We start from the raw sequence: 72,089 nt of genomic DNA, 5'->3' as shown, positions 1-72,089 counted from the left end.
GACTCAAGGATGATCTGATTAGATTTTGGTGGTCAAAGGTCAAAGGTCAAGGTGAGCTCTCGAACGCCATTTTCAAGCTTGTTAACGCGATATCTCAGGAATGCCTTGACGGAATTTAATCAAACTTGTCTCAAACATCGACTTGGACTCAAGGATGAACTGATTACATTTTGGTGGTCAAAGTTCAAGGTCACTGTGACCTCTCACACACCCAATTTCCAAGCTCTGTAATGCAACATCACAGGAGCGCCTTGACGGAATCTCTTCCAATTTGCCTCAAATGGCGATTTGGACTCCAGAATGAACTAATGGCGGAGGCATAGGTCCGCGTTGCGGTCGTTCTAGTTTTAACTTGTATTTACTTTGGTGTATGACTCTCCTCATTTGTTACTAACAAATGAGCATACACTGAGCTGACGATAACATCATGGGGGCTGAAGCTCCTTGTACAGTGGTCTAGTAGTAAAACCAGTGACTGGGACCAACGGGGGTAACACACATCCATACAGTACGTAGTAGCACAGTATACTGTAAAGCTGCCTCTCAGACCGCTCTGTCCTCTTGGCCAAATGATACATATGTGATTTATTTGGCACAGAGGAGACCGGGGTTTGATTCCCTCTGTCTGCATCCAGCCAGACACTATTTAGCGATGCTGTCAGAAACGCTCTTTAGACGGACTAATCTTTGGCCCGCTGACAGCTGTGTCCTCTTCCAAAATGAACACAAATTCCCCCGGACCAGTTTCTCCTCCGGCTCAGATCAATATGGCTCTGATAAGCCAGGACACCTTGCAGGAGCTGCAAGGCACAAGGATGGGCTCTGACATATCATGATTTGGGCTTTAATTACTTGGCACATGCAGCTGACTTGAATGTGTGTATGAATGTGTGTGTGTGTGTGTGTGTGTGTGTGTGTGTGTGTGTGTGTGTGTGTGTGTGTGTGTGTGCGTGCATCTGCTTTTGTGTGTGTCGCTGTGTACGTGTGTGTCTGCTTTTGCGTGTAGGTCTGTGCGTGCTTGCAAGGTGATTATTGGCATGATTGATTACACTACGCACACAGTTTGTGTGCGATCACACCCACAGTTGATTTTCTTTGGTACGAACCTTAGTGGAAAAGTTTGTTGTATTTTGGGGGTTTGGGTTCCTGTAGCCTAATTGACCTTTGGTGTTCATACAGGGATGAACACCAAAGGTTCAAAGTTGCCATATACTAGGTTTCGACCGAGTCCTGTTTTGGCAGGGGGCAAAGCGAAACATTTCTAGTCATTTGCCATTTGAGACATAGCATTTCGGAGGCTAACTCACACCACTTTGGAAATCGCAAAACTACCAAATCAGTCACTTTAGACAGAGAGCCTGTTCAATTTGGCATACATTCACACTAAGCAACACATACAGTATAAATATCCACCTTTACTGGATCGCCTGTCATTCCCCGTCTGTTTTGCGTGCGGTGCCAGCCTGCAGCGCAGCCAGGAGGCAGGAGGTGCTGTTTTGGGCCGCGGCAGAGAGCTTGCTATCTTGCAATATAGGGCATTTGCGGGGAATGATTGAAGCACGCGCGCGTGCACCCACACACACACAAACACACACACACACACACACACACACACACACACACCCACACACACACACACACACACACACACACACACACACACACGCACATGGTGAAATTAGCTATAGAGGGTACAGTATTATGCACTTGACGTCACAGAGGCAGAAGTCACTGCGGGGTCACACCCACTGAGTCGGCAGCATTAACGTTCAGCTTGAATGCAGTAATCAGCCTAGAGATAAATGACACCTGCTGCTCCGAACAACAGGGAGGAACCTGCTGAACGTTTTGTCACTCAGTCCCGATTGAGGAGGGCGTGTTCCGGTGGGTAAAGTGTTGTCTGTGCATACCCTCTATACCAGTGGTATGCAACCTTGCCCTAGGAGGAGCCACATTGACAAACAAATTCTTTGAAAGAGCCAAACTCCCAAAAACTTCCTTTCCTTCCTTTATTTTTTTTTAGATTTTTTATTATTTTAAGTAGGACTTAAAGGATGGCTTTACCGGCAATCAACCCACTTTGTATCATTAATAATCTCTGTAATATAAGCACATGGGCAGTGTTTACCCCTCTCTGTGTTTTCCTCACTGAGATCTCCCATTTCCTCCTCTCCCAAAGCGCTCCGTTGTGACGCGTTTTACGTCACAACGCGTCACAATGGAGCTGCGGAAGTTCTGCTGGAGAGGCAGAATCTGCTCTGAGGGCGGCTGTTGTTTATTTAAAAAAAATTAATATGCGCACATCCACGGAGAATCGCATGGAGAGCCTTAACAAGCCTTAATGACTTGCAGCTGGTGGGGGCGGAGTCTCTGCAGGCAGCAGCAGGAGCATTTTTCTCCATGAGGTAAACGGAGAGAGAAGGTAAAACACTGTCCATGTGCTTATATTATCGAGATTATATATGATACAAAGTGGGTTGATTAGGCCTAAAAAAAATAAAGTTTGGTTCCTGTTGGTTGTCAGTTGAGGTGATGGGTCAGTAGGGAATTTATTTTATTTTCTTATTTTTATTTTTTTCCAGTGGCAGCAAGGGATAGATAGGAAATATATATATTTTTTTATTTTCCTTAAAATTACAGCAGCGATGGATACTTTTTTCATAACATAGCCTACATGTACTCTACCACTGTGCTCTACACACGTTTTTATATGAACAAAATATTTAAGTCAATATGAATGCTTCAATGTTATTAAAACGTGCTGATTTAAAAAAAAAAAAAAACATTTGTCAGCTCTGTCCACTTTGCCGGCTGCTGATACGAATATACAAGGGCACTGTTTAACTTCCTGAAGCACGTTTTCAAATGATTTTAACCCCAATCTCACAATTTTGGTTGGCACGCTAGTTCTGCATGGGCAGAGAAGCGACATGGCTCATTTCCACCACATATAACAGCACAGTACAGCTCTACTCGACCTGGTCTTACTTGTCTCTACTTGATATAGACTCCGTTTCCATAGCAAGTTTACTCACCTCCGCCCACACCTGGTCGTCATAGCGACCGCATATCTGCCCTCCGCCCATAGCCCAAGTAGGCTATAACGTATAACGTTAAAATTAAATGCATACACGGAACTTTTCAACTGGAATACTGGTGCCTCTAAATGACCTACACTACAGTGTACATGGGCAAATGTGACAATAAGATTCAAGATATCACTTTGTTGTTACTCAAACGCACATGCATGCGCTTCACGGGGGACGGGAGTCACGCTACGGGGAGAAGTGAAGCCACTTCCCCGGTGGCAACTCACCAGGCAAGACCGCGGCTTCGCTAAACCCCCGCCTCCGGCCTAGCGGAGCTGACGTTACACACAACTCAAAGGGCTTCCCGAGGAGCAGACTTTTTCTCTCTCAAAACAATTGAAAACCACCGTCATGTTAAAGCTGAGCAAGGTGATCGATTTTATTTCACCAGAGCCGAAGGCAGCAACACAAAAGACTGATGGAAATAACAGAAGAGAGGGTAAGCCCCACTAAACTGCTATCCATCAGTAAACACGATTCTGCCTGACCAATCAGTCGTCTGCAGTGTTTTCACGTCACGGTATGGTACCGGGTTCACAGCGCTGGAACCTCAACAAAGGCACATGTCCGTCATGCTCCCTGCCATTTTCCTTTTAAAGTATCCGTAGCGAAAAGCACCTTCGCGCAGTGGCAAACCCCGCCCCTTAGCGCCACCGTCAAATCAACAAGCTCATAAAATAAATTTGGGTCGCACGTAAATTGACAGGGTCGGTCGGAAAACCGGAACTGAACAAAAAAAAAATTAGGCCTTACTGGTAAAGCCATCCTTTAAAAGAGCCACAACTACCCATAAAGGAGCCACGTGTGGTTCTAGAGCCTCGGGTTGAGTATCACTGCTCTATACATACCGAAACCTTTTTTTTTTTACCAGGCTGTAAACATGTTTAATACTGTTGTAAAGTCAGGCATCTTAACATGGGGGTGAACAGGGAATGACTCGCTTTTGGAGCCAGCCTCAAGTGGACATTCAAGGATCTACAGATTTGATCGCTTCTGCATACGCTTCATCTGTCTAACCCGGAGCTTGCCGCCTGCTTCATACTGTACCAGTTAAGATCACAGGAAGACATTGCTCTCAGTTCCTTTTGTCACACTAGGCCTTCCAAGCATGAGGAACTGCTGGCTGTCAGATATACGTCTCCTTATACCCATAATAAAACCTTGCACTTTGGGGTTGTTTCCATGACGCTCTCACTACTCCTACTGTAAGTCAACCACAACTGCGGTGTGGTTTGACGTGGGCAGAGACTCACATTTTCAGGCATCATCTGCGGTTATTAATTGCCACCCAAGTTCAAATAGCATGTGCCCTAGAGCAGGGGTTCCCAACTCTTTCCAACTCAGGGCCCACTTGAAAATCTCAAAACTTTTGGCGACCCACCTCCAACCCCATAAAAAATATAGAGGCCAAATAATGCATTCTCAGAGCACTTTTTTATTTTCCACAGTCACTAACACAGCATCTGAAATATGTTCCAGCATTTACGGTGTTACAGTTTTCAAGGAGCTGTCATCAGGAAGTTTTTTTTTGTTTGTTTGTTTAATGTAAAAAAAAATACAAAAATAAAACAAACGCATAACAAACAAACAAAATGTACAGTGTAATGATTTGGCGACCCACTTGCAATACCTCCGTGGACCACCAGAGGGCCACAGCCCACAGGGTGGTCTAGGGCAGGGGTCCCCAACCACCGGGCCGCGGACCGGTAACGGGCCGCAACGCATTTGGTACCGGGCCGCGAGCCGGTCAAAAAAATAAAAATAAAATAAATATATATATATGTATGTATATATATATATATATGTTTGAATAAACATAGGCTATAATATTATAGGCTGTGTGTGGTAGTTGAAACATAGTTTCAAGTTGACGTTTATTTATGTTTGTAGTTAGTAGTTGTACAAAAACATAAATACTGTATAGGCTACATGACATAGTACAACACAAAAGGCTGTTATTTACCCTTTGTCGCCACCTGGTGAGTAAATATATATGTAACTAAAACCATTAAAATTCACAACCGGTCCGCAACTTTTTTTTCCATGTATCTACCGGTCCTTGGCACAAAAAAGGTTGGGAATTCCTGGTCTAGGGTACCCTATGTCTTTTTCAATTTCATATCCCACCCAAATCAGCCATTTTTCTGTCTAAAATGCAGGAAGTAAAACAAAGAAGATCCAGTTTGCTGTTCCTCCGCTGCAGAGAAACATTTATGTCAGTGCATGGCGAGTATTTTTTATATTGTTACTTCTTGCATTTTAAATTGGCTGAATTGGGTGGGATGTGAAATAGGTGTATGGTCTGAGTGAGGGCGTCTCTACTCCTGAGTCCCAGCCTGTAAGATCCTTCTCAGCAGACACATACTGTACAGTATTTGTTCTCTCCCCAACAAGCTCCAGGCCTCTGGGTAGCATGGTGGAATGGGAAATAAATGACACAAGCGGGCAGTGAGCCTGTCACTGTACTGGCCCACAGGCCGTCACGACACGTAAATTACTTTTAACATGTGGGGATCAATAACAATAAGTGCTGATTAAATAGATTATTACATTCCAAATTGGCCACCCCGGGGGCCAACACATGTTGGTGGAATAACCAAAGGGGTGGCAGTGCGCTTGCTTAGTCTTTTAAAGAGAGCATGCAGATGTTTTTATCACCCCAATTACATTTCTTGCCCATTTCTTTCAGTTCCAGTGGAGAGGGTACAAAGTAGATATTGGGATTCACAACAATCTATGTTGTTTTCTTATCATCATCATAATTTCAGTTTTATTTTTATTATAATAGTGGACTATTGTCTTGAACCCTCTCTTCATCCCTTGTGCAAATTATGAAAACGTACATACAGTATTCTATGCCACCGATGACAAACCAAAATGTAACATTGAAGGTCGCAGTCCAAACCCAGTGACTCTGTTTGAAAGAAGCACGATGACAGATATGGCCGCACAAATGGAATTGACTTATCACATTGCGCAGGTTGTTTTCATTTTTAGCAGTTTGCGCTTTGTTTTACAAAAAGACCTGAAGTAGAACACACCTCCATTCTTTTTAAATTGACACCAAATATGTTGTACAAGGCTAATCCATTTCTGATGACTCTGCATATATGTACTTCCAGCATAGTAGGCCCCTGAGTCTCTCTCTGTGTGTGTGTGTGTGTGTGTGTGTGTGTGTGTGTGTGTGTGTGTGTGTGTGTGTGTGTGTGTGTGTGTGTGTGTGTGTGCGCGCGTGCGTGCGCGTGCGCGCGCGCGTGTTTTTTGAGAGAGAGAGAGAGGAGGAGACATTCTACCCCACAGCCTTTGCCAAATCCATTTGATTTTAAACAGAAGTTAATTTATTATATATTTTATTAGACCCTTTTTATTATGTAGGCTTCTAAAGATGCTAATAGAGATGTAAGGTAATGAAATCCCGGGTTCTTGGCACTCATGAATCTCCATAAGTTGCCTTTTTCAAAGAAAACCTGTTCCAATTGAGTCTATTTTATTCACATTATGAAAATGTTCATTCAGTTTAACCAAATATGATTTATCTTGCTGCCTTCCCCTCTTCCAACATACTCATTATAAAGGTGTTGTTGTGTAACAGCAGCATTATTGACTAAAAGTAATTAAACAGGCGCTGAAAGAAATGTTTCTGCGACTCCACTAGTCTGAGGAAAACGGGGATGAGAAATTGCTGGTCCTCCTCAACAGTGAACCTTGGCATGGGGACGGACAGAAATAGCTCAAACATCATCTGTGCTGAAAGTAGGGGGAAAGTGGTGTGGGAAAGTGGGCATAATGGCAAGTTTTCGTAGACGGGAGTTGGTGTGCTGATAAGCGGCAGATAGAGGTTTTACACTTGGCCGGAGCATATCGGTAATGGCTCCAGGAGCAGTGGTGTATTGACTCCGGTGAAGGAGGAGATGAAGAAAGGGGGAAAAGCACCACTTCCGTCTGTGGCTTGGAGAAGGTGGCGCCCAGCCTTGGAAGAGTGCAGGCCTAACAGGGAGGAGTATCTACCATGGAACAGATGTCCTAGTCACAGGAGACCGAGGGTGCGATCACACCATACAGTTCTTTGGCCTAAATCATAGTGGAAAAGTTTATTTTGGGGGTTTTTTGTACAGTATTTGGTTAATGTAGGTATACTGCCTAATTACAAGTTAACCAGGAGTTGTAAACAGAAGTCACATGGACTCACAATAGCTCATTTGGGCAGAGTTCGGTAATCTGCCATCCTGCGAGGTGCTGTGGACATCTGACAGCCAGCAGTTTTTCATCATTGGAAAGCCTATAGTCGTCTTTGGCCCATGCTACACCCTTCCTCGAAGTTTCATGAAAATCGGCCGAGCAGTTGTTCTATAATCCTGCTATCAGACAAACTGCACCAAAAACATTACCTCCTTAAGGTGCGTTCACACCGACCTATTCAAGTTTTTCGCTGGCATCGAGTTTACATACAAAGTCAATGCAAACAAGCGATTGAGCGTATATTCGCCCGGGAGAAAAATCGCTGGGCGTCCGAGCGACAGAGACAGAGCGATAGGGCGAAAATTCGCTCGTCGCCCGAGATGAAATATCCCCAACTCGAGCGAAAGGATCAGACCTCCTTCTCACCAAACGCGATCAACTCGCATGTACTCGCACTCGCCCTGTCAAGCCCTGCCCCGCTGCTTCAGCTTGGTTGGCTGCCTTGCTGTAATTCCGTCTTCAGTTGGTCTATTTCGGTCTTGTCGCTTGCGATGTCCTGACGCCAGGTATCCCAGCATGCTTTGCAAGGTGGCGAGCGATAGACTGCAGCGAGGGAAGGAGGGGCATTTCGAAATCGACCAACTGAAGACGGAAATACAGCAAGGCAGCCAACCATGCTGTAGCAGCGGGGCAGGGCTGACTGGGCGATAGCAAGGACATCGCTCACCGCCCATGTTGGTGTGCAGGGCCCGTCACACTGGCTTGGAACAAACCGCTGGTTTATTGTGTGGCAACAAACTAGCCTGGGTAAACCTAGCCTTCCACGTGACGTCACAGGCTATGCCTGTAGCGTAGGTTTCTTCGTGACTGATAGCACATAGAGCTCACGTGGAGGCTGGGTTTACCCAGGTTAGCAACAAACTGCATTGACAGCTGATTGAAAGGCTGACAGCTGACATGAAGTGAAGTCTGTACTACCGGTATAGAGCTTGCGTTAGGAGCACGCTGATAGGCTTAACTTGTAAACAACTACGGTGGCTTGTAGTGGACAAACATCATAACATTGCGTTTTCATCCTGATTCCTGTCTAACGTTAAGCCCCCAGATGTCCGTCAATTCTTGTGCCTGTTGACGAGCGATTTAAACACAGCAACAGAGCAATTCCAAAGGGTTGAATCGAGCGACGGAGAGAAAAATAAATATATTGGTGTGAACACAGCTTTAGGTAACTACATGGGTTGAAGCACAGGTTGTTCTGGAAAAAATACATTCTAATATGTCTCCTTAGATATGATAGTAGGTAGCAATAGGTAACATAATGGTAGTAATAGTAGGCAAGATTAGAATGAGCTAAACTTATGGCTTAGTGAAGGCGGGGCAATAGGAAGTATCAATTAAGTAGATGTTTTCTGCATTAAAAGAATACAGCATCTTAATTCAGTTGCAGAAGGCCCGTAAGAAGATGCTGGAGTCCGGACCTGGCGGTTCCTGGCGAGGACCAGAAAGGAGCGGCGGTGAGCCCTTACGCCGAGAAGGAGGCCGAGGCTGCCATGGTGGAGCTGAAGGTGAAGACGTTGGAGACGCAGGCAGACACCCACACAGCCGACAAGCAGAGTCTCATAAGACTTTTATTCCTTCTTCAAAGGTAAGATGGTCATCTAGAGTAAGTTCTAGATATTCGTAACAAAAATGTTGAACCAAAATTTAAAAAGACAGACTGTAATACTCTCTTCTGCCTACAAATGCATTACCTTAGCTTTATCTTTGTTTATCTTCAACCTCTATTTACTATATCAAGTTGGTATTACCAACTGTACATTATATTCAATCAACTTTGAAGATAATTTCTCAGTCTCTGCGGGGAGGACTATATCGTCTGCGTATAGAAGGGAGCCAACCGTAAGGTCACCCAATCTGACCTCAATAGCTGCTTGCTTGATTTCTAGTACTAGACCGGGAAAACCACAGTCTATGGGCTGATGCTGATGCTTTTGTGTGTCGTCATGCTTAACTAAAGTTGCAATGATTGAAATGCCCCCACCAAAATCTACTTATACTGGGCTTGGGTGATATCAAAATTGACAAGATTCCTTTGGTTGAATAAAAGCTCATAGACTACACAATAATCAATACATGTGAGTTCCTCCTTATCCTATGATAAGGAACTCGCATTTTGGTTGGGTTGAGATGAAAATAAAAGTTTAATCTCAACCCAATTAATAAGTAACTACATTGGGAAATTCTTCTTCTTCTTCTTCTTCTTCTTCTTCTTCTTCTTCTTCTTCTTCTTCTTCTGATTGGGATTGGGATTGGGATTGAAGGGAATTTCCACTTTCCCTTCCCACTTTCCAGCACCAATTTTTTTGGTGCTGGATCTAGACTCTAGGTATAGTATAGTAGTAAGGAAAGTATAAAATGCAAAAATGTAGCTTCCTTCATAGCTTTCATACCACGAAACCTCCCTTGCCTTGTATTGTGGTGTACTCGCTCGCCCCAGCTGACTGCGCTAGTAGCTCACATAGCCAAATATTTATAATTGCAGTGGTTCATCTGAAACTATTTTTCTTGGAGAATATCTACTGTATATATTTACTAGGTATTCGCGCAAGTACAGCAGTTTTGTGTGGAATTGATTAGGTCTACAGTAGGAATGCTACAGTCTGGTAGGGAAGCTGATTAATTACGGTGGATGAACGCTGACTCACTTTTCTCATTTGGTTTGAGCCCAAAGAAATGTCAAATAGGCATACCGTAGTTAGTTTTCTTTGAATAAGATTTGCCGTCTTGTTGCCGTTTTAGAAATGCACAGTTTGACGTACAGTATGTGATTGGCTTCTGTAAACAGTTGTGCCACTGACTCGAATTGTTCTTGTGTCATTATCATGGCAGAGTGACGAGTATTATTGTGACCTCCCAGTATTTTCTGTCCCACACTCCTAACAAATCACAACACAGTTCACTAGGAAGAGGAGCGAGACCCATCTTTTATTTCACCAACAAGTGAATCCACCAATAATTCAATATTAAGGCTAAAAGATCCATGACAGCTGAATGATTCTGTTTTAAGGCTTGTTGGGGAGGGGGAGGGGGGGGGGGGGTGGATCACTTGAACATTGCAAACTGGATCACTTGAACGTTGCATCGTCAAAGGTTGCAAAGATTCCAGTAATCCCTCTTCAACTTTCTAAGAGGTTTGAAATACATAAATGAGTTCATTAAAAACTTCTTTTACAAAACTGCAAACATGACAGTCAGCACTTCATCTTGGGGCCTTAAGCACACCGTCCAGAAGTGCAGCCATTTGCACTTTTTATAAGCTTTATCCCCACCTAGTTATTCTAAGATCTGCTGCTAAATTTGTCCCTCATTCCCTCTCCCTAAGCTTAAGCCGTCAGCCCAGTAATACAGCTTCAAGAGCACATCTCCTACCAACTTATTTATTTATATAGGTGCCTTTGGTTAAGGCTGCCATGCTGCCAAAATGCAGCACCGTGAGAGACTGGGCACAGAAATTCTGAGTTATTTTACACTGGTATAGCTTGTCTATAAAGCATGCTGTTCCATGTCATCTTGATGACTTCAAAATGCAACCAATGGGCAGTGACTTAGAGGGAGACGTAACCACGCAGATGCAGTGTGTCTCTGCGTGAATATCTGGTTCTTTGAGAGGAAAAGCATTGGAATGAAAATGTATCGCACTAGATTTCTTGGTAATGGGCTTTGAAAACATATTGGACACATGCAGTTTCTCTCATTCCTGACCACAGCATCTTTATCATTTTTATTCATTGAGCTTCTGCATTCACATGAGCTTAAATGGAGCTCGTAGCTCCATTAATGAAGCCAATGCGTTCTGAATGGCCTGCAGGGGGTGACTCCACTGGCTACAAAAGAAGTCCGATTGCATGGAAGTGATTGGGAAAATGCCCATACTTCTTACTCGAGTTAACACGTTCACTGCCAATGACGTGTTAATACGTCAAAAAAAATCCAACGGTTGACTGCCAATGACGTGTTAACACATTCACTGCCAGCCATTTTTTTTTTACTGTAGGTAGCTTCTGCCAAGCCGTTTTTTGAGGATTCTGGCTCATTTTACAAGAGCCGAGGATAATTTTCTGCTTGGACTTTGTGAACACGAAGTTCACAAAAGTACTAATAGAATGTGTGCTTTCTCTGTCTAAAAGAGTTAGTTTGTAGAGTTAGTAGTTATGTAGATATTAGCCGTTGAGTACAGCATGGTTTCAGCGTGTGAGACAGGAAGCTGAGATAATCGCAGTTTTGTGAAATTCAATCAAACAGGCAGAACAGTCACTTTAACCATTTATTTTTGGCATCAGTGAGAGATCAGACATCTGAACAATATAGTTCTGAACACCCTCTCCTTTAAACTCCTCCCTCCGTGGGCGTGTCTGGTGGTGTTTGTCACAAGCCAGTTTCTCCTGCCTGTCTGAGCAGTGAGCAGCCTCCCTCTCTGGCGGCCCCTCGTCGGCGAGTGTGGCGAGTGTGGACTGTGGATGGGACTCAATCGTTTCTTGGATTTTCGGTTGAGAGCTTTGATGAAGCTTTGTGCGATTCTAGGCTTTATGCTGCCCACCCAGTCTATTTTTGGAACCCCACACCGTTGTGCGCCGGTGTGCAGCAGCGTGAAAGCGTTTTCGCCTACAGTATTAGAATGAGGCTCGTTCGTTTCTGGGTTTTCGGAATGCGTGCGATTCTGGCCTTTCTGCGGGTGTTTCAAAGTGTGTTTCACCCATAATCTATTATGCAAATTTGCAATCCCCCACGCCAGCACCGCTCTCCGCTCTCTGTGTGCTGCTGCTGGCGCGGCCGCTCTCCGGCGAGTCTGGTGACTGATGACTGTAAAATCGCCATGCCATTTCCTTGAGAATGGCTTGCTCCCGTGGCTGTTTTTGGTTGGCTTTCTCTCTGTCGGGAGAGCACTGTCGCCACTTAGTTGGTCGGTAAAATAGATTATACACATTCAATACTTCCAATATTTTTATAGGAGACGTGGGGGACATTGATCCACGTAGCACCGTCAAAAAAAAAATATATATTTTTTTTGACAAATATATATTTTTTTTTTGACGAGTCAACTCGTCGTTGGCAGTGAACGGTTGGATTGTGTTTGACGAGTCAACTCGTCATTGGCAGTGAACGTGTTAATACGTCAAAAAAAAGAAAAAAAAAATTTGACCGTGGGATGTGCATCTAACCCTTTTACATCTCTTATATAAATATTGGAGCCACCGAACGTGTACAACCCATTCCACCGACCCACTAAGTGGCGACAGTGCTCTCCCAGACTAGAAAAAGCAGAGCCAAAACTGCAGGGGAACGCGCGATGAAACCATTCTCATACTGTAGAATGGATTGGCGAAAACGCTTTCGCTTTCGCGCTGATTGCTGGCGGTGAGGGATTGCAAATTTGCATAATAGATTACGGGTGGAACACACTTTGAAACACGCAGCATAAATAAGACCAGAATCGCAAAAGCTTCATCAAAGCTCTCAACCGAAACTCCAAGAAACGAGCGAGCCCATCCAGACTTGCCCAGCGGCCGCCAGCAGACAGGAGCAGCAGCAAAGCAGTGAGCCTGGTGACGCGAGGTTACAGCAGCAACAGAAACGAGCTTGTGACACGCCAAGAAGAACACACACGGAGGGAGGAGTTTGAAGGAGAGGGGTGTTTCCTGCTGTTATGGAGGAAATTACTGTTCAAAACTATTGTTTAGATGTCTGACGTCTTACTGATGCCAAAAATGAATGGTTAAAGTGACTGTTCTATCGAATTTCACAAAAAGCTATTTATCTCAGCTTAAATTTTCAGACGCTGAAACCATGCTGTATTCAAGTGCTAATGCCTACATAACTACTAACTCTACAAACTAACTCTTTTAGACAGAGAAAGCACACATTCTATTAGTTCTTTTGAGATATTTTGTGTTCACAAAATCTTAGCAGAAAAGAATCCTCGGGTCTTGAAAGATGAGCCAGAATCCTAAAAAAAACCCTCTGGCAGAAGCTACCTACAGTAAAAAAAAAACGGCTGGCAGTGAATCTGTTAATGGCCTCAATTGCCAGTTTCAAGTCTTCTTCAATACAGCATGATGCTCATTTTGTAAATTGTTTACCCATTTTGCGTAAAATAGACGATAAAAGAATGGGGGGCATGATTGACAGGTCTCCTGTCCATTTTGCGTAAAATAGACGATAAAAAAAATGGGGGGCATGATTGACAGGTCTCCTGTCCAGTGATCGTGCAGCTCGCTGATCACGGACCAATCTTCTCGTCCAAATGTATGTCACTTCTGGTTCAAAATAGCTAAGAAGAACCTCATGGCGATGGTGGAAATGCTAACCTCAAGGTTTCAAAACAGGAGTCTAAAAACTAATGGGTGACGTCACAGTAGCTACGTCCATATATTTATACGCCTATGCTTTGAAGTAGAAGAAGCAAATCTGAAGAAAGACATCTATATCCTAAGAAAATCATTCTCCATACTTTTTCCAAATTCATTCTGAATGGAGTTCCACATCTACACATATGTGGGGGAGGGGAGGGAGGGCATATTTCACAAAAGATGGGTACAAACATTGTTGACCATAGGGGGACAGTAATGCATGGTTAAATGTGCGACAAGAGAAAATATATTTCTGAAATTCAGTGGCATTACCCTTTAACATGTCTGGATACTATTTGATGTTCTTTGTCTCCTATGCTGAGTGCAAAATATAATTCCCTCTGCCTCTCCACATCTCTACGGGCTGTTGAGGGCGACGTTAGAGGAAGCCATCTGACGAATGACGCCAGCAAATCCTTGTTGGGTTGAAACCCCCTGGTTACCGGTGGGGTGCTCGAAGAATTCGCCGAGGCAGTCGATTGCAAAAACAACAGACAACTCTCCTGATATCATCATATCTCATCCAGCTTGGTTCGGGCTCCATCGTTTGAGATACCCTGCTTTTTATCTGAGAAAAAATAACATTTTGAGCCGTTGAAATGTTGGAATTGGACTTTGCTGACATCTTTCATGCTGACAGTTATGTCTGAAGAGCGCAGGACCTTACACACAAATCCATTTACCCCTCGGGGCTATCACCATTGTGTCAGAACACATGTACTCAGCCATGTAACATTTTACAGAACCTTCTGCAGATTTCAAAAACAGCTTCACCCACACCTTCTAACACTGCAAGGTATTATTCTTTCAAGGCCCCGTTCCTGGTGTTTTGTGCGATCGTGCTCTTTGTTTTCGCGCCTCATGCTATTCTACCCTCTGTCAGATGACAGGAGAGGTGATATTTGGGTAACTGTGGGCTAGAGTGCCCCGAGTCAATGAGGGGAGGGACGTCATGAAGTGTCAGCCAGCATCACATCACTTGTGCCTCATAGCAAAGCGAAGGTCTCCGGCCAAATCAGTTCACATAAATACACAGGATAAAGACAGCTAGCCTAGGTAAACCCAGCCCCCACGTGACCTGCTCTCTCAGTTCCCAGTCATAGTGACTGAGAACAGGTCTGAGAGCAGGTCACGTGGGGGATGGGTTTACCCAGGCTAAAAGACAGCCACCTCAGTCAGATGTAGCTTGCACAGTGGCACAATGGAGATGGTCGACTGTGTGTGCGTGGTGTCATTGCCGTCGTGTGTGTGTGTGTGTGTGTGTGTGTGTGTGTGCGTGCGTGCGTGCGTGCCTAAAGAATGTCCCTCAATAAAGCAAACAATAAAACGGCCACACGGTCAAAAAGTGGCTTGATTCAAACACTCATACAGAATCTCTGCCATAATTTTGGTATTTTTTAATACGCTGTAGCATACAGTAGTGATTCAACGTATAGCCAGTTCATGAAAGCTTTTACATTTGATGTTCTAAAGACCTGCATCTTTTCCCAGGAATCCATGTCAAAAAACAACGGGATAAAAAATATAAATAGCCAGTCAGCCAGCCCAACCCACAAGGAAAACAACCTTGGTGGATTTTCTAACCTTAAGCCAGCTGTTTTAGTTGCCTAACCTAGTTGCCTAAACATGACCGAAGATGTTTTAGTTGCCTAAACATAGCCGATGTTTAAATCTAACGACGTGACGTGTTTCAAATGAACCGTGTCCCACGCACGCACCGTTTCGTTCATGTTTTGTCACGTTATGTCATTTCAGTATCAACTGCATCTCGTGTCGCACATTATATGTCACACCATCAACAACGGACTGGCGGGAGAGACGTCACTTACGCGACTGGTTGTGCGTAGTCTTTCTGATTTATAACTTATAGTTCCACCGTTTTACCACAAACTGCGACTTTCTTTACTTGCAGAGTTATCTTTTACATTGACAAACATGACGTGTACTCCCGTGGCACAATTCAAACGCGATCAAAAAGGTAGCGTATCGCTGCGTAACCCCACCATTCATATTTCTTCGGACGCTGGTGCCCAGAGAAATGCGGGAAGTGACGTTCACTTTGGCTCTCTATTGTGTTACTCTGTCATCTCATTACTGCTGCTATACTATCATGCACCTTATCATTGTACATATTTTATTACTCTGTCAATATAAACCATGTGCGACACAAAGCTCTGCACTGCTGCAATCCTTGCAATCCTTACATATCTTGTAAACAGCAAACTTAGGCTACCTCACTTAGCTGTCAATACTGTTTATATCTGTTATCTTAATCTTTTTATAATCTTTTTAGATGTTCTTATCAATGTTACATGAGCACTAGTTTCAACGCCAGACCCATGAGAGTTCCTATGCTGATACACTACGTTACTGCATGCTGCAGATCTCTCTCTGGGTCTGGGACACTTTCCCTCAGAGGGCTGGTTATGGGAGGGAACCGTTCACTTGGCCAGTCATATGCCAGTGATGGCTTCAGTCCTCTCCAATCAGTAACGACTTTGAGATCAGACAACACGGGAGGCGCAGCCCATTTTTTTTTTCGAACCGCTCTCTCATCGGTGCTACGACCTGTCACTCATTCAATTTCAACCCGCCTTCAAAACCAGCAGTGGCTGTGAACTGGCACAGACTCACTTATGTAGTATGCGGAGCGCAGCGATTCAACATAATATTTGAATCTGGGGAGAGACTACATGAGCACCAATGACACCAAGATAATTTCCTAGTATGTGTAAACATACCTTGGTGAATAAAATAATTCTGGTTCTGATTCTGATTCCCAAAAGATTCATCCCAATCGCACGCAAGATGGCATCGCTGTGGCCGAACACAATTCTGCTCGCTCAATCACTCACTCACTCACACACACACACACACACACACACACACACACACACACACACACACACACACACACACACACAGAGTTGTTATTATAGGATTCATATGATCATAACATTGCTTGTGGTTTATTAATATGAACTTTAAACATTCAAGATTCACTTTAATAGCCACACTAAGTAATCAGATTACAAACAAGGAATTTGTCTTCGTGTAAGGCGCAAGTATGCAGTGTGGCGATGAAATCAATATGAAAAGATAAAGCACATAATGATGCGGGGGGGGGGGGGGGTAGGGTCAAGTCAGTGGGGGGAAACCTCGGCCCGTTACCCAGACGGCTATGCTCAGGGGGCACAATGGGGGGTGATGAGTCTTCTGCCAAGGGGGTGGGCCTTAAAGTCGAGCTAAAAAATAAATAAAAACTATTTTATGTCACATCCCTGGGTATTCAGTGTACCTATTTAATAATCTATGCAAAAAAATCACAAAAATCAAATTTATTTCGTTTTTCACACTTTTTCACATAAAAATTAAATTTTTCAGGATTTCATTAATAACTGTAATCTACAGTATGCTGACGTCATGCAGAACTATCAAATTTCTCCCCCATTTCAACCAATCATATCACGACATGACAGCTGTCAATCAATCTTCATTTCGAGGAGAAAATTCTGAGCAGGCAAGATGGATGCCTAGTGCCTGTAACCTGGGCAGAATTTCTAGCCCATGAATGTTAATATACAGTACTTGCCAATAAGCATGTAACTTCGTTTAATGTAGAATGCAAAGACATGTAACTTGCTCGTTAAACTCACATTCCAGGAATAACGTTAACGTAACAAGCTCTTACCCCGGCCCCTCGGACATTTCAAGGTGGCAGCAGCACTCTCTGCCTCGGCTTTGAAACAGCAGTCTGCGGAGGACAACTGCCTCTCAAACTTGGAGAGAGTTTTGTTGGAAAAATATAATGCGTTTTCCATCCTCTACAGAAGAGACATCAGGTTCAAGGTTCAAGATGTTGGCGACTGTGTGGAAGTGAGAATGCAAACCATTTTCATATATTTTGGGTTTGTTCTTCCCTCACCCAGTATTGGCAAGAGATACACAGGGCCATGGAAACGGTTTTTAAGCTTGATATTCCTTTTCTATGTGAAGTGATGTATCTGGGACATGAAACATTTGAGCTGAGTAGAACGGATGCTTCACTGTTTAGAATGTTAATGGCTGCCGGTAAGAAGGCGCTAACCAAAAAGTGGCTGCGTCCTCAAGTACCAACAGTGAATGACGGTGGATATAATACATGACATATTTGTAATGGAAAGACTTACTTTTTCTCTGAGACCCAAAAAGGACCGCTTTATAAGGATTTGGGAAAAGGGGATTGAGTAGACGAGACTTTGTATAAAACCTTTTACCTCTTATGTTAAATTGTGAAATTAACGACCTACTAGTAGAGCATCCCCTCTGTTCTTAGTTTTATGACTAGTAAAATAATATAAAACAGGAATAGTTTTGGGGGGAGTAAGTAGAGTAGCTGAAATGCTTTAACTAACTATCTTAGTTGTACATAAGCCTACACACAATCGTGCAATCACAACTTAATTGAATGTATGTGAACTCCTGACTTTTCTAAATAAAGGATAATTTAAATAAAAATTTTGTACATGGACTGTTATTGAAACGTGACCGGTAGGTTTCAGGTTTGTCTGGTAACATACATTATTTTGTGGTGCAGATTGCGCAGAGCAGCGGGAGGCAAGCTCGTTCTGCCAGACGTGCCAGTGCCTTCAAGTCAGGTGGGATCCATCGATTTCACCGAGTGGGATTCACAGCTTTCAAGCACCAGGATTGGCCAATGTCAACTCCAGTCCCCAGAACCGTCAAATCAAATCATCCACACGCCATGTCCCGCCTCTCGACCCTGTTGCAGTCAAAGCAATGCTTGTTTTCAGTCTGATACATCATCACAGACCCTGAGATGTCATTTCATGCCGTCTTTAAAGTGTAACTTACCTCCAAAACACTTTTTTTCAGCTTTTAACCAATATATATGGCTTTTGGGGTTGTATGTGAAGGATTCTGGTCAGAATCTCCACATTTGAGACCAATCTGTTACAATTTTACAAACCCCTATCATTTCAGCAGCATAAGTGCCCTCTATGGGTTCAAACCTGCTTTTTTTTGTGCCCTCAAATGAATGGGTGATTTGGTACATCATTACGTCACGGTGGTACTGTATTTGCGCGTGCCCCACTCGTGTGAAAAATGTTTTTTTTCCCCATGTGATTATTACTGTAGTTCACGCGGCGCGAGCCCTTTAAGAGCAATGCATCATGTGTAATCGCCTACTGTGGCTAATGCTAGCGGCTAGCTAGTTATGTTACATGGCGGCAGTAAAACGCCACTGAATGACCAAATTGATATAACTTTTAACCATTTCAAGTAACACTGTTTCCATACGGATCACCAGCGTTAGTTGTTTATAACGTGGCTGGCTATATTTCTAACATTCTCTATCTATCTACTGTATCTCTGATACACTGAAAATACTGGGAGGCGGGCCATAGTGCCTCTGTCGATGATTTGATTTGACAGTTCTGGGCGTTGGCGTTGGCCAATCCCGGCGTGTTCCACCCCCAAATCGATTGTGTTCTAGCACAAAGCGAGTGGGTTCCAGGCATAGGTTCCAGGATGAAACGGGCTCGAGCCAACTACGTTATCTGGAGCAGCACAGTAAATACAATATTCCTGGAATGCGAGTTATACTAAACAGTTACATGTCCTCTGCATTCTACATCAAATGAAGACATTACCATTTGTTTTATTTGGTATGTTACATACTTATTGCCAAGTTATGTTAGTTATGGCCTAGGAATTCTGCCAGGGTAAAGAAGGGAGTATAGGCGGCCATCTTGCCTGCAGAGTTTTCAAATCAAATAGAACCGTTTTGCAAGAAATCTGGGGGGGTCAGTCTTTGGCCATGATTTTTCTAGAGCCCTTCAGCGTCCCATCACTTTTTCATGCGCTGATGATGCGCTGCAGTCTGGAGATGTTCTTGAGGGCAGCAGCATACCAGACAGTAATGGAGGAGGGATGGACTTGACCGTGGAGGTGTAGAAGAGCACCATCGTTACTTTTGGCACTTTGAATTTCTTCAGGAAATACATCCTCTGTTGTGCGTTATTGGTGAGAACTCTGATGTTCAGCTCCCATTTCAGGTCCCAGCTGATGATGGACCCGAGGAAGCGGAAGCACTCCAGTGTTGACTGGGGAACATCAACAGTTTGTTGTTAACACTTTATGTAGCAGCCAGTAGTCCGTGTCCGCCACTTAATATGTTGGGGTGGGAACGCAGAATATCCAGAATGAAAATGAAAAATTTGATTCCCTTTCGATTCCTTTAGAATCAGAATTTTGGAACTGGTTCCCGATGCCCAACCCTATTCAAGAGGAAATAAGCCACTGGAAAGCTGGACACGCACGCTTTGGGTCCTGGGTGACTGGATCTACTGTAAATGGCCTGTGCAACTAGACTGGAAGTGGTTTGTGACACATTGGTCACAGATCCCTGAGTGATCATGGAGGCCACCCTCAGCGATAGTGTATCATAACACACACTACAAGACACCGCATCAAGGACCTTAGTGTGAAACGGACAGAACAACAACTGAGGCTGCAGGGCAGTTTCAATTCCCTGGATCATTCTGTCACATTCTCTGTGCAGCAACGCTGCTGGCGAGGACAGTCTGCTTTTGTCAATGCCAGATTACAGGTGCAGCTAAACACAAACAGGCTTTAGGGTATTCAAGTTTAGTATTCAAGTAAGTTTGTTGCAAAAAAAGCCTGCATTTCAGAGTTCATGCTCATTTGTATACATTTTTATGAGATCATTTCTGACATCATTTCCTGAAATGTCCTGTATCTCCTCTGAAGAACAGCTGCAAGGACATGGAAGTAGTGACAGAACAGAGACATCATCAGGCAGGAGTAATTAACAAGCTGAGTGTCTCTGAATCGTGTTTCCATTACTCTCAGAAATGCGCAAAATCTATATATCGCAATAGAAAGTGGGTAATGGAAACACGTGAATTTCGAAAAACCTCCCAAATATCGCAAAAAGTTTTTTCGCTCTCATGAGGTGGTTTTTCAGACGTGTCGATATAGAAGTTTATCGCAAAAGTGTAATGGAAACACATTTTTCGCATTTGCACGTCATGTGACCCATATTATCCCTTGGAAAAGGAGCGGAAAATAAGTTTGGTAAGTAAGGTTCGATAGCCGTGTCAAAACCTCTGCAGCAAGTGGAAAACTTTGAAGCAACGCTACCTAGCAGAAAGACGAGTGTTATGCAAAAGCGTAGCCGGGCAAATTAGATAATGTTTAATGGCAGAAATCGGTCCATGGTGACAGCAGGCTGCCTGTGTGCGCGCATTTGGCACAGCGGCGAGATGAGAGGATGAAAAGCACACACTGGTGCGGTGGTGCTGTCTGAAGTGAATACAGTGACTGTGAGTAGGCTAATACATTGCACACGTTTCAGGTGCAATTATAGAACCAAATCAGCCTTTTCCCCCCTCCATCTCTAAATCGGACCAGTTGTAGGCTATTAGGCTACCTTTTTTCCTCTGCCTGTCGCGCTGACTGCATTCACGCAGCCAGCAACATTTTGCGACTCATTTTCTTTTGAATTGATAATCAGACTCGTTTATATGCATTGTAACTTCATGTTGGGATTTGCATTGACCATTGGTTGGATTTGAGCATGCAGGGGACGGGATATGGGGCAGAAGATCCCCGTGCGTAATCACTGTGGCAGCTGCTGCAACGGGGAATCAATCAAACGCAACTTCAATGGAAACGCCTACAAGTCGCAATTGTACATTGTCGAAGTTGTAGAAATATCGCAATTCTTTTGCGAAAAACTGTAATGGAAACACAGCTAGTGACACACACAAAAACACAAACATGCATGCACACAGTCACGCACATGCTACATGTACACGCTAACATACCCAGAGAAGCTTGCTTTGTGGATAGTATAAATCAAAAGGAAGATGGTTGTTTTTTACTTTGTAGAAACAATCCTATTGCTATTTGTATTGAAAATTAAAACTGACAAAATGTGTCATGTGTATTGGCAGCTGAGATTCTTGTGTGAACAGATCACACATTGTATTGTAGCAGACAATGGATGGACATCCAAGGACAAGGCAAAAACAAAATGGATTAGCTGAATGCTTTCAGACAAAAGGGGCCTTTCGACTAATTTGCACAGAAATGTTACCTATCATTTTATATAACACAGTAATTAAAATGTTTACTTACTGTAGCAAGTCATTTTGATCTCATAGCACTGAGCCTGCCTTTTGTTTTCCCGTTTAATTTGTCTTCCACACAAAAGCCACAAATTAAAATCTTTAAATAATAATCATTAATAGAGAATGCTCTATAAACAACAACCGACACAAAATAATGATCTTTTTGAATGTCTCGCTTTCACATGAACCAATCGGCAGACAAAACGGTCTTGTGGGCCCGACGACATATGGAGTCCAATTGAGCAGAGTGGTGATGATAATGATTCAGTGTAAGACACGATTCAAAGAATAGGAAGATTTAGTCAGAAGAAAGGCGTCAAGCTTTCTTTTGAGGGATTTTCACTGCCTCTCAGACCTAAAATCAGCCGGCTGTGTCGCTGATGATTCTGGAAGTGCTACTCAGTGGGAGAACTTTCAAGTGATTGGGGGGGGGGGGGGGGGGGGGGGTACACGAGATTTTTGTTTATTCAGGAGCCAGGTGCGGATAACAGGGCGATTAATGATTGGAAGTTGATTACAAGTCACTTTCAGCACAGCACAGTACGTTACTTCACAGTTTAATCAAGAACTAAAAATTAATGCTGTGTGGCATTTGTTTAGGCATAAGTTCACCCAAAAATGAAAATTTACTCATTATCTACTCCCCTCCATGCGGATGGAAGGATGGGTGAAGTTTTTTTAGTCCACAAAACAGTCCTGGAGTTTCACAGAAAAGAAATGCTGCAACCTAAACAATTAAAGTGGATGGTGACCAATTTTCAAACATTAGAAAAAAAGAAAAGAAAATGGCTCACCTGGCGAAATCCAAATATTCAAAAGCCCTGTGATGCCAAGTTGACTTGAAAAGACGTTTACACTCTGTCTTTAGCTGAAATCTTTGCTGGTGGGCCTACTGTAGCCTATACTATACAGTGAAGATGTCAGCTAAACACTGACCTCATCACTGGTCATCGTTTATTTTCAGTTTAGCGTCAGAATTTAAGTTTGGATCATGTTTTTAATGAGAATTTTTCTTATGGGTGAGACCGTCAAGCTCAATGCTCTGAGAGTTGAATCTAATCATTCTCCCTCAATATGAAATAATGAAGTATGAAGGGTAATTGTTAAACAAGTGGCCTCTTGGGGATCTCTACAAGATTGTACCTGACGTGCGCGATGTGTACAAGGCTTCGTGTGAGCACATGCACACGCACACACACGCACACACCAACACTCGCAGATTAAACCCTATTAATGCAAACTCAGAGCTGGAGTGACATCTCCTGCAGCGTAATGAGAAATTTAGCATGAATCCGAGACTGATTATCAACTGCAAATTTGCTGTAATGCCTGTAATCAGAGGAGATGCTACAGTGGAGAGAGAGACAGAGAGAGAGAGACGGCGAGAAGCCAGCAGCGAGTCTGAGCACTAATTAAACCATAGGTACCTGCAACTTCTTTCCTGGCATATTGCTTTATAGGAGAATGCCGCCAATGCCCTGAGGAGAATTCGCTCCTATACAACGTAATGATGTTTTGATTTAATGGAATGCTATGTCTCATCGAGTCCAACTTGTTGAGCCAGCTTTAAAGCAATGAATAAACATGATGATTTTAGACGTTTGAAAATGGTTGCGCTTGGACTCTTTAACATTCATCCCGTCGCGCGCAAATAAGTGTCAGAAAGCCCGCCCCATAATGTCAGAGAGTGAGACTTAGAGGGGGACACGCGCTCAAATAATAATCACCTCATGATATTCTTGTTGCCACGGGTGTCGGGTGGTCCGCTCAGGTGTCAGAGTGTTAATCACAAAATGAACTTATCATCTTCCTGGATGAAGTAATTAAGGGGCCACAGTGCAGAAGCGTCATATAATTGTGGGGTGAATAATGAGTAGGAAAGGAGGCGCTCTGCAGGGAGAGAGAAAGATCACAGTTTGGTAATTAGACGTTGGGACACTTGATGCAACGCGCAGGACAAAATGCTTGTCGTGCCGCCTATGGCACGATTCTATCGACGTGATATAAGGCCGCGGTCGTAATGAGACGAGGTACGCCGTGCACCCCACAGGCTCGCTTCGCACCTGCAAAAAAAAAATGCTATACTATTAATAAGCTACCTTTTGTGTGACTAAACCAGGCCAGCGCAGATTTATTTAATACAGAAATAAATCCGGCAATAAACAAAGCCACTGTACATATATTTGATACTTAATTTACATAGAGTATACTTCAAGTTTTCAGGTTTTGAGTCAGAGTGTGGGCCTCTGGTTAAAGGTCAAATGCCATCTGGTGTAGAATTCCTATGCTCTGCCACCATACTGTTCCCCCTATAGATGGATTGCAATAAAACCTCATAGTAGGACTTTTTTATTTTTGGAAAATGGAAAGCAAGCCAATTTTTGCTCCATAGATTTTAATGAGAATTTATATATCCTTCACATCCTCTCAATTAGATGGTTAATGTATTGATTAATGGAAGAAAGGAACAGTAAAGCAGGGCACTGGGGAGAAATGGGACAGTGGTCTCTCTGTTGTTTTTGTCTACTGTTTTTACTGCATCAAGCACTTTTTGGAGCGGCTGTCTGTGTATTTGTTACGGCCATGGCCGTACTCCCAGAGATTCCTAGTTTCTTTACATTTCCCTTTCCTTGTGTTTCCAGTGTCTCCTTGTCTGTCTCTACTGTATGTTTTGTTGTGTGTCTTGGTGTGAGCGTGGTCTCTACCTCCGGCTCCCGGCTCAGCTTGTTCCACACACCAGTCTGCTATCCGTTCATTGCCAGTGTGCTCACCTGCTGTCCACCATCTCATCAGCTATGTTTTAAAATACATACTATACAGCATGCGCTGGGACGCTTCATCAGTGATGTTAACTGGGGTCGTGAGGTGTTTCGGGTCTGACAACATCATACACCCTCGCTCAGTAGACCCAGCCGAGGCCAATTAAGACCCCAACTCGCATCCCAGAAGCAGCCGCTCACGGATCAGCCTTCCTACTCTGTCTGCAACGTTGCCCGCGGAAGGGTTGATCACCACCCAATCCGCTGCAATAGAGTTAGTGCTACACCGCAGTATTGTAAGGCCCTTCGGTGCATGGAGGGTCTAGGCCCTGTGTGGGTGACTCCAGGCTGGGCTCCTGCTTCGTCTCACCAGACCCTCCCGGGGTAAAGTCAATCCTACCACGGGCAGAGAGGACGCCTCAAGAAGGCCTGTGCGCTGCACGTCATTCGCCTGGGCCGAGCACCTCGCTCTAGCCTGAAGGACCCCAGGCCGCGCCGATCTTTGCACATATTTTCAGGAGGCTAATCCGTAGCGTTTGTGGATTTCTCCCTCACGAGAGAGCCAGGCTGGGGTGTTAAACCCATCCCGTACCGGATGCCGTCTCTCCGACCGTCAACTGTCTCTCCAGCTGGTCACCAAACTATACTTGGTTGTCACCTAGTCTATTCCTAAGTGTCACTGGCCAGGGGAGCCAGGATTCTATGTTTATGCTACAGTATATCTCCCCCGGCTCTTCATCCACTCATCGCAAGATTGTTGTCTTCACCATACGTGATAACGTTGATACATTCAAGGCCAAACTATTCTGATTTCCAGTGAATTGTTCTTTGTGTTTGAGTAACCAATGTTTGCCATCATTTAACCTGCCTCTCCTTGTGTCCAGGATCACCACCTGCCTGCCTGTCTCTCCGCCTGTCCACTAGCAACCACCAGGCTTCGAAGAACCTCCAGGGCATCACTGGTCAGTGGCACAGTGGCCCAAACCCACATCAGTCAAGTAGCTACAGCAGTTCCTTGGCTTTTGCCAACTTTTACCAGCGCTTCATTGGGGACTACAGTTGAGTGGTCACACCCCTAACCCGGCTTACCTCAACTGCTTCTCCTTTCTCATGGACCCCTGAGAAAGGCACGGCCTTCTCCGAACTGAAGAGATGTTTCACATCGGGCTCCTGTGCTAACCCATCCCAACGACCCCTCACGACAAGTCATTGTGGGTGCCTCCAGATCCGGTGTGGAGGCAGTGCACTCTCAGTGCTCAGGCACCAACCAGAAGCGTCGCCAGAAGTTCGCCTTCTCCCGCTGGTTGTCCCGGCCGAGAAGAATTATCATGTCGGAAACCGGGAACTGCTGGTCGTGAAGCTCGGCCTGGAGGAGTGGAGGCACTGGCTGGAGGAGGCCGAACACCCATTCATTATATGGACCAACCATAAGAATCTGGCTTAGATCCAGACGGCCAAACGCCTAAACTCCCACCAAGCTACCTGGACATTGTTCTTTGGTCGATTCTCTTTTACTCTTACCTACTGCTCTTTGTTCCTGATTCTGTTCGCTCCCTGGTCCTCGTGGGCACATACTTTTCGGTTTTCCTGCCATCCGGGCGTCAGTCACACCCTGTCCCTCCTGAAGCAGCGTTTTTGGTGGCCCACCACGGCTGCTGACACCGGTGTCTGTACTGTGTGTGCCTGCGCCAAAGCCTCTCACCAACTACCCGCTGGTCTACGCCACCCTTTTGCCGGTCTCTGGTCGCCCATGATCTCACGTTGCTCTCGACTTTGTTACCGGACTTCCACCTTCTCAAGGTAGCACAACCATTGTGGACAGGTTTTCCAAAGCCGTACACTTTGTGGCTCTCTCGAAGCTCCCCACAGCTTTGGAAACTGCTGTCCTCCTGGTGCATCATGTTTTTCACCACCACGGAATCCCCACTGACATTATGTCCAACCGTGGCCCTCTGTTCATATCCCAAGTCTGGAAGTCCTTCTGCCAAGTCCTCGGACCAACGGTGAGATTGTCCTCTGGTTTTCACCCGCAGCCTAACGGCCAGCGGAGCGAGTCAACCAGGATCTGGGAGTGGCACTCCACTGGGTCACCTTCAAGAACCCCTCCTCCTGGAGCGCTCACCTGTAAAGTATCTGCACAACTCCATGTCAAGCGTTGCCACACATATGTCACCCTTCGAGTGTGCCATGGGTTTTCAGCCACCTCTGTTCCCAGCTCAGGAGGAGGAGGAGGAGGTCTCAGTTCCCTCGGTCCATGCCCACCTTCGCCGTTGCCATAAGGTCTGGACAGATACCCGTAGCACCTTGCTCTTCCAAGAACCAGTGGCAAAGATTGTGAAGCAAATGAACGGGAAGCTCTCGGTGCAGGCAACATGGACGGAAGGTAAACATTGTGTTCCTTTAATAGTAGCCTAACATTATGCCTACAGTAAAACACCCTTAAGTCTTCTCCATAAGGTTAAACATTTTAAGTCAAACTTAAGGACAAGACTTATGGGTGTTTTGTGCAACCAATTTTATTTTATGGACACCTTAACTTGGACTCTAAGGAAAATCTTAACTCAAGGTGTTTTGTGCAACTGGCCCCAGACATTTTTCCAATCAATATTTCTCCAAAATAGTGCAAAACGTGATTCATATCATAATTTCAAGGTTAATGTTAACAATAATTTTGCATTACCTTGACCTCACATCACCCATGCAATTATCAAGCTATGAATTAGCTCTTAATTTACTTTCCTGATGTCAAAGACAAGCAATATTGACAGCCATGTGTTTTCTAGTACTGTACTTTTAAAGTTGTCAAAAAAAATGTCAGACAGTCGCACAGGACAATATTCAAAGGTATTCAAATGTTTTTGTCTCAAAAAGTTGACCCTTATTGATTTATCAACTCAGAGACAACTTTTAGCTGTGTTTGGTACGTAGGCTACTTAGCAGGTGTTAAAGTTTATTCTTATTGATTTATCCACTCAGAGACAACTTTTAGCTGTGTTTGGTAGGCTACTTAGATCATTTAGAGGCAGCGAGAAGCACAACTTGCACTAGTTTAATCTGTTGCAAGCTAGCTTTACCACTGACTGCTATGGTATTTTCAGATGGTAAGCGACACTCCACATGTGTACCCGCTTGGATCCAGCTTTTTCTCTCTTTTTTTCTTTTTGTGTGTAGCTCTTGTCCAGGTTAATGAAATAGGCTTCAAATGCACTTCATATGAACTTCATATGAAGCCTATTTCACGACACCTGCCAGTACAAGACAATGATACGCCATATCATCTTGTACTTCATAATATGGTGTAAGAGTAAATGTCTCGGATAATCTTGAGTTCCCAATGAAGCATGTCATGATATCATGTCAATATCAGACCTTCAGAGCTCCGTGTAGATCCATAAATATCGGTGTAACAGGAATTTGAAGGTTGCCAGAGACCCTCGGTGCTAATGTTGGTTTAATGTGCACGACTGTTAGCACCAGGGGTATTATTAGGACCATTATGCCTCCCAAAAAGACGGCATCTGTCTCCTCTGCATTTTCTGCATGGCGAGCGCATGAATACAGCAAATCAATACAGAGAATAGCAATCATGAGGAACCGCTCAAGCGTTTGTGAAAAGTGCGACACGGCGAACGGTGCGAGCTGTTTAACGGAACATGCACGGCCCGCTCGGGCCTTGCTCAATTTATCGACTGCTGCAAGAAATCAACAGTGGCAAGCAGCTTAGTGGCTCTCTCTTTCGGTAATAGACTCCATTCATAGCAGCCTTTTATTCTCCGCACAGCACGAGGTGACAAATGGGCATAATGTCTGCCGGGCCGCCGCTGAATTTATTTGATTCCCCCCCCTCCCATCTCCTCCCTTTCCTCCCTGTCCTGCCTTCACTTGTGAATCTGCCTGATATATCTTGACGCTCTGAAGTATCCAGAGTAAATTCACTCTGCCTCTATCGCTGTTTATAACCTTCAGGCTGCCAGCGGCTATCTGTGTAAGCACACCACCAACAGCCATTATTGTCATCCTTTAATAACTTCAGAACACAGAAAAGCCAGGTGAGGCCTGAAATACGATAGAACCATGAAGAGGCTTTTCATACAAAGGAGCATCCATGCTAAGTAACATCATGAGCATGACTTAAGCGGGAATAGTTTGAATATAGTAGCTGTCCCGTGTGTCATTTGTGTTAACAGTAATAGAGTGGATGTTAAAACGCAGTGCATGTATTCCATCATCATTTGGGGAGCCACAGATGGTAAACTGAACAGTATAATAAACATAAATCAGATGACAATTTGTTTATCGCCACATAACCGAAAATAAATGCAACTTCCCACAAACAAATAATCATATTTACTTCATTATATGCTGTACAAATATGTTTATTGCTTTTGGAAAGAAAAGGTAAAACAACATCAAGCACTGAGTTGTCCTTTACTTATCGAAAAAGCGCAAAAGGTCCAGATGATCATAATTTCCGGTGAAGAGGTGGACCGTTAATAACGAGAGCATTTGACTGTGGGTGCCGCGTAAATAAATATTCCAGGCATCGGAGCCCTGGGTCGGTCATCTATCACCCCCCCCCCCCCCCCCCCCCCAGCTCGCAAAAATGTGACGCTCCCCCTGGAAGATCATTCACCAGTTGTGGATCCTGAGCAGCAGATGATCTATACAGTCATAGAAAAGGTTATTTATCGCTTTCATAATTAAATTTGGTATCTTGGTGGAGGGACTGTCATGGTATGATTAATCAACTCCCAGTGGCCAGAGCCAGGAAGGGCCAAGTAGCAGGTGTTGCCCACGCCGGCTTGAAATACTGCTGCTCTCTCCGGTGGTCACATGCAAACGCGTTGCTTTTTCTGTAGTACAGCAGATACAGACTATAACAAAGCCCACAAAAAACATACTGCCCTCTGCGCCACGCAATTACCTTACAAGCTTAGGTTTTCTTCACCTAGATGGATGAGAATAATAGACGATCATTTGCATTATTGATTAAATGTCACCAGTTCAACGCAGTAGGTTGGGATACAGAAGGTGCAAGCGTTCTTCTCGTCAGCGAGGTGCCTTTTTAACCGTGCTAATATCACTAATGAATATGAATGAAATCCGCTCATGATTTCAAGTAATTAGACACGACGAAAAGGTGGGAAAGTGTCGACGCCGATGCATAATCTTTGAGTCGCCATGTCAACGGTGGGGAGAGGGGATGAACTGACTGTAGCAGGACAACAGAAAGTCAATATTGCTGTTGGAACACGAAATGAACACGGTGTTTAATCCTATGTCCACAACAATATAGTCTGCTCCATCACGTTGCTTCACCCAAGCTGCGCTTCAATTTACCTTCCGGCGCCGGCCTTCGAGGCGGAAGGTGGAAGGTGTGTGGTTTTCTGAGTCTCCTCTGTGCACGTGTGTGATCAGAAGCTATGGATTAGGGTTAGTCTGAGACTCTGGGGGTAGGGTTAGATGATCATCGTTTCATTTCCCTGACCCTGACAAATGTGATTAAACAGAGCTGTTGCATGTATGTAAAGATGGGATTAGCAAGGTTTTGACAATCTCCAGTAAAGGAAAAAGGGCAAATTGAGTCCTAGAGCTATATTGAGTGTTTATGTTAATTGACCGCAGTATGTGACCTGAGTGAAGCAGTGTACCTGTTTAGTCTACATTTACATCTTTATTTGGAGGCCGCAGTCAGGTGCTTCACCGGAATATTCTAAGAAGTGAACAGGTACAGACGGGAAAGAGGCTTGAATCCAAAATGACACCCCCCCCCCCCCCCACACACACACACACACACACACCCCCGTTTCTCCAATAATGCATGCCGGTTCAGTGCATGGCTCATCAGCATGAGGTACAGCAGGTTAATAATAACCTGTCATACTGATTCTGAAGAGTTGTTAGGTTTTACTTTGTGGTGGTAGATGGAACATTAATAGAATAATACGCTGAAATGGTGCTTTAATATGTTAAATTATGTTCTTGATAATCTTGTAGGCGATATCAAATATACCCTGAGATAGTCGACTTTGCAAAACTTTGCAGGCTTTAGCAATTTACAAATGTTTAAGGTACATTTCCTGAAAAAAGCCAATTTGCAACGCTGACCATAGGCCATAATATCTTTGTCTGCAGCATTCAACCACTGAAACAGGAGGTAACATTTTACATCAAATCATCTAATACAGGAGTACTTTTATTTTTAAATCTGTTTTTCAGCTGGGTTCACTTATATATTATTATTTGTATTATTATTATTATTATTATTATTATTATTATATATTATCTTACTGTATGTAATCACGAAATGTCTGCGCGTCCGTCCGAGCACATTTATCTCCCCAGCCGCTGCTCCGATGATCACCTCCAAAATTTGCCAAAACACTTTTCAGGGTCTGGAATGAATCTGGGTGGGGGGGACCAAAAAACATCCGCCCACGGGGGGGCACTACAGCGATATTTTACGTTTTTAGGGCTTCACACTCACAGCTCACACTCACAGAGCCATCAGTTACATCATCAGCATCCCTTTCCTGCTTCCCACTGATGATGTCACCAATGATGTAATCAGTGATGTAACTCAAGGAATTGAGTGATCAGTGAGTGATTGCTGAGTTTCGCCTGGGACAGATCTCTCTCTACTTTGTTCATGGTCAACCCAGACATACTGTACCTGAGGCCTTTTGACTAAGGACCTGCTATGACCAGGAGGGCTACGCTCTAAACAGCCAATCCGTGACAGAGACGAGGTCAACGGGCAGCAGAGCAAAGGTCAACTGGAAAACATTGCACACAGCATGGAAGATTATAGGGGTGAAAGACCACTCATCCCTGCAGTCTATTTTTGAACAGGCCACTCTGAGGCAGACTAACAGAATAGTTTCTGACCCCTCCCATGTTCTACATGCAGAGTAGAGATACTGCCCTCTGGCAGGAGGGTCAGGGTACCTCGCTGCCGATTAAACAGATTTAAAAATAATTGTATTCCCATTTCGATTAAACTGTTAAACAGCAGCAGATGAACGAATGTACAATTATAGAATATCGATATCAAGACTTGTAACGTAGCACAATTATATATATTTATATATATTATAAGAAATGTATCATGAAATACTGCATTGCAGTGAGGTGAGGTGAGGCAGGTCCTAAACCTGCTAAATAGCCGATACATCATGTTGTGTGCTCATCTTATTTATTGCCCCGACTGGTTTTGCCGGATACTTTATTGGCCAGACAAACCCTGTATTTTGTGTAACGTTGCACTTGGCTGTTGTATCCTGTGTGTATGTTCATGTTTTTATGGCTGCAGTGTGGGCGTAAGCCCAAGACAAATTTCGTGGGACAATAAAGTTAATCTTGAATCTTGATTGCGCGACGCTAAGGATGATGTCATAGCCACTGATGATGTCATGTCATGCCCCACAATCGTCAAGTGAAGTCCTACCCAGAGCAATCTAGTACAAGATTGGCACCAGCGGAGGAGGTCCAAAATGGGTGACATGTAGCCAATGAACAGCCAGGAAGGAGGCTCGTGCTACATTTGAATGCTAAAATAAAGCTGATACTGTGATATACAATTTGATTCTTTAAACGTCGGACCCTTTCAAAGTACATCACAAACTGTCCATTTTGCTGCAACTCGACAGCGCTGCTCAGAACCTTACTTGCGGGAACTTTTGTGAGGTAAAAAACTGGTCTATTGGAGTGAATGGAGATGTCGCAACTCTTCTATTATACGGCTCTCTGGTCATACCCCCTGATGATGTGGATGACGTGGCATGAGTTGACATGTTTGGTCACAACCACAAGAAAAGGTCCACCCATGGCGCATCGTCTCCAGACTCTCCACCCTAGAAATCGAGCGTGCACAGCATTTCTAGTTATTTAAAAAAAAAAAAAAAATCCCCACGAAGAAGAAACATCTATTCTACACAGTAGACAAACATGTCATGTCCATATGTACAGCCTTCTGTAGACATGTACATTTCAGCACTTTTTTGGCAAAAGAAACACTTATTTCATACTGATCTTTTTTTTGTATTCTTATCATGCACATAGGCCTACTGTATGTTTAATTAATCTTCTTTGTCTCAGTAAGTTACTGCTTGCAAACCAGACCTTTTCATAATTTTATATTTGTACTTAACATGATCTGTGTTGAAATTTAAACTTATATTTATATCACTCTCATTAACAGTATAACCCCATATTGTCATTTACATCCTATTTTCCTCTGTAAACTATTGCTATTTGATATGACAAGTACCATCACTTTAAATCTATGTTTACTATTACTATTTGCTGCTGCAGTGGCCCTATATCATCTAATGTTGTCCTGTGTTATGCCGATACAAGGTGCTTTATCCTGCCCTGCTATCCTCTGACAACAGGATGTTAAGGTGACCGGAAGGCCGCTTTCCTCGTCACATGTCTGTTGTCTCGCCCCCCCCCCCCCCCTCTCTCTCTCTCTCCTCCTCACCTGCTGCCTGCCTGGAGGGTCTCTAGCCTCAGATGGTTAATTATCTCTTGTCTGAGCAGTGATCACCTCCCCGGGGGCCCTGCAGCATAACTCTGCATAAGAGGCTGCCGATTGAACTCCCTGCTGGGGCCGTCCGACCATGCAGCTGCCAATCCAGCTGACCGACGCCATCAATATTCCCATCTGCAGAATAACAGCAATTAAGAGAAGGGGCAGACATCATCCGCTAAGATGATGTCTTCCATGGCAAAGACTGGCAGCTGATTATATGGAGGCAACTTACTGTATCGAACACAGCTGCATTGAATCAGGATGCATCAAATGTTTTGATATTTACTACAGTGACAATGTGTTGCATCACACAGCAGACATCTTTGACCAAGTGTGATGGATGCTTTTTTTTAATATTCAATTCTCGCTGTAAATGAACATCACTGCACCTGATCTGAGGAGCAGCATGCCAATTTGAAAACCTTACTGCACAATGAGGTATTGTCAGGGAGGAATACTTCTACTGGTTTTCTGATTAGTTGCCGGACCAGGTAGGGCAGGGGTTCCCAACCTTTTGTGGCTCGTGACCCGATTTTGACGTCACAGAAATCTAGGGACCCTAGACATTGAAATTCCGGTACACCGTCGATAATATCATCAGTGACATCATCGTCAGTGATGTCACATGTATGTTTTTTTCCCCTCAGAATTCTGACTTTAATCTGAGAATTCTGACTTTAATCTCAAAATTCTGACTTTATTTTCAGAATTCCGCCTTTTATAACTTTACTCAAGTTTATCTCAAACATTTTCATTAAAAAAAGTCACTATCTGATAGTGAGCCCATAGAGAGCTGCAGGAATGAGTCCGGAAAACATTGATGCTAACACTCCCAGTTCTTCACTGTTTTCGCCTATGGGATTTTTGAATGGGTTTTTGGCGCGATGCTTCAAATAAGGTCTGATAGAGAAAATTTACATCACATTAGCCTTTATTTGGACAATCACTAGTTATTAATATATTCATATACATTTCCATTTAGTTACATATAGTTATGACACAGACATATTTCATAGTTAGATGACCTGTGTACATACACAGATAGACATCATATTTGGATAACCTGTGTACATACACAGACAGATGTATTTAGATAACTTGTACCATACATTTGCAGCTCCTCTCTATCGCACACTGTGCCCTGGCACCATGCCACGGGGTGCTCTCTTTGCAGGGCCAGAATAACAGATAGGTTGAGTCTACAGAATGGCCTTCCAGTGTGCGTCAAGACATGTAATCTGATGTGCGTCAAGACATGTAATCTGATGTGTGTCCTATAAGTATCTTTGAGTATCTGTTCAATGTATGTAAGCCTGTGTATCCATCCGTGAATATACAAGAGTGCATCTCTTGGCCAAGATCTATGTTCAATACATCATATCAGACGACTTCTTCTGACTCCTGGCTCCATCATTTCATTTCAACTGGTTTCCTTCAAGTGGTTCACTGTTTACCTTTTGGCTGTGGAATTTCATTCTCTATCAAGGTCTGTGGTTGACGCAAGCTTATTCAAACGCGAACCAGTGTTCAGCAGGATAATCTTCACACATGAGGACCACTTCTATGAGTTTTTAAGCTTTTACGTGCCGTTAAAAGGGCGGCTAGCTAGCAAACGGCTAAATGAGACTACACTGTTGAGTCGACGGGGATATTATATGTCAATAACGTCATCACTTCAAAGGACGAACACGGAAATTCTCTTTCCCTCACTTGGTTCAGCCCGGGGTAATCAGTGCACAGCAGCGCACACATCAACAAGACTCCAGGTTGAGTGGTGACGTGACGGGGAAGCCTATGCGACACTGTGTGTAGTTCTGGATTAGCTTAGCACGAGCTTTTTACTTCTAGGGCTCGCATTTAAGGCCTAAACATGGTCGTCCGTCCGCCTCGAATTGGAGCCGTCTCGCCGTCTGGCGGCACCAGCGAGCCCTACATGCTCGGACGCCACTACGCCCTCCCTCCTCCCACCCTCCCTCCTCCTGTGGAAGCTCCGTGTGAAAATGGCGGAGATTGTGTGCCAGGCAGTCTGAATGAAATTGAATGTAACGTTCCCAATTCTATGTATCAAATTCTAAAAAACGACCCTCAACATTTGGGAAGGCTAAGCCACACAACTAGTTCGTTATAATCTAACGTCATGCTTTGAAAGGCGACTTTACGACGATGAGCCAAGGCAACGGCCAGTCACAACTCTCCTGCAGCTGACGTCACGCACGTATCGTCGGCGCTGAGTCACATTTTCGAGCAGCCCCCGTCAGCCGACGCCGTCCTACGGGGAGGGCGGGGCGAGGCTCTGACGGACGACCATGTTTAGGCCTTAACGCTTCAAAACTCATGAAAGTGGTCCTCACGTGTGAAGATTATCCCGCTGAACACTGGTTCGCGTTTGATTAAGCTTGCGTTGCCCAGAGACCTTATTTGAAGCATCGCGCCAAAAACCCATTCAAAAATCCCATAGGTAGAAACGGTGAAGAACCATAAAGTCCGGGACTTCCGCGTTCCGACTACAAAAATACATCATCCCTGCAGCTCTCTATTGACACTGTTTGGATCTCACCTGCAATTACCACTCATTGCCATAGGTGTCACCCAAGAGAACAAAACTGAAATCTTAGAGATTATCACTTTCACTTTAAACTCAAAACTAAAAGAAAAAATTGCAAGTGACCCTAATCATCTTCGCTAGTTTTAAATTGTGTGGTGTAAATATTATTTTTTTTAAGTGACGTGACGTGAAAAATAAGAAATTTCAGGTGACCCTATTTGAATTTCAGGCGACCCCAAGGTTTGGAACCACTGAGGTAGGGGGTCGAGCTTACGGGGGTTGCGCTGATGCGGGAGTCTTGAAGAACGGCTTCCGGGTGAGAGTGAGGGCTCTAGTCACTCGGCAAGATGACTTGTGAGAAGAATAATAGACCATTGTGTTTCTCCTTTCCATAAGAGTTTCTGTTGTTTTGTTTGTGTGCTACAGTAGATGTCCAAATGAACTGTCTACCGTCCGGGACCAGACCGAATTGCTGGAGGATCCACCAAGAGGGAGCTGACGAGAGATTAGCTGTTGTACCGGCATCAGAAGCCACCGGCCAGCAGGTAAGGTCCACACCTTCAACTACCTCATCTGGCAAAGTCTCCATTTCTCTAATTATATGTTCACCACGGATCAAACTACTGGAAGCTAGACAACGAGCGGGTATCCCGATACATTATACATCAGAGGCGTATACCTGCCGTGACAGTATCTTATCAATAATAACAGGAAGATGACAAATGGGAGCATATCATTATTTTACTTTGTGGGGAGGGGGGGAAACTTATTTTAATACCCACCAATCTGGTGCAGTTATAATTCATGACACTCCCCAGGAGCCATGTTGGGAGTCAGAGGCTGTCTTAATCATGCTGAACAGTGTGGGATGCCTCAGAGCCCCACTCTGTTTTAATGGCAGAGAGAGCAGGGCATGTTGAGGGAGGGGCAGGTTGAAAACCCTAGGCCCTAAAAGTGTAGGCCGGGGTTATTATCTGCAATTACCCTGATTACCGAGCCCTTCATTTGAATGACTAAGGTGAAATTAATTTAGCCTACTCCCAGTATTACCACCAAACTGACTCTGAGCTGTTCATTAAATACTAGATTGAACTACTCCCAAATGTAATGTATTCAAAAATAAATTGTTCCTGGAACAATATGAATATCTCTTAATTATCATGGAAGCAATAGTAAATGTTACCGGCAGCAAAACTCTCATTCATTTTACTGTGTTTGATCCAACCATGACTTCCTTTGTGCTCTGTTCTGTAAAACTATTTTACTAAAACAGCAAAGCCTCGTTGCATTTAATAAAAGCTCTTTCATCGCCCTAGTTAGAAATGATGCCATCTGTGAAAGTCAAATTCCCAAATATATAGTTATTGCTAATTCTCCCTGCGTCCTCAGACAAATATGGCTGCTAGGGAACACCATATCTAGTGATCAATCATATCACCTCCCTGAACCTGCTATGCAATTTATTAAGAGCTAAACAAATGGGCCGGAGCAGGCGAGCGGCTGTTCCTGGGGCCCGGGAATGTAAATCTAAGCAGAGTAACAAATTAGTCGGACTTCTCTCTTTTTTTCCGGCGCACATACCCAATTTGCTGGTGGCAATGCAAAGCGACCCAAGGTGCGCATTAAACTTGCAAAGGTTATAAAAGAAATTTGTATTTGTAGGCAGACAGCCGGAAGCTGTTGTTACCGACACATTATGGTGCTATTAGGAATATGGTGAGCTACAGTTCAGAGTTTTACCTTGAAGAGTGTCTTTGTTTGCTCATCTAATTATTATACAGTTTATTTGTGTGGATATGAAGCGAATGTGAAGTCAGTAAAGTCTACTAAAGCTTTGCTGTCTAAATGTGTTTATTATTTATTTACGTTTTAGTTAATTAGTCCCACTGAGATTAACTCATTGAGTGCCAGCCACTTTTGGAGAACGGACGCTCCCAGTGCCAGAGTTTCAGAGCGTTTTCAGTGATTTCTCGAGGCCCACAGAATATTGTGTGATATTACTATGTAAACACTGAACACGCACAAAGAACGATGAGACTCTATTCTATCATCTGCAAAAAAAAGTATATTGATCCCATTTTCCGTTCTTTAGTTATGAGCCGGAGAAAATAGCTTGATTCATCCAAAAACAGCAATTTTTTTCTAGAAGCTGAGATAATTGGCCTTTTGTGAAATTAAACATTTCAAGCACATCACTGACTCTGAAGCTTGCTGCTGGTGGGCATCGGATATTCTGGCTTGCGTTTGTCAATCCTGTCCTGCTGCCTGGGTCTGTCTGGGTGTTGCGTGCTGCTCTGCGTGCCCCCCCCCCCCCCCCGCCCCGCCCCGCCTCGCCTCAACTGCACACTCCTCCTCCTGTCTGTGGTGGCTCTCTGCTGAGTTTGCTGTGCGCGACATCCAGCTTTTTTACAGCGTTCCGCGTGTGTTTGTCACCGGCAACGATGCTTCCAGTTGAGAATAATAACAACTCCACGGTGTGCATGTGCGGATGTGCTGTCGCAACCGACACGGAGCGGCTCAATTGTGGGAGCAGATTGGCTGCTGCAGGCACAGCTGCAGTAACGTGCTTCAGCATATCGATGCATACGGATGCGATGCGATTTCCGTTTCCATAACGACTTCTTCTTTGTTTTTTCCTTGCCTTTCTGTTATGTGGAGAGCACTGTCGCCACCTAAGGGTTCTGTAAAATAGGTTATAGACCTCCAATAGCTATAATATTTGTACAGGAGAGGCAGAAGGCTTTGATCGACGCCCCACCGTCAAAAAACGCAATTGACGAACATGTCCGTCCTTGGCACTCTACGTTACTATTTGAAATGACGAACATGTCCGTCCATGGCATTCAATGAGTTAAGAACCTCTTACTCAGACCAAGAAAGCAGCATCATTATAGTACAAACATAAAGGTTCCAGATAGACACCATAAACAAAATGGAGAGAGAGAGAGAGAGAGAGAGAGAGAGAGAGAGAGAGAGAGAGAGAGAGAGAGAGAGACTGAGAGAGAGAGAAATCAGGGGTCAAATCTTTTCAAATCTTGGTTAAAAAAGGGAGGGGGGAGAGACAGCCATAAGACAAGATCCTTCAGTATCACTTAAAACTTATCAACAGAGAGCAGATATTTCAGCTTTTGCAATTCATATAGATAGAGGATACATAAAAAAGCACCACTCCTCACTCAATTCTGACCTCAGGGACAGATAATGAAATGAATCCTGAAACTATACGTCTTTTTTTGATAGATGTTAGAGCTAAAGTCATCAGTTAAGCAAACCCAGAATGGCCTTGTATATGAAATGTTTGTAAATGTACTTAGTGTGTGAGTGGACAGGGCAGCACAGTCAACCTCAGCAAAGTCTGTGATGGGTGAAACAAAGTCAATAATACACATCAGTGCTCACTGCTCCATGATGCACATTATCTCTTGTACCAAGGCAGTGGTAGGAGGCATACTGTATCATAACATTGCAATAATCAAGTATTGGCATTAACATGTTATATGCGTTCAGCTTTAATTTCCTGGCAAGAGGCTAAATGTGCCCAAGGGAAACGAAGTAATCAATTAAAACGCCCCCAAACTCTAGTAAATACATATTTCTCTACATAAAAGCATGAATGTGTGTGTGTATGTATGTACTGTATATATTCCTAAATACACAAGATTCAACAGGTTCAATACTTGAATTTGAATATTATTGAGGCAACAGTGACGCATACTGTAGATTTGCAGTGCTGCCTGGAATCCACTGAAATCCAGTGAAATGACTACATGAATATTTACGAGTATGAAATTATTCATGGGTGAACTACATGATTTCTGCGACAGGCCCAAATATTTACTCCTCACTCCATTAGGGTTTAAGCAAAGCATTTTTAGACTTTTTTTTTTATCAATCCAGACACATTACATCCAGAGCCACTGCCATCATTATTTTCTTGGATACCAATTTGAGACGCAATTCAGGAACAAAGACAGCAGTGTAAATTGTGTGCAGCGCGAGTTAGTGTGGGCTGCGAATCTGGGGACAGTGGCAGGCTCATCAGTGTGCTTCTCTCAGTACTTGTCATGGATGGAAATGGCATCACAAGGCTCTTTCAACATGAATACCAGCCTCATAGCGATGCGGCGACCCGGTCGTGAACTTCTCCGTATCTTCGCCAAACAGCCGTCGGCCCGAAAATGGCAAAATGTTTGAAATCCCACCGCTAGATTCCTTCTGTGCCATGTGAGGGGAGTGTGTTCTGTCTCTCTCTCTCTCTCTCTCTCTCTCTCCCCTCAGTGCTAATACACTCCCCAAACGTCACCTTTTATCTGGCTGTTTGAAATTCATAAAGTGTGACCCAGTGATTACTTTTACACATACTGCCTTTGACCTCCCGTCGGTTAATTATCATAAAGCCGTGCAGAGGAGAATGAGCCGTCGCCTCCTCTTTTGTGCCACTGTAATTGCATTCTTAATTTTCGGAGGTGAGGAATACTGGTATGGCAACAGGCCTGTAATCACAGGAGTTACATTGGGGGGGGGGGGGGGTCTGAGAAACAATGGTCGGGGGGTGGGGGGGCGTCCAATGGTGAGAGAAACTGAATCCACACATGCAACATAAGCCACTTCTTAACATGCAGTGGAATCCGTATTATAACCCGCTCCTAGCCGGTTGGCCTGCATGTTAAACAACAATTAGCCGGCCTACGCTCACTCCCGCGAGTCCGTATCATATTCATCTCGCTCGCCGGTGTAAGATCCGGATTAGCGCAAAAGGAGCTGCTGTTTAACTCTGGCAGCTCATGATCCTGTTCATGTAGGCTAGCTGTTATGTGGGCGGGTGGTGGTAGTTTATTAATTAATGAATCGTTCGGGCAATCGCTTATATCAACGAGCAAACTCACGGTTTCCTCAAGTGCTGCAAAAACGGCTTGAATTGTTTGGCAGAGGGATCCCAACGCGCTTCAGCTATGCAGGCAGCCAGGTCCAGTGCATCAGGAGGGACGCTTACTGCTGCGCTGCTTGCTTGCTCCCATGTCAGAAAAAGCCTAACTTTTGTGGGGAGAAATACATTGAAAACTAGTCAGATATGACTTGAATGCCACTTGTAAAATAAATCACCCACAGTGATTGACGACGGTCCGACCACTATTTTGACTGGGCGGCTTTATGTAGCCTAACAAAGGCGTCCACACTGCGGAGAGGATAGGAGCTGACTGACTGATAGCCTATATCGAGACATATAGGCCTAGCCTAACTTTTGTGGGGAGGAATACATTTAAAACTAGTCAGATATGACTTGAATGCCACTTGTAAAATAAATCACCCACAGTGATTGACGACGGTGCGACCACTATTTTGACTGCCTCATTTTTGGCACAATGCCAGGAATGGACCCTCTGTTAAAACGGCATGTTTTTGAATGGAGTTTGGTTACAAATTCGCTAAAGCTGTTTCCTATCACATTTCTTGTTATCGATACATGCTACCCCCCCCCCCCCCCCCCCCCCCCCCCCCCCACTGGCAGAAAAAACTGGCTCATATCCAGTTGTTTCTAAACAAAGACCCCTCATGTTTAAAAAGGTAAAACCTGAAAATATCCTGTTCTGGCTAGCCTGTCATGATCCAGACTTCATGTTTAAAAGGCACTGTACAGTACAAACCGATACGTCGCTACAATTTTACATGAGCAACTATAACAAAAGGAGAGGCAGAAAGTTGTTCTTCAGCTTTGTTCGGCAGCGTCTTAACATTCCCTGAAACGAAGTTAAAGCAACGGTCGTGACAGACAGAAACAACACAAAGCAAGAAACTCTGAATCTAGATCAGCATCTGGCTTCGCAAGCACATCATTAACTGGAAAAAGGTGAGGATTCACACCTGGATTAATGAGAAACCTGCCAGCAGCATGAAGCATATTACACTTTATGATATATCCATACACTTATAAGACTTAATTATTAGTGGCTTCTACACGGTGTAAAAACACAATACCGCACTGTCATTTTTTACCCCCTAATGAAGGCCGCCTGCCTGTTGAAACAGACGGTAATAAAAGCTCATTCTATTCACCTTATGTAGCCACGCCCATTTGACCCGGTTCTGTGGTCGTGTGACGACTTCCGGCTAAAAAAAAAGAAAAAGAAAATGGCCGGCTGCTCCAATATCATCTAACTCTGAATTAACTAATAATTTAGTTTAGCCAATTGTATGCAACATACCAAATAAAAGCAAACGGCAATGTCTAAGAATGCAATGCCATGTAATTGGCTCGTTAATTCTCGCATTCCAGGGAATTACGTTAACGTCTGCGGGTAAGTGGCTCGAGCTGCGCTCAGAGGAGAGAAAACCAACTGAAGCTTTCTTTGTTGGAGTCCAGGTATGTTTTACAAGAAAGTGCTCGTCATTGTCGACGATAACGTTATCTGACCTGGCTAACAGTGTCATACTCGCTTGCTTGCTGTGTACCGAGCTCAAAGTAGTAGGCTACGTTCTTTGTTTTACCCCCTGCACTGTCCGCTACAAAAACAAAACTGGTCACATATTTGGAGAAATATTTAAACTTAACAGTTCGTTTGTTTTGGCTTGAAAACAGCTTTTTGGCAAGTCTAAAAATGATAAAGAGAGGCGTAATCTACTTCCGGGTCTAAAACGGAATAATGATTACAAAATGACGTTATGCAGCGTCCTGATATGGGCAAATGATAAGATGAATATAGTGAGTGAATTTAATTACATCACTGATGATGTCACAATGCCTATGTATGACATCACTGATGACATCAGTCACTGATGATGCCATCAGTGACTGCAGGCTCGCCCCGCCCTGCAGCTCACCGAGCTGGCCCTGCGGCTTGCATACGCAGCTCGGCCGCTGCGCGGCCTCGTCCTGGCTGCTCCTTGATGGCATACTTCAGGGATGCTGGATCACATCACTGGGATTTATGACATCACTGATGATTTCACAGTGGGATTTATGACATCACTGATGCTGTCACAGTGGAATTTATGACATCACAGTGGGACATCACAGTGGGACAGACAGAGAGAAAGAGAAACAGACAGACAGAGCCCTACAATAGCTCCCATTTATATACTGATGATGATTACTGTGGGACAGGGACAGACAGAGAGACATCACTGTGGGACAGGGACAGACAGAGAGACAGACAGAGCCCCATCTCCCATGTATATGCTGCTGATGATGATGATGATGATGCAGTCTTTTCCAGTTAGCCACTGAAGAGCTTCACCGGAACCAAAGCCTCGAACCGGTGACTTTCCAGTCACAGTGTCACAGTACAGCTTGCGGTGACCATCAGTAAATCCCATATGACCTTGTCAAGGTTGAGCTTGTAAGATAACAAGATTCCGACCCGATAGTCACAAGATAGATAAGAAATATACATTTTATAATCAAATATTGATTTCTTTTTCTATCTTGTTTTCAAGTGCATCAAATCTCATCAGGGACATCAAATTGACTTTGCAGGATAGCAAAGACTCATATTTCCAAGCCTGGGAAGCCCCAGCAGTTGTTTGGGTTGGTGAGCTGGATTTAGTGAGAAATAAATTATTAACAATGAATGGCCATGTTTGATTAATTATAATGAATAATAATAATAATATTGAAGGACCAACATAATATTTGGTCAACAATAAATATTAACAGCAATAAAAAAAGAGAACAGTATCATATTCCACACATTTGCATGTACACTCTGCTGTCACCCCAGCAGGTAAACAGTGTCAAGCTCTCCAGTGAAAGACTTTACTCACCAAATCAATAAGTGCTGTTTAATCTGTGAAAAACATATTGATCAGATAGGCCATTAGCTTAATGTCAAAATGTATTTGGTAAAGGTCTTGTGGGAGTTATTAATAAATAATAATCATGCAAATTGGCATTTTTGGTATTTTAGATCTTAGGCAAATGTCTATTTACTGTCCGATCCATTAATCCTGCTATCCGTATGCATCCAATTATTCACCATTCAGCCATCTACCACACCCACCTGCATCCATTCATCATTCCCACCTCCATCCATCCATCTTTCCTCTGCTTCTTTCCTTCTCTCATTCCCTCCACCCGCCCCGTTATGCTGCTTTACTTGTACTGTACCTTGGATCTGAGAAACACCTCTCCTGTTCTGACTGATGACAGAGTTGGCCGAGATCCTAATTGCTGGATTGAAGGGCTGTATAGTGTTGCATCTAAATGAGCAATGGCATCATCACAACCTCCACTAAGACCATCTGGCGATGAAGAGAAAATACATCTCCAGATCTTTGCTACCCAAATTCTGAACTTTTATTTATCCAGGAAAAGGTATGTGTTCTCTTTTTCAGCTGCTCCACCCCTGCCTCGCATTACAAACGCGGTCTTCTACCGCTGGACGGCTTCACTGGAGCAGTTATTGTAGGGGGTTAAATGCCTGGCTCAAAGGCACTTTGTTAAGTGAGCACTCCTTTACTTTTCTCAAACACATTTTCCCAACCAGTGTGGGGATTCAAACTGGTCGAGAAACATACGTCCGCTTCTCCAGCTTCTAGGCTACCAGCACCCAAAGGATCTAGTGGTAAATCAAAACTATGACCTCCAGCTGTGATGGTGAAAACATAGCACAATATACACAAAAATCAATTACATTTTCAGAACCGCATTAAAGGAACACTCTGCCCATTTTCAACCAGCGTTGTATCATTAGAACATCAGTAGTATATCAGAAAACTGTAAACGGTTTTGAAGTCTGTCATTTAATTTGACAGTTATTGAGTGTTAAAGTGTGGACCAGTGACATCACTGGTCCACACTAACTCAAATTAATAACTCATTAACTCAAATCATGAGAGTTGATTTGAGTTAATGAGTTATTAATTTGAGTTAGTGTGGACCAGTGATGTCACTGGTCCACACTTTAACACTCAATAACTGTCAAATTAAATGACAGACTTCAAAACCGTTTACAGTTTTCTGATATACTACTGATGTTCTAATGATACAAAGCTGGTTGAAAATGGGCAGAGTGTTCCTTTAAGTTATGCTTTTCTTTTTTACGAACCATATCTTCATAACTTACATCTGTTTGAGACTATGTAGGCTACTGTAATGTATACTATTAATTTAAGTCATAAAGATTAATGTCAGCCTAAAAAGGTGGTAACTCTGTTCTGCAAATAAAAGGGTAAAGTTTAGGTTGTAGGCGCTTTCACACTGATGAATACTGTTTACCACACTGAAAAACTAGAATACAAAAACTTTCTTTCCCAAACTTTTAGAGTTCACGGGAGGATAGCATTTCAACGGCTGTGCTACTTTTAGTGCTGTGATTAGCTTGTACTGTAATCAGATGAGAACATTGCTAAAGTAGGCTACACAAGTGGCTGATGAGTAGGAACATACAATGATTGAATGTGCGCTCCCATATCTAATATCTAGTTCAGAGTATTTTAGCTGTCAAAAAAGGAACTGATCATGCGAGTGCTTCGCTAACGTAACCAGGCGGCCCTAGGGAAACGGTATCCATCCCTGCCTGGATAGATGTGGTTTACAGTATATAGAAACAAGGCTGTAATCAAGCACAGGGACAAGGTCTAATTACTCATCTCCCCCCCCCCCCCCCCCCCCCCCGTCTCTCAAAGTCCACATCACTGCTCCCCAATTACAGGCTTCATGCTGACCTGTGTCTGTCAGGGGCAATACTCTCACAGCACCTGGGCTACTAAGTAACACGCATTCCATGGTACACCTACGCGCCGCATACACACATGCATGTCGTCACTCCACTGCGATATCATTGCCGACACTATATTTTGTCTATTTCAACTAGGCTACATCCTTGTAATGATGGCCTACAGTGCAGAGACTTCTTTCCGCATATTTCCCCAATTGGCTTCCGTTGGACACAATGTAAAGACTATTACTACTAATATAGGGTCGCAGGTTCGTATCCACGTGTTACCTCCGGCTTGGTCGGGCGTCCATACAGGCACGATTCGCTGTGCCTAAGGGTGGGTAGCTGGATTTGGGGGAGGTATGTGTCCTGGTCGCTGCACTAGCGCCTCCTCTGGTCGGTCGGGGCGCCTGCAAGGGAACTGGTGGGAATAGCATGATCCTCCCACGTGCTACGTCCTACCGGTGAAGCTCCCCCTGTCAGGTGAAAAGAAGCGGCTGGCTACTGCGCGTGTGTCGGAGGAAGCATGGTGCTAGTCTCGGCTCTCCCCAGATCGGCAGAGGGTGGAGCAGCGACCGGGGCAGCCAATAGGGCAGTATGGGGATAAATTGGCCAAGTATAATTGGGAGAAAATGGGGAAAAATCAGAGGGGGGGGGGAATAAAAAAAATAAAGTACATTTTCAGCCTGTGGGAAACTGACGTGGAGCTGATAAAAAGCCATGACTACTGCAGAGTCATTTGACCCAGGAGGAGTGAATGTCCACTCACACTGAAGACAAAAGTCACATGTCAGTGGGTGTTAATGGGTTTTTTGTCCCATGTGAAACGGGTAACAGTAGCCGCTTTCACACCGGCCTTGAAAGCCGCAAAATGCACGATAAATAGGATCCGTGCCTCCGATGTGAAAGTTGTGAACACGTGTTGGTGGGTAATTGTTGTACGCCTTTTGTTCTGCCAGTGGACCTAGTCTCAGCGCCGGGTTACCAGGCAACCCGCCTCCACTTGAAAGGGTAGGAGTGACAAGCCGGAACAGTGCGAATGGTCAGGTCATTCATAAAAAATATTACAGGGGAAATCACCTCATCCAGCAAGAAAGACATCAGTGAAAGTGAAAAAAGTAGCCTATACAATCATGACTGCAGGGGCGCCAGGAGGAATGCTCCGTGCCTGTAAGTAGGTTCGGCTTTATGCTCAAACGATGTTGACATTAGTAAGTAAAATTAACGGTTCAGAGGAGTATAGCTGTCTGTGGCGAGCAAGGCCGGATTAACCATAGGGCAACCTCGGGGTGAAGGGGCCCTCCAAAAAATTTTTTTTTTTGGTCGGGCTCATGTTGGGCTCCACAGAACTATGACACAAATCTAAGACCAATCAGGACAAAATAAAATGTGTTTCCAAGAAGATTAAGTCTGATGATTTAGTCTCATTGGATGCCTGTGGGCAAGTGGTGACCAGGGGCGCGGGAAGTGGGGGTGCTTGTGGTGCTGCGGCACCCTCTGCTGTTTTGTATTGGAAATGTAATTACAATTATTTTTTCATCATTGTAAAGCCACAGCACAGTGAAGAGGATATTAATGTGAAGATTAGCCTCTTCCTTTTGCTCTCAGAGTGCATCAGATTCATGCATTTTACTTTAAAATGTACAAAATTTCTTTGTCTAGGGGGGGCACAGCCCCCTAGAAAACCCCCAGTCAGACTAATATCTTTATCCTGCTGGTGCTATCTCTTTGCAAAGCCTAGAATCGCCTATGAGTGAGTGAGAAACTGAATCTCAGAAACGGAATAATAACATAACAGTGTAATACTAATGTTAATTTAAAATGAGATATTCCTCTAAATATGGCGAAAAAACATCCAAACATCCGGACGATGGGTAGGGGGGCCCCTGGGAGCTTCAGTGCCCCGGGGCCCCTGGGGGTGTTAATCTGGCTCTGGTGGCGAGTTGGTCTGAGGATATTCCCTCTGGAAACCAGCTCCAGAACTGCAATCTGTCTAGCTAGCCACTTGTGCATTCCCTTACAAAAACTACTAACGTTATAGTAGTCATGTGCATTTATAGCCTATACTATTCCCCCGACGAACGTTATGCAGACTGCAGCTGTTTGATATGCGGGCGTCGTCTTTCAGAACGGAGTACGGACGCTAATTAATTTGCTTTACACAAAACTGGAACCAAAAGATAAGAATTAGCCTTGTACCTAATAGGCTACATGATGGTGCATCCATAAAGTCGATCAGATGAATATTGAAACCCTTGTTACCATGCTGCATGTGGACACCACTTTCGTGTTTTATCAGTTTGATCCTTAACGAGCGCAGCTGCACGTTGTTTTATCAGTTTGATCCTTAACAACCACAGCTGCACCTCGTTGGCTGGCGTACATCGGCGATGTTTGGTTGTTGAATGAATTCGTTCATCATACAGTAGCCTAGGCTACACTAACCTATGAAAATATTCATTTGGGCTAGGAGGAGCTGGGTGGAAATGCCTCCGCTCGCCTTTCAATCCGGGAGCGGTGGATGTCACTTGAAAGCACACCGCAGGACGGGAATGTGCCGGTGCTGCTTGGCTGTGTGTGAAAGCAATTTCTGTGGCGAGGCTGCTGGCTTTGCGGGCCTTCTGAACTGCAATTTTGCGCGATCTGTGTGTGAAAGCGCCTAGTGATGCTCAGGGAGGAAGTGGAAGGAAGTGTATTGGATACATTATAGTAAGTATCAAATTGATGCAAGATAAGATATTGTCACAGTTCGTTAGTATGATGTTTCCCGGTTACCCCTGTTATGTGATTTATGATGGATGCAGACTCTTCCCTGGGGGACAGTGGATCTAGTCCTGGGGAATGATGTGGCTGGCATGAGGGTTTTCCCAGAGGCCTGTGATCCGCCGCCGGTGGGGTCTCCTGAGAGGGGGCTCCTGGAGGCAGAATACCCTGAGCTAGTGTCCGTGGGTGTGGTTACTCGCGCTCAGGCGAAGGCAGTGGCCAGTGAGCGTGGCGAGGAGCTGACGCCTGCGATATTGGAAAGCGAACACGGACGGTGCCCGTGGTGGAGTCCGAGGGGGATGTTTTGGCAGAAGGGTTAGCTCTAGGTTTGGAGGAACTGTTTATGGAGGCACCAGGGCCGGTGAGTGAAGAGAGGCGTGAAGAGGGAGTTGAGGCTGAAGTGAGTGGAGAGCCCTCCGTTCCGGTCGGCCTGAGTCTGTACTCCTAAATCGTCAGACCTTGGTGGAGGAGCAGCAGAGGGATTCGTCACTGGGTCAGGCGATGAAGGAGGTGACTAGCGCTAGAGAGGCAGAGCAGGTCGCAGTTGGGTATTTTGTGAGGGACGGTATGCTTTTGCGGAAGTGGAGGCCACCGGCATGGCCGGCAGATGTTGAGGGCGGTTTATTAGAGCAGGTGGTGTTGCCCGCACGTTACCGACAGGAAGTAATGTGCCTGGCTCATGATTCACCGCTCGGTGGGCATCTGGCTGTGGGGAAAACAAGAGAGAAGATCGTGCGTCACTTCTACTGGCCTCGCATATGGAAGGATGTGATGGGGTATTGTCGAGCATGTCCGACCTGTCAGGTGGTGGGGAAGCCTGGGAGGCTCCCACCCGTTGCGCCGTTGCAGCCTTTAGCGGTGGAGACGGAGTCGTTTGCCCACCTAATAATTGACTGTGTGGGACCGCTGCCGAAGTCCAAGCGCGGGAATGAATATTTGCTCACGATCTTAGATGCAGCCACTCGGTACCGCCAGGCGATTCCTGTGCGGAGTATCCGGGCAAAGGTAATCACACACATCTGCAAAAGTTCTTTGCTTGGGCTGGCGTTCCACCACGTACAATACAGTCGGATCGGGGGACAAACTTTACGTCGGCTTTGTTCAAACAGATGATGGCTGGGTGGAATATTACCACCAAATATTCATCAGCTTATCATCCTCAGTCGCAGGGAGCCATAGAGAGGTTTCACAGTACATTGAAAGGCACGATTCGAGCGTTTGTGGCGGCACAGCCAAAGGAATGGGATGAGGCCATCCCCTTTCTTTTGTTTGCAGTTCGTGAGGCTCCATCCGAGTCTTTGGGGTTTAGCCCTTTGAATTAATTTTTGGTCATCAAGTGAGGGGCCCGCTGAGTATGTTCAGATTTGTGGTGGTGGAACGGAAAGAGGAAAGAGCCTGGTGGGACTGAGCAGTATATGTCCACTTCCCGCACGAGACTGAAGTTAGCGTGTGAAATAGCCGGACGTAACATGGCTGGAGCTAAGGCTAAGATGAAAGTCCCGTATGATAAAAAGGCTGTAAGGCGGTCTTTCGATCCAGTCATGGGACCGTATCAGATAGTGTGGAAGGTTGGGGAGGTGTGTTAACTTCTGAGTACTCCTGACCGGCGGAGGAAAACGAGGCTCTGCCACGTTAACCTGTTGAAGGCCTACGAGGAGCGTGAGGCGTTTGTGGGTTGTGCAGGGATAGAGGCAGACTAGGACGCAGCCGGGGAGGGTCTGGAGCTGTCTGGGTTCTCCGCCGGAGGTCGTCAGTGCGTCTCGAGCTCGAGTGGAGCTGGAAGCCGGGTTGGGTCATCTCACGGGAGAACAACGAGACGATGTTTTGCGGTTATTGGATTCAAACCTTTCTCTGTGTAGGGACGTCCCGGGGAGAACACATCTGGCGGTGCATGATGTGGATGTTGGGGAGGCGGGCCCCATCAAACAGCATCCATATCGTTACCCCCCGTGGAAGAAGAAAGTGCTGCAAGATGAGGTGGAATATATGCTGGACATCGGCGTGATAGAGCCGGCTGACGGAGCGTGGAGTTCACCGGTAGTGCTCGTGGCGCAGGAGGGGAAAGCAGATCGGTTCTGTGTTGATTACCGTAAACCCAACCAGGTGACGAAAGCTGACGCTTACCCTATCCCGTTGCTAGACGATTGTATCGATCAGGTTGGGCAGGCGAAGTTCGTGACTAAAATAGACCTCCTCAAAGGCTATTTCCAAGTTCTATTGAGCAAACCAGCCAGCGAAATTTCCACCTTTGCTACGCATGACGGTTTATATCGTTTCCTGGTGATGCCATTTAGGATAAAAGATGCTCCCGCGACGTTCCAACGTCTAATGAATACGGTTACAAGGGGATTGGAGAACACTGTGACGTATATTGATGACGTGGTGACGTATAGCATGACAAGGGAGGAACATACCCTGTCCCACAGACCAGGTCACAGCTGCTGCGTTTTATGGGAATGTGTGGGTTTTATAACAGGTTTGTGAACAAGTATGCCCATATTACAGCGCCTCTGACCAACCTGTTGAGCGAGAAGGTGCGGTGGACTTGGGGGCCAGAGTGTCAGAAAGCGGTGGAGCAGGTGAAGGGGATCCTGGCTAGTTCCCTGGAGCTTAAGGCTCCAGATTTTACCCAGCTGTTTAAGCTGGCTGTTGATGCTTCGGAGGTGGGAGTTGGTGCAGTGTTGCTGCAGGAGGAAGACGGAGAGGCGTATTTTTCGAAGAAGCTGAAGAAACATCAGAAAGCGTTTTCTACCATCGAGAAGGAGGCCTTGGCGTTGGTCTTGGCTGTCCAGCACTTTGAAGTCTACGTTGCTAGCAGTGATACTGTTGTAGTTTACTCTGATCACAATCCTCTGGCTTTTCTTGCGAGATTCCGCACAGCTATTGCGAGAGTGTTTCGGTGGAGTTTGGTGCTGCAGCCGTATAATCTCTATGTTAAACACATCTCTGGCAAGGAAAATAGAATAGCAGATGCCCTGTCTAGAAGGTAGGAGAGGTCTGGTTTACAGAAGGAAAATGACTTGCTCTAGTGAGAATTGCGTGACTCTTCTTCTCTATTTAGAACGGGAGAAGGAGTCCTGGTTTTAGGAAATTACAAAATATCGTTTTCAACATTATAACCACCGAAAATAACCTGTTTATATGTGTAAAATAGTGGTGTAAACTGGAAAATAGGTACGAGTTAGGTAGGAGTTTAGAAGAATTAAAGAGAAAAAAAAAAAAAAAAAATCGTGTAAACTCGGAAATACATGTAATTATTAAAGGTGATGGATAATCATTTTTGTGACGCTAAGTTTTTTTTGGTCTTTTCTCTTTTTATAGGGGTGGGGGTATGTCACAGTTCGTTAGTATGATGTTTGCCGGTTACCCCTGTTATGTGATTTATGACGTCGCGTGAGGCTGTCATGGGAAAGTGGGAGTTGACTTGAGGGGGTGTAATCTATATGACGTGGCAAGGCTGCGGCGCGGTCTCTCTGCCACTCCAAACAAGGAAGACATGTTGTCTTTCCCGCTCCTGTTCTTTACTCTCTTTATTCCTTTATTTTCATGTATGGGTGTGAGTGTGTGTGTGATATTTATTTCTGTTAGCGTCTAAACTAATGAGCGGAGGCTAGCCTCCACACCCCGGCTTGGGCTGTCCTGTAAAGCCGTCTGCCTCGGGGGCCTGCTGTCTGCGCTCTGCGCCGGGTAAGTCATGACAGCCATGTGGTTATTTCGTTGTGCCGTGGTGTGCTGCGGGTCCAGTTCACCTAGACACGAGCTTATCTCTTTTTAGAACCGAACCCGTGACAATATAAATGAGGAAACGATTTTTGTTTACAGAGGGATTTTCAGGTGTCGTGATGCCCCATGCTTGGACAACAACAGCTGTGCAGAAGTGATTGCGTTTCCAAATATAACTTGACGTTTGATCCATTTTGTGTTTAGATAACGTCAGCTGGTGATTCGTGACGCAATTAGCCTCTATACTGGTTGGCTGCACCTTTTATACGTAGATGCCTACTGTATCTTACAAAGAGACACACTTATTTTTCATTGAGAACAGATTGCTACAGCAAATGAGACAGTTCAGTATGTCACATGACTTATAGAAGTACATGTCATTTTTGAGACATTTATTTTCCATCTTATCTGAATGAGATGTCCCTTCAAGACATTTCAAAGCAATATAAGATTAACTATAAAGATTGGCAATGGGTATAAGCTGTTCAAATGTCAGCCCAAAATAGCTGTGATGTGGCAACGAAAGTAGATGTGCTATCTGATTATAACAAAAAAGCTAAAGAAGCTGCCCTTATCTACTGGCTCAGAAGAAAAGATCAATTAAAGTAGGAAAACTGTGCGCACATCCAAAACCACATTGGGCATCAGGTGCAGGACAAATAGGTGAAATCAAAAAATAAAGGAATTGTCCGCACACTGATTAGCAGCTCCCGTTTTTATTTGCTCAAGGTTGGCAAGCTTTCGACCCTACTGGGTCTTCATCAGGCAAATGAATGACAGCAGTTACAGAAGAGAATAAATAGGCCTGTGCGTATGAGACGTCACCAGGTACAATCAAGGCAAGTCATCACAGCCGGGCGGGGGATATAATAATTAATAATAATGGTAAAACTTATAGGAAGAAGACAACAATATTATTATCAAAATAGATAAACAATGTTAAGTAGGCCTAGAAAATACAATGTAAATACAATGTAGATCTACATTGTATTTACATTGTATTTTCTAGGCCTACTTAACATTGTTTATCTATTTTGATAATAATATTGTTGTCTTCTTCCTATAAGTTTTACCATTATTATTAATTATTATATCCCCCGCCCGGCTGTGATGACTTGCCTTGATTGTACCTGGTGACGTCTCATACGCACAGGCCTATTTATTCTCTTCTGTAACTGCTGTCATTCATTTGCCTGATGAAGACCCAGTAGGGTCGAAAGCTTGCCAACCTTGAGCAAATAAAAACGGGAGCTGCTAATCAGTGTGCGGACAATTCCTTTATTTTCAGAAGAAAAGATGGCATGACGGTTCCAACATACCAGGTAACTGACAGTTGCCTTGATCCTCACACATGTTCTCACACGTGTGGCCACACGCAAGCATCACACACGCACGCACACGCACACACACACACACACACACACACACACACACACACACACCCTGACACCACTACAGTCATTTGACTGAAACGGGGAGATTAACGAGAAATTATCAATTGGGATTCGGGAGCACAGCAGGAGAAAGGGTTAAAAATAGGGAGACTGTTGTGAAAATCAGGAGTGTTGGCAGGTTAAGTAACCGTTAATCTATCGTTATTGTAAAGTGTTACCGAAATGAGCAACAATTTCATCAAGCACACATTTGTAGTCTCCTACCAACCATAATACCTGGCTGGTGTAATCACTTCTACATGTCCAAGCTAATAAGACAGTAGTCTATGACTTGCTAGCTAACTATTACTATTAACTATGGGGCAGCTTTAGCTCAGGAGGTAGAGCGGGTCGGCCAATGACGCAAGGGTTGGCGGTTCGATCCCCGCTCCCTCCCAGCTGCTGTCGCTGTGTCCTTGGGCAAGACACTTAACCCTCCTTGCTCCCGATGGTGTGTAGGCACCCTGCGTGGCAGCCTGCCGCCATCGGTGTATGAATGGGTGAATGTAGACTATCTACTGATTGTAAAGCGCTTTGGATAAAAGCGCTATATAAATGTAGGCCATTTACCATTTACCATTTATTGACTAAGCTAACAATATCTAAACACAAAAAGGTATAGGCCATCAGTGGGGGAATGGTCAAATCTCTAGTCAAAAACACATAAATTAACCACAAAAGTTAATTGTGTTGCTTGCCAGAGATTTTGAGTTGTAGATGTGCTCACAGCCCCTATTGTTCAAAGGCTGAGGACCTCCTATGGCCGCCAGAGGGTGTTGCATCAACCATAGACAGAATATATCATGTGACAATAAACATAAATGCTGGCCCACTATATCTTTTTGGGAGAAATATCTAATATCTGATAGTCTATCTCACATGTGAATGTCTGTGTAGACACGTGTACTTATTTGTAACATCTTCCTGACAGATGTTGCAAAACACACACACACGCACACGCACACACACACACACACACACACACACACACACACACACACACACACACAGCCCTTCCCTCACCTCCCTTGCTGAGATTGATTTAGCTTTGTGTCCCAGGCCTGTCGTTATCATGGGCCTCTCAGACAGGCCTGCTGTGATATCTCAGGGAAAGTGGGACGGAGGTGGCAGCGGGCGCATGATGGAGAAGAGCTTCTTATCGCCGATGGAGAGATCCATCATTCTTCTGCTGAGAGAGAGAGAGAGGTAGAGCGAGAAGTATACAGTCTCTGGTTTGGTCTCGTTCCCTTCAAATGGATAAATAGTATAAGTGCTACTCACTGTGTGTGTAGGATGTTTGTCTTGCTTGTTGTTGCTTTTAAGAGACCACTGAGTAAGGGCGGTGTTTGAAGTAGTGTTTAAAGTGGCCTTCAGAGATCTGTCGACGCACTGTATAATATGACTCATGTTGTTGTTCCTTTCTTTTCCTTACTTGCTTTTTACCTGCTTAGTTTCTACGGCATTCTGTGATCATCAGCCTCACAGGAACATTGGTCTGATATGTAACATTGCCAGAGATGGAAAGTAACCAAGTACAAATACGTTGTTACTGTAGGCTACTTAAGTAGGATTTTCAGGTACATTTGGTATTTGTACTGTACTCACTTAGTATTTATTTTTCTGACAACCTTTTGCTTTTATTCCCTAGTCCTTACATTTTAACACACATATCTGTACTGTCTACTCCTTACATTTTCTAAACAGGCTAGTAACATTACTTTGCACAACAGACAGACAGAAAATGATGTAACGTTTGTCTGTCTCTCGTCTCGCTTTCACGCATTATTTGCACCTTGTGGGAAAAACCATAGCACACTAATTATTAATCAGAGTATAGTCTTTATACATCTTAAAACATGTTTCGAGTGGATCTTTTAAGTTTAATAGTCTTCGACATATTATGACGTGAGTTTCAGTCAGCTTTGCACAGAAACCGCCGGTAGAAATACTTTTTACTTTTATAGTTTATTACATTTCCGAGCCTGTATTTTTTTTTACTTTTACTTGAGTAAACAAGTTGATTCAGTACTTCTACTTTTACCTGAGTATTTTTTACACAAGAAACATTCTACTTAAGTAAAGAATGTGTGTACTTTTCCCACCTCAGAACATTGCTGAGCACCACTCTAAAGTGGTCCAAGTTAGAAGACCAACCAACTATATGATAAAGGATTCTGTACCAAGAAACAACAGAATACAGTAATGTTAAGCTAGGCTTGCTAGATAACATTAGCCACTGAAACTAGCTAACATACAGTAGCTTATAGCACAAAAACAGCCTACATACTGTACGTACAGTAGAAGCTGGACTTATACAACAATGTGCCTATCTACATCTATAGGCCAGTCATGATACAGAATTGATACAAAGGTTTTTTCAATGGATTCTGGTACTAATGGACATGCTAAATAACATAATAAAGATCTAGGAAAATCTGACTTCCGAAAAGGGGTCATTTTAAAGATGGCGGCTGCTGGGAGCTTAATTACTATCAATTATGGTTGAATGATGAGGTTGATGAGATATAGCATTTTAAGCTCCCGGCAGCCGCCATCTTTCAAATGACCCCTTTACAGAAATTTGATTTAATAATACATGTTTTAGTTCATTTGATCAATTACATACTGCTCATTAAAAGCACAGAGTTGGTTTGTACAAAGTTACTTTTTACCACACTATGTTAAAGTGTCATAAATGAGCAATATAGTGAAGCGTATCATCTCTGCTGACCCTGGATGACTTGACTAAATTGGCTGCTCTAGATGATGTCATATGCTGATTTGCATATGACTCTTTGCTACAGCCCCCATGCTTAGAGGAGGGAAGGGACTATACTGTGTATGGGCAGTCCATGCTTAGAGGAGGGAAGGGACTATACTGTGTATGGGCAGTCCATGCTTAGAGGAGGGACGGGACTATACTGTGTATGGGCAGTCCATGCTTAGAGGAGGGAAGGGACTATACTGTGTATGGGCAGTCCATGCTTAGAGGAGGGGAGGGACTATACTGTGTATGGGCAGTCCATGCTTAGAGGAGGGAAGGGACTATACTGTGTATGGGCAGTCCATGCTTAGAGGAGGGAAGGGACTATACTGTGTATGGGCAGTCCATGCTTAGAGGAGGGAAGGGACTATACTGTGTATGGGCAGTCCATGCTTAGAGGAGGGAAGGGACTATACTGTGTATGGGCAGTCCATGCTTAGAGGAGGGAAGGGACTATACTGTGTATGGGCAGTCCATGCTTAGAGGAGGGAAGGGACTATACTGTGTATGGGCAGTCCATGCTTAGAGGAGGGAAGGGACTATACTGTGTATGGGCAGTGCTGTGATCATCACAGACATCCCAGGATTAGACAAACATGTAACGCAAATCGGCATCAGCCACACAGATTTGTCACCAAATGCTTTGGGATCCAACGCATTAACGTGGCTCTCCATTGGCTCTTCCCGCGCTACGTTTGTTGTTAGTCACTTTTGACTAAAGAAAGTCACCAGTGGGGGGTCTGAAAAGGTGCTAAATCTGGTGACACCGTCGCCAAGTTGGCAACAGTGGTTGCTATGGTGACTAAGTGGTTACAAAAGCAGAGGAACCCACACATCCAATCCTCTTAGCAGGTGCCTAGGAATAAACACCAAGGCTTGACAATTAGTAGAATGAAGTTCACTCTGCTCTTGCAATAGATGCTTATTTATTTGATCCTATGGACCTTCGTTAGAGTATGAGTAGTGGTGGATGAAGTACCTGAAAGCCACAATTGAGTAAGAGTACAGATATCTTACCAGAAAATGACTTGAAAGTAAACATAGAAGTAAATGCTGTTCATAAAATAGCAATCTGCCATCGTGAAATCTACGCATGTTCATGTCCCCCGGACATGCCTGGGCCTGAGTGGAAATCGTCTTTGTGAGTTTGTGGTGCTCTAGCTAGCTGCTCCTATGCAGTCTTTATGTAGGAACTAGCTAGCAGCTAGTGGGAGTAGTTTGGTCAAAAGAAAATAGATCCTACATGAAACTGCTCACAACAAAGTCTGCATTATCTTGAGTAACCGGGTCATGATTTCTGGAAAGAGACATTGCTGTTGAGTTTTTCAAATATGTTTTTTTGGTGCGTCGAGCACGACAAGCCAAGTGCCATCCAGTTCCATTGTATTGGAGACAAGGCAGCCATCTCTACGGCCAATATCTCCCAAAACTCAGATAACTAACACAAAACGATTTTAGGGTGAACTGTCCCTTTAAGTACTTTGTTACATTGAATACTTTGTTTCATTACACTACTGTGCATGAGTATGTGTCTGTCTTTGTGGCTATAAAATACATCCAGGAGGACCTCTGTGTAACTACAGTATCATCTGCCACTACCTTACCCTATGGACTTTACTATACAGTACATCTGCCACTACCTTACCCTATGGACTTTACTATACAGTACATCTGCCACTACCTTACCCTATGGACTTTACTATACAGTACATCTGCCACTACCTTACCCTATGGACTTTACTATACAGTACATCTGCCACTACCTTACCCTATGGACTTTACTATACAGTACATCTGCCACTACCTTACCATATGGACTTTACTATACAGTACATCGCCCAAACCCCCAAGACCAAATGATGGCCCTGCAAACAGCAGCAATGGAAACAAACATGACGCCTTTCAACTTGGATGTCTTTGAAAGGAAAAAGAAAGAAATCTACACCTCCTAATGCAACATCAAAGCCACACGCCCACTAAGAGTAAAATATCTCTCTTCATGAGTCAAGCCGGTGCGCAGGCAGGGGAGTGATATTGCCCATGATGAGGGCTCCCACTGGGCTGAGATGGATCAGCACTAGATCACACGTGCTCCTATCCGTCTCTGTCAAGCCACAGCGCCGCAAATAGTAGCCTATCTTCCCCATCTCCAGCCCAGGTGCTGCCATGGTGCGTAAGGTTTGGACAGATTTACAGCCCTCTCTATATCATTTCTATGTATCACCTAGAGATTTCCAATGGGCGGCATGTTTTATGATTATCTAGATAACCTATAGTCCGCACGAGGTGCCCTCTGTTTATGCGTACACACACAAACAATTCCTGAACAGACCTTTATGGCGTAGTGTAATAGTATAATATCAGCTTTCCAGCATGTCAAACTGTGATTAAGATGGCATCTCTCTCATCTCCTAACCTGTCACTACATAGCGCTTTGCTCGGCCCCCAAAATACCTGTCAGATAATGATGTTGGAGTGCCTGGCCATTATTTCACAAGCCGTCCCTGAAATAACTGTTATCCAAGAGCTCTGGAGCCGTTAACAATGCTGCTGCCACAGAGCCGCGGCTCTTCTCATTTGGCCTAATGACCATCTCATCTGAACTGTCTGTGTGTGTGTGTGTGTGTGTGTGTGTGTGTGTGTGTGTGTGTGTGTGTGTGTGTGTGTGTGTGTGTGTGTGTGTGTGTGTGTGTGTGTGTGTGTGTGTGTGTGTGTGTCGGTCCAAACGACTCAATAAACATGCGCAGCTATCCACTGAACGCGTCACACACGCATGCTTTGACGCCTGTGTAGCAAAGCAACGCTTGACGTGTCATGTAGTTTCCCCACTGACTTGTAATGGTCATGCGTGCACACGCGTACGCGCTCTGACTGCTGCACCCCGCGTAACATTACGCGTAACGTTACGCGCAATGTTACGCGTAATGTTACACGTAATGTTTATGCGTTTTTCGCGGACACATGCATAAACGCACGCATGAAGATAATAGAACAATTTTGTCACGCGCACACACGCACCCGCATTATGACCATTGAGCGAATTAAAAATGGAGAGAGGATCTCCATCTCCTGCCTGTATTGTCTATTGAAGCCAAAATCTTGTCAGATCAGAGAACCAGAGTCTGCACAGTAGCTCCGTTGATTTAGAACCTCTGAGAGCTCCCCGCCCCTCTGAACTTTCTTATGTAGAGCTGCTGTTTCTAGAATGCGCACAGTGCGTTGTGTATTTATATACAGTCTAACTCTGTAAATATGACACTTTAAGTTGTAATATTTTTTGTCTCGCCAAAAGTAACCAGGAAGATTCCCACTATGAGATCAGTTTATCAAAATGACGCCTGTACGAAAATCTGATTTTGGTTGTCGGAGATTTCAGACCTCCGGGCTGCTGAGTGCTCTCAGCGCTCTCAGCCCGGACCGGAAGTGGAGGCAGGCCTCACTCACTCACCCTCAGCCTCACTGGGGGGATTATCCGATGCACTGCTGAGTTGATTAAGCTAGCCTGTTTCCGTGGCATTTTGATTCACTTTATGATTTAATTCCTTTTAGAGCAAATGTTGGTTTTACAAATCTAACCTTGACGCTTTAGGGTAGCGCAGCCTGTAACGTTCCATTTAATATAGCTCAGTGGTAACGTTAGCCTAGCTGCCTAGTCTCGTCTCTGTTAACTATATCCTTACAACAGCTAAGAAAGGAGCTTGTGAAGAACGAACATCCCCACAGTCAAAGCATTTATCTGAGATATCCATATAAAAACGTTTGTTGCTTTAATACCAAAAATAAAACCTCTGTTTATGTGACGCTAACGGCTAACTCGTTAGCGTTTAGCTCATGGCTGGTGCTTGTGTACTAGGCCCCATCTGACCCGGGACGGGAGCTAACGTTATAAAACACATTTCCTGGCAGTTGGACAACCTGGTCAGTTCTGAAAATGTGTATATTATTGTGTTATTCCAGCTATCGCTGTTGGTTGTTAAGTTAGTAATATTAAGCCGATAAATAACGAAAAACAGCCGACTAGCGAAAGCGGCTAACGCTATTGCTATGTTAAAAACGCTGGAGTAATTTATAAAACACACATATTTTCGGAACTTACTTCAGTCCCCAACCAACGTTAATTCCTCGCGCACCTTTCTCAAAACAATGTTCTTTTTATTGCGCTCCATTGATATGTCTGGTAGCCAGCACAGCCACCCCGTACCCGTGCTAAGAGCCTCTGTCCCGGCCCACACACCCAGCAGAGCCACCCAGACCTCCAGGCAGCGTTACATGAAAGCACAAAGCAGCACTGTGTCCTGTCTATGTCAAACTAACACTAGTTCTATAATGTGAAGAGCCTGTCCAGCCAATGACGGCTTGAGACTGGCTGCCACAGCTGTCAATCATCCATTTTTATCCCTTTTTATATGTCAAATAACTACTTAAAAACAAACTGATCAGAAAAATTACCACTTGCACAGGCATTAGCATGATAAGTCAAGTCAAGTCAAGTCAAGTCAACTTTATTTATATAGCACATTTACATACAGCGGCAGCCGAACCAAAGTGCTTCACAGGCGGGGAGTAAAGTGCACAGATGTAAATAAGTAAAGTGCAAAAATACTAATTGAGAGCAACATAATACAAAGTGCATATATGATGACAATTAAAATCAAAAAGATAAAACAATAAGACAATAAAAGCAATAAAACGATAAATGCCAGGGACCTAACGATGGCTAAGTAGGGGGGAAAGCCAGGGAAAACAGGTAATAATAACTATCTAAAATGATACAAACCACCTTTGGAAAAAAATTATCTGATGTATACTGTGATTATTTCGGTTGTGATTTTCCCATCCACTAACATGGGGAGGCGGGCCTTGTGACCTAATACTGGATTCAACCGCCAGAGCGGCGATCTAACATGCAGCGGCTTCACTGAACGGGACCAGAGCTGCAGGCTTGATTATGACGTGCGCAAACTACATCACGCGTGAGAACAAGATGCGTACTATAGCTACTTACAGCGTGTACACGTGTGGCCAATGTTGGAGAAATTTTGTTATGCGTTCACACACACACCGTTCGCATTCTTGATACTACGCCACCGGAAGTTTATCTGCATTGTGCACAACAGTCCGCGTACTGTGAGCGCGTTGTGTAGTTCGCTTCTATTTTATTCTAGTTCCATGTTCCATTTTCATCCAGTTCATGCCAGTGACCAAAATATAACTTAGAACATGGAAATACAATAATTATCATTCAATCATCATTCATGCTGTCAGGACTGTACTGTTGACCAACTTGCTTCTATCCATCCAGCCGCAAGGGGTCAGTTGAACCTAACTCGGGAATCACATAAAAAAAAAATTATACCTAGGCACCAAATAAAATAAAACAATTACAAAAACTGTTTTACCGACTCATATATCCATTATTACACGTTTTAAATGCTGTTTATGAGGATTGATGGGCGATTTATGTTGTAAAATGTGGGCCCAAGGGATTGTGGGTAATCTATGGTGGTGACCACAGAATAGTCTGCTAGCGATCTATAGCGGACTTGGGACAGAAACCTCAAGTGCAGTCATGTGACTCTGGTGGATTGGGCAGCTGGGCTATTTAAGCTAATCAAAGTCTCTGTTCTTCAGTCTAGGCCTCCTAGCACAGGAGGCAACTAGACCACTCTACAGCCTGCAGCTACTAGCTAGCTTATCACTCTTAGCTATAGCTACCAACGTGCTGGATCTCTAGATAGGGATCTGTATAATAAACTATTCATCATCAATTTTGTCATTCCCTACATGGTCAGGTTTAGCCTAATATTTTGGTCACTGAACCATCTGGATGAAAATGGAACTAGAATAAAATAGAAGAGAACTGCGCGACACGTTCACATACGCGGACTGTTGTGCGCCATACAGATAAACCTCCGGTGGCGTACGTATCAAAAATGCAAACGCGTGTGTGCGTGTGAACGCTTAACAAAATTTCTCCAACATTGGCCACACGTGTACACGCTGTAAGTAGCTATAGTACGCATCTTGTTGTCACGCGTGATGTAGTTTGCGCACGTCATAGTGCGCGTGCGTGTGTGTGTTTGACAAAATGTACTATGTTAATCACACAGGCACACACGTGTTGCTGCGCGTGTGTCCTTTGATATTGACTTTGATAGGGCCCCATTGTGTGTGTGTGTGTGTGTGTGTGTGTGTGTGTGTGTGTGTGTGTGTGTGTGTGTGTGTGTGTGTGTGTGTGTGTGTGTGTGTGAAAGACCACATGAACTGCGTTTCAGAGAAGGTCAGTGACCTATCAGACTGAAAACAGATATTGCCTGAGATGAAAGAGGGTTGAGAGGATGATTTGACAGTTCTGTGGACTGAAGTTGGCGTTGGCCAAACCTGGCAGCCGAGGCAAATGTGCTGGCTTGGAATATCCGAGGGTCCGGGGTAAGACCCGCGGACGGTAACGTTATTCCTGGAATGTGAGTTTAACAAACCAGTTACATGTCCTATGTATTTTACATTAAATGAAGACATTACCATTTGTTTTATTTTGTATGTTACATACTTAATGGTCAAGTAACATTTATGGGCTTAGAAAAGTCTGTCCATGTGCTGTAGGAACTACAGTAGGTGGCCATCTTGCCTGCAGAATTTTCTCCTCGAAATGAAGATTGATTGACAGCTGCCATGTCGTGATATGATTGGTTGAAATGGGGTAGAAATTTGATCGTTCGTCGTTACGTCACCATACTGTAGATTATGAATGAAATCCTGAAAAATTACCTTTTGATATGAAAAAGTGTGAACAACTAAAGAAATTTGATTTTTGTGATTTCTTTGCATACATTATTAAATATGTGTACTGAATACGCAGGTATGTGAACAAAACTAAAACAAACTTTTGTGTTCAGCTCATCTTTAATTACTGCTTGCTTGTTAGTAACACAAAAATAGTTATTCATCATTAAGTTAAGATAGAATAAGATTAGGTGTAATTAACTATTTCTCATGCGGTGTAGCATAAGCTATATAATACGGAAGAAAAAAAGACAATTTGAGAATCATGATTATGCAAATCACTGTCAATTTCCTGCACAAACGGTGTGTCACCTTTTCACAGTTTCAAAAGTCCATGGAGTGCTGTTGTTTATTTGTCATAAAACACTTTGTAATTTGGGCTGTATTGACTCATTCCCACCTACCTAAGGCTGGCAAACTGTGATAGCCCACTGGTGACATGTTTGGAGATAATGAAGAGGCAGATGGCTTCTGTTGATGAGCATGATCTTTGAATGATCTCTAATCTGCAGCCTTTCTCACTAAGCTAGTTTAATTTCTCAGAGGAAGACCTTCAGGTTTCAAGAGCTGTCAGCAGGCTGCCGAGCAGCTACAATCAGCACAATGTGCAGCGGTGACATTTTAACCGTGTTTGTTTGTATGCCGAGTCTCTGATGACTTACAGGTGCTATATCATTTCTAAACATCAATGTAAAATTGTCAAATTAATTGTGATACATTGGTATATAAATACTGTAAACAAATGACATGGTTAGCTTCTATCTCAGCTACACCTTCATGGACTTCTGTGTGACCTTTTACTTTTCCCTCGCCTCCCCTATACCCCCCAGCTGTATGATAACTGTATGACAGTGCTGTCATCCAGTGGCGTGCCGTCTATTAGGCGAACTAGGCAAATGCTAGGGGCGCTTGAGCCGTTAGGGGCGCCAGAGATGGTAAAAAAATAAAAATACAAATACTTTTTCATGATAATAGGCCTACTATTATTTTACAATAGGAGACAAAAAATAAGCACAACAACGTCTTAGGTCTTTAAATAATAGTGAAATAATTTTTCTAATTCTGGCTTTCTGGCTGCCTAGGCTGCAGCACTTTCACCATGGTCCCTAATCCATACCACAACACCCCCTGCACGGCCGCGCCCCCTTCTACCTGCTCAGAGCTTTTTCCCAGAGTGGGGGAAGGGCAAGGGAGCTGGAAGGTGGGTGCTGAGGGTGCTGCAGCACCCCCTGGTGGCAAGAAATGGGATTTTCGAAATTGTTGGATTTGGCTGTCTTGTGTTTATACCACCAACAAAATGCATTAAAAAACAGTTTGCTTCCCAGCTCTAATCTTATTGCATACGCTCTCTCTTCAAAAGTGTTTGATTTTCATCATCTGGTTTTCCATAATAATAATAACAAGTTCAGTGTTTATGCCTGTGTTGCTGTCTGTTGTAGTGTAAAACGACTAAAGGGAGAGCAGGTGCTTACATGAAAGTGAGTGAGAAAAGGAGAAGATACTGAATAATGACATCACAACAGTATAATCCTAATGTTAATTTAAAATTAAATATTCTTCTAAATATGGATGAAAGTCCAAAAAACGTAAAATTTTCTTCGCCGCTGCCCTTGTGGGCACCACCAAGAGTCCCTTCCTTACAGCACCCCCTACCCAAAAGTACTTCCAGCGCCACTGGGGAAGAGCGATTCTGAGCCTGCACTGCAGTGGTGGAATTAGCTGCGATATCATTTGTATTATATTTTCTTTCTTTCTTCCAGGGCCGGACTTTGGACGTGCCTGGCCAAGCAGGTTATGTTTTCGGTGCCGTTTGTCTGTCTGTCTGTCTGTTAGAAAAACTACTGGGCCGATTTTCACGAAACTTGGTGGGAGAGGGGTCACGGAACAACCCATCCGATCCACGGCAGGGCTAGGGAAAAGCGGCGGCGTGGTCAGGAAAGGGGGCGGGGCAAAGGAAAAGGGGCCATAGCTAGGGATAGGAAGGTCGGAGAGTCGTGATTCAAGGGGTGGATAGGGGGAGTGGCTGGGGGATGTGGGTGGTTCAGGGTCAGGGTGGATATAGGGGGAGTGGCTGGGGGATGTGGGTGGTTCAGGGTCACGGTTCTGATTTGACTCACAAAATTTGCATTTCATAGCAGACTGGAGTATGTCCCTTTGGCGGAGGTCTGCGCTCTCTCTCTCTCTCTCTCTCTCTCTCTCTCTCTCTCTCTGTCTCTCTCTCTCTCTCTCTCTCTCTCTCTCTCTCTCTCTCTCTCTCTCTCTCGAGTGCAGTTCTAGTTGCTCTTTACTTTCATTTTATTCACCCAGAATATCTAACAAATTGTGGAAACCCAAGCGCACAAGGAGGAAAACAGCGACACAATCTCACTTCAAATGCATACATGTCTCGTGCATAAGGAGGATTCAGTGAAAACAGTATTTTTGATCCAGTCGTTACTAGGGGTGTCACGATACACTCAGTTCACGATACGATACGATACACGATATTGGGTTCACGATAACGATACGATACGATATTTTAACAATATTTTTTTGTGATCGATTTGTAAGTTGAGGGGGCATCCTCCACGCTAATTTGAGTAATTTCACCATTTTCATCCTCTGTGTCTGTAACGTCCCTCGTCTGTTCAAACAAAGCAATGAAAAGGAGAGCGAGCATGCAATCAGATGCAGATCAGTGCCACCATGTTCAGCTTCTTTTTCTCACGATATGAGATTTCATCTCAACGATACATATTGTCACGTTTTGATATCACGATATATTGTGGGACGATATATTGTGACATCCCTAGTCGTTACACACGCATTCCTTTTGGAAAAAGCTCCAGAGGCCACGCAGCATGAAAGGACAGGATGCCAGGTCTGAACAATAATGGTGGTCGCGAGACGGAGATCAAAGTTAGGGACAAAGTTGTTAAAGGGTGTATGCATTAAGTTTGCTCCGACTTTGTAACAAGCTTTGAGGGACTAGAAAAAAACAGCGTTAACATCCAAATAATGTGGTCATTAGTCCATTCAGAGCCCCCCGGCCCGGGTGCTGCGGGCCGGGGGATGATTGTGATGATGGTGACGCCGGAGCCGTGGCCTTGTTTCATGTCGGCTAATACTTGGCAATTTGCCACCTCACTCTTCTGCCTTCTTGCTGTGGAGTCTTTGATGTGTTGATGCGTTTGATGTGTCAGTCTCCCTCTTAAAAGTGTTGGAGGATATGAATCATGGTACCAAATTGGTATAGTCCATACACTATAGCAGGCTTGTTTTCCAACCTGGCAAAATGGCAAATCAAAAAGACATTGATGGAGCAGTATGCTGATGCGCGGGTTGTATGGAAGACAATAAGATGTTTGTGGCTTGGTTCGCAACCTGATGGCATGCTTCAGTACACGTAATACATTATAGTTGAAAGCAGCAATTCAATTAAAATTTGCTTTATTGCCATGAATGTCACAACAACAACAACAACACTGTACATTTTTGCAAGCAGCACCTCTCAAAGTTGAATAGTCAGACTTTATAAGGTATGGCCTTTGTAATCTTTTTGCTGGGCTAGCTCTGCTTACCTCCCATTGATTCTGACCATCAGCCATACAGTAGATCGTGATCAGAGGCCCAATCAGCTGCATTATCAGCACGCCCTTCCCCGTCACCACTGCCAACACCTAAGGCGGTCCAGTCGAACATCGCTGAGGTACACAACTCAATGGAAAACAAGACAACCACCTTGCCATGTGCCAAACACCAATGAATAAACGTCCTTTCTAGTCAGATTTTTGTGCATTTCTTGGTGAGTCAAGGTGGGACGGACAGTTTTTAACTTTATTTTTTCATGCTATTCACCTAGTTTAATTGGATCGAACATCTAATAATAGACCCGCTGTAGTCATTAACTTTTAAACTTGATTTGTTCACACTGCCCGGTTTGCGGCAAATAAACCACAATTTCAGGGAGGCAGATTCCTCTATCAATAATAACTATTTCATCCACATTAATCTGCGGTATGCATTATTTCTGCGGCTATTACTAAGAATTCATTATTTAAGTGAGGAGATATCAGCAAAGAGGCAAGCAATTTACTTGTCAAAATACATTAGTATGTGTGACTTGATATATGACTGGGGGTGGTCTGGCCTTGTGCATGTTGAGTACAGGAGCTGTCTGCTAAATTATGGATGGCAGGACATATTTTAAATTGGGACGGGGAAAACGCCATATCTCCCAGCCTTTTCTTTTAAGGTTAATGCAAACCCTTTCAGCTGGATCCCACGTACCCCACCACCCCACCCCCGGCTAGCTTTTTTCTAAGAGGTAAATGGAATAACTGCTCTTTTCATTTGGTTGAAGCTATGTTTCCTTTGATGGATACTTACGAAGCTACGCCTGTCATTAACGGCGAACCCAGAAGTGCTGTGATTCACGGCGAAGATTACCACCCAGGCCCTGACAAGTTTTTTTTCCACTTCTCTTCTTTTTTTTTTGCATCTGTCAAGTCTTTAACGCTAATCTACCTCCTCTTGTTACATCAGCTTTTCCCTCCTCGAGAGTTCTCTTATTTTCGCTGAAGCGGCTTTGATCCCCCACAGACCCAGGTGATCTTCGGCGCACCTCCTCGGTGAAGTGCTTAGGCTGGATTAGGAGGGACGGATGAGGGAGACAGCAACGGCCCTATCTGCGCTCTCTTTACCAATAACCCCAAAGGGAACGGGCGACTCCCAGCTGTGCAGATTGACAGCTCGCCCTCCCTGGTAAACCTATCTCGTCTTCTACCTGGTTGGGTTGTCCTCCCCCCCCCCCATCTATTTTCTCTGTCATCTCCCGCTCCCTCCTCTGTAACCCACCCTCGTGTGAGACCCACACTTTAGAGGATTAAAGGCACGCTAATATGATTCATGAGATACATCCAGCTCATTCTGTGCTGGTTAGAGAACAAAATTGCCCTCCCAAGAGAGTCAAACAGAGACAGAGAGAGAGACTGAGAGAACAGCGATGGTGGGCATTAGTCAAAGATGATATAATGGAGTGTTTGTTTCGGTGTTGTTAAATGGCTGGCCCTGCCTGGCGCTAGTCTAAATGAGGACTGTTGTTTGGTCCCTGGTGGGGGTTATCTTTCCCCCTCTACCCACGCACATCGCCCAGGCTCTGTTGGCTGCTACCCACTTGGGAGAGCGGGCTAGATGATCTGCTGCCGTGTAGCCCGCAGCCAATCTAACACAAACCAAAGAACCTTTCAAAGTTAAACAAATCACCCTTGGGCGGTGTGTCCTTCCTCATTTGGCGCTGGCTCTCGTCTCGGCGCACAGTAATGTTTGTTGACTGCATAAACAGCTGGGCGGCGCAGACAACGAGAAACAATATTGGGCAATGAGCCGGGTTTTTATTCTTCTAACTAAATTATGAAGCGCAGAATCTCTGTAGGCCTATGTACTGTACAGTATGTCTTATGTCTGTGTGTCCTTCACATATCTTGAGAACCGTGCGTCCGATTGACTTTACACTTGCCAGGTGTATTGCTGGGAATGCGAGAAAGTGCAGTGTCGGATTTGGTGCAATTTGGACACTCAATATTCAATATTCAATATTAATAAACATTGACTACTAAACAAACAAACAGCGAGCCTTTTAGCTCTATGTCTGAGTGCAGCGGGGCAGTTTGATATAAACACCGTCACCTCACAGCGGGGCGGGGCTTCAGGGCTCTGACTGACTGAGCGGGACAATGGCAGCGGGTCTGCCCATGGATGTATTAAAAGAACGGTTCTGCCCGAGACAGAAGAACAAGCGCACACAGAAGATGAAGGCAATAACACTAGCCAATAGGAGCACACACGTTTGATTGGCAGGAGAATCAACACCCCTATATATACACCCTGCTCCCCTCCTCGCCCACCGCTCTCAGCACCTTGCCACTTTTTTGCATCTTTCAAAATGATGTAGTGGGCGTTAGAGTTAGGCTCAGACCTGGGAGTGAAGTTATACTTTAATACACTTTGAAACAAGCTAAAAGCACTCTGTGCAGCAACGGGGCGAACAGTCATTGCACTTATTTCTTTCAAATTTCCCCCCTATTTTCTCCCTAATTGTACTTGGCCAATTTTCCCCCTGCTGCCCCGCTCGCTGCTCCACCCTCTGCCGATCTGGGGAGAGCCGTAGACTAGCACCATGCTTCCTCCGACGCAGTTGCCAGCCACTTCTTTTCACCTGATAGCGGGGAGCTTCACTGGCAGGACGTAGCACGTGGGAGGATCACGCTATTCCCACCAGTTCCCTTCCACGCCGAACAGGCGCCCCGACCGACCGACCAGAGGAGGCGCTAGTGCACCTTCCCACCTGCAGATACAGCCAATTGGGCCTGTATGGACGCCCCCGACCAAGCCGGAGGTAACACGGGGGCGCGAACCTGCGACCCTCGTGTTGGTAGGCAGGGAATCTACCGCTACACTACCCGGACACCTAGTCATTGCACTTCTAGCCTGCAACAAAACTTGAAAAGGTGGCGAGAGAGCGATGAGGTAATTTCTCAATGCTGAAACGTGCTTATTTGTGTATCCATGTTTGCAGTCAAAGAAGTTGATATCGATATTGTGATATGAGACTAGATATTGTGTAAGATATTTTGGATATCGTAATATGGTGATATGTTGTCTTTTGCTGATTTTAAAGACTGCATTACAGTAAAGTGATGTAATTTTCTGAACTTACCAGCTGTTCTGTTATTTGCATTTACCCACTTTTTCATCATATCCACATTACTCATGATTATCAAAAAATATTCTGTGAAAGCACCAGTAGTCATCCCTAGCCTAGGTAAACCCAGCCCCCACGTGACCTGCTCTCTCAGTTCCCAGTCACTAGTGACTGAGAACAGGTCTGAGAGCAGGTCACGTGGGGGATGGGTTTACCCAGGCTAAGTCATCCCTACAATATTGTTGCAATATCGATATTGAGCTATTTGGTCAAAAATATTGTGATGTTTGATTTTGTCCATATCACCCAGCCCTGCAAGATAGGTCAGCCAGATCTGCCTCGGTGGGGCTGTGAACAGAACAGATGGTACAACATCCTCTGATCCACTGAGAGCTCCTAATTCACCCAGTTCTGAAGAAAGATAAAAAAGAAGTTGCACTTGTTCAAGTGAACCTCAGCTGCCCCTCTGGTTCCCACCAGGCTGAGCGCAGGCTGCTGTCCCAGCGGAGCGAGAGGCCGTGGGTCTTCAGCCGGGCCTACCTGGGTAGACAGAACAGGGAGTACGGGAACAAGGGGGAGAGACTCATTAAAAATGATCCTTTTGTCCGGTTAGGCTGAGCAGCCTCAGCCCCGCGATCCACCTGAGGTCCCTTTGAAGAGGTGGGCCTAATCCCGGGCCTGCAGTGCTGTCATGGTCAACCTGGGCTACCCTGCTAATGAGTGAGGGGCCAGCGAGCAAGTTCACACCTCAGAGTTGTGAAGTAGTTCAACACCTGCTGGTAGGCCCAAGATAGAAGATAGAAGATAGAAATAGACTCAGTTCTGCAGTGTCTGTCCGCATCGCTCGGCTAGAGACTGAGGACTTTCTCCCAGCTTTCATTGTTAAAACTGGGTGGAAACAAATAGATAGCTAAAAAAAACTGCATTGCAGAACCAATCCAGAGTGTTTAGGGCGGTTGTAGAAGGGGCGGTGACATGCAGAAGCCGTGTGCTTGTAAACGGATAAAACGGAATCAAATAATGTTACGTCGCTTGGGACAATCCATTTGATTTTTTCTCTTTTATTTTATTTTTTGGTAACACTTTATAATAACGTTCAGTTGTTAGTCATTTATAAGCCTTTAGTTAATGATGAACTAATCATTTACAAAACATTAATATACATTTGCAGATGATTAATAAATGCTAACATATCACAATGTGTTGCAAGTCATCTATAAACTTCCTCACCTGTTATAAATGATGTGTAAATTATTTGCAATTCATTTACAAGGCTTTCTGCATCCCCTAATCTAAAGTGTAAACAATTCATCACACATAAATGTGTTACATACAAGGGGGTAGCTCCGTTTGTGAAAATTGAAGCCAATGCGGAAGTGTGTCAAACCGGCATTCTTTTGAATGGCCTGCAGGGGCGACCCATTGGATTGTGGACTTCCATTTTGAAGCCTCAAGTATATGTCATTTTGGCAGTTGCCATCTTGGTTCTTGCGCAACGTTATTATAAAGTGTTACTCATCTCTTTTTATTTTTTCTGGCTTTTTCTCCCATTTTCTCCCTAATACTTGACCAATTCCTGTTGCTGTCCCGGTCGTTGCTCCACCCCCTCTGCCGATCTGGGGAGAGTTGTAGATTAACACATGCTTCCTCCGATACATGTGCAGTCGCCAGCCGCTTCTTTTCACCTGACAGCGAGGGCGTTTCCTGCCAGGACGTAGTGCAGGCGAGGAAGCTGAAGGTGCTGATTTTTTGGACTGAAGCTGCTGATTACTGATATTTTACGGCAATAATCAGGGAGCATGTTGGAAATAAGTGTTCACACTTTTACATGTTGTTGTCTTTTATATCCACTATCATCGTACTATAAGAATGAGAAGTGTCTGTGTGTGTGTGAGTGAGTGAGCAGAACTTTGTCCAGCCACAGCTATGCCATTCTACGTGCGATCGGGCTGAAACTTTCAGGGATTGTAAAGAGCACCCGTGCGGGTGACATGACGGAGCCGTATTTTTTAATTAGGTAATTGCCCTAATTACCTAATGATGTGATGTCATCAGTGATGTCATCCTTCCTGGCTGAGGTCATCAGTGATGTCATCCTTCCTGGCCCCGAGCTGCGTATGCAATGCGCAGTGGGCGAGCTGCAGGGTGGGCGAATCGATTGCTAGTACCGTATATATCTAAATTTGACTAATTGCATGCCACCTCTTTAATGCCGGGCTCCCTTTCTATTATGGGAAAAAATAAAATGTGCAAAGACATGACTGTCTGTCTGATATCTGATATTTAAAGGCCAATATCCGCTTTATACATTGGTGAACCAGGTCTAACCCCAAAATCCCAGTTTTCAATAGGAACATTTTGAGCTGGCGATCCTAAATTTGTCGCTGACGTCTTTTCCGCGTCCCTTAATCCCCGCACAGGGCTTTATGAGTGTTATTAATACAGCTGCTGCCTACACTCTCGTCGCGCTATAATCCATATTTACCTTTCCCCACTGCCGCTGTCTCTACCTGCCAGACACCTCCAGGGCTTCTCTCCCTCTTTGTCTTCCCCAACTCCCCAAAGAGCCGAGGCAGACGCAGCCTTCTCTCCTCAACGCTGCCTGTGCTCTATG

The sequence above is a fragment of the Poromitra crassiceps genome, assembly GCF_964638095.1.
Source record: "Poromitra crassiceps genome assembly, chromosome: 2".
Lineage (NCBI taxonomy): Eukaryota > Metazoa > Chordata > Actinopteri > Beryciformes > Melamphaidae > Poromitra > Poromitra crassiceps.
This window is presented reverse-complemented; position numbering follows the sequence as displayed.